This window comes from Cannabis sativa, chromosome 9 (genome assembly GCF_029168945.1).
Source record: "Cannabis sativa cultivar Pink pepper isolate KNU-18-1 chromosome 9, ASM2916894v1, whole genome shotgun sequence".
Taxonomy (NCBI): Eukaryota; Viridiplantae; Streptophyta; class Magnoliopsida; order Rosales; family Cannabaceae; genus Cannabis; species Cannabis sativa.
In genome coordinates, this window is record NC_083609.1 from 16,982,972 (window position 1) to 17,055,060 (window position 72,089).

A 72,089-nucleotide genomic window follows, 5' to 3' on the forward strand; every position below is an offset into this window, starting at 1 on the left:
TGGTTGGTCCACGTATATTGGGCAAAATCAGGGGCAACAAATTCTTATAAATATCTTTAAGGTAATTTATAAATTCTTATAAATGTATTATTTTCAATATTTATTTTGAGCTTTGACATAATTTTTGGTGTCTAATTAATTTTCATATAAAAGTTGGATTATTATCTAATTTTTTGTTAGTTATTATTTAGTTGTTCAACAAGAAAAAAATATGTAAGCTTTATTTTTCAGGGTACATATATACTTTTAAGTTAGTATATAAGTATTTTGTAGTTGTTTTAAAGTATTTTTTTTTTTTTATTATTATTATTATTATTATTATTATTATTATTATTATTATTATTATTATTATTATTATTATTATTATTATTATTATTATTATTATTGTTATTATATTTGTGAGATATTAGTGTGTTGTATTACAATTTTTTTTTTTGTTACAACATGGTCATGTATTTTAAGTTGGATCGTTATACAGTTATTTGTGTGTTGTTATTAGTTGTGCAAACAGTAGAAAATTTGAAGTGTTTAGTTTTTTTCATGAGTACATGTATTATGATTGTTTTTGTGTTGTGTTTATATATTTTCTAAGGTTGTCACCAATATATTTTGATGTCTAAATAATTTACATATTTAATTAGTGTTGTTTTCTAGTTGTATTTTTACTGTATATTTAATTAACTTTTCTCGCAAAATTGTAGTACACCAACAAAATAACTACATAATTCAAACGACAGATACAACTACGTTATATTAATATGCAACAACACACATACAACTACATTATGAAGTTAAAAAGCTCTACTCACTATTAAAAATCCAGTATGACAGAAGCCTCATGCTTTACATGCAATCGAAAACTAATGTTTTGTAGTAACATTGTTTGTTGCTTTATAGTTGTTGTAAAGCTGTAATCACGTTGTTTGATTTCATTACTTTTTTAAATACGTTATTTTCATGCTGTTTATATGTTGAACTTCAGTAGTTAAACTTTGTAGAATCTATAAATTTTATATACTCTTGTTTTCATGTTTTTATATAGATGTTATCAATTATAACAAAGAATTACTAAAGTTTATGTATCAAGTATTAGTTTAATTGTAATAGTTAATGTTTGTTTGTATATATACTTATATATATATATTTTGAAAAAAATACAATAGTTATGTAATAGTTAAAATTTAAGAAATTTTAGAATTTTAACAACTAAAATTCAACATAAAAACAACACGAAATCAAAATGTTTTTAAAATAAATAAAAGCATACAATGTGTTTACAACTCTACAACAACTACTAAACAACTTTTTTTATTAGATACTAATTTTCAACTGCCTGTAAAATATGAGGGTTATGACATCCTCGATTTTCAATGGTGGTTAATGTTTTTTTTCATTATAATTTAAATTAAGATTTTTATAAAAAAAATTATTATCTAATTTTGTTAATAATTTAAATAATTATTTAAGTTATATTTAATAAATAAATTAAATTTAGATATTTAAAACTGTTTTATTTTTTAAAAAAATTAATAATTAATTGATTGATTTAACGGTGTTAATTTTAACCGTTAACTTTAATGGAAAAATAAAAATAAACCGTTAAACCAACAATTTTCATGATATAGCCACATTTAATATAAAAGAGATATGTTTGTGATTGTTGTCTACTTGAGTGCATTTTTTTTTATTAATCAATTTAAGTTTTCTTAAAATATTATTTTTGGTGTAATTTGTATACTTTTTTTTAGTTTATGTGTTTCATAATTTCTTATATTTATTGCAAAGAATTTCTAATTTTTTTTATATGTTCATTTAGTTGCTTTTTTAACGGTGTTGTTGTGTTATTTATAAATTTTAATTGTGTTAAAACAATATGTTAATGTTTAATAATTTATTTTTTGAAGTTTGGTTGTTGTCAAGTCATTTTTGTGTTGCTATTTAGTTGTTTTTGCATAACTATTGTATTGAGAAAAAGCAATCCAGCACGCTCAAGCTCACTTCGTCAAAACTGCCACGTGGCAGCGACAGAGTCACTGTCGCATTTCTGACGCTACAGTTATGCATGCGTCAGCCAATGACTTTGCCCCCCACTTGCGTGTGAGTCTCTCTCGCCTATATTGTCCATATGTGTATCTCACTCTCTCCTTTTGCACATTGGATCCACATCTCTATAGTAGTTTTGTAATAAAAAAAATTTATAAATAGTATTTTTAAAATTTGTAGAAAGTATAAATGTTTATTTTTGATTGGAATAGTATAAATGTTTATTTTAGGTTATTTTAGCCTAAAATAGAAAAAATTCCTTTAATTTATTTCCCCATAGTATGAGGACAAAACCATAGGTCCTACCCTAAGTTTTCCCTGTAAATATATATTAGAGATTATGAATATAGATTAGAGAGAGTTGAGAGGAGAGAGAAGAGAAGAAAAAGGAGAAAAAAACTGATCTTTGGAGAGGTTTGGTCGTGCAGAGAGGAGAAAAGGTAGGGGAAGAAAAAAGGTTGGCTTTTTATTTTATTTCGGTCAGCCTTTGCCGCCGCGTTACATGTTACATGGCCCCAGAAAAACCATACAACATAGGGATGGCAATTATACCCGCGGGTACCCGCCCCATTAGTTGACTTTCGGGGGCAGGGTGGGTATGAGTTTAAAGATTCATACCCGAGTCGGAAAAGGGATGGGGGCAGGGGAATATATACCCGCCCCGATATGATATATGTATATATTTAAGTTTTAAAATCATAACTACTACAATTAAAATAACTTCATGATTTTGGCTTTTTATTGATTATACTCTTTTTTTACTGTACACACTGGTCCACTTAAGTTTATTGTTTTATTAAGTTTTTATGATTATTTATTTTTTAATTTTCTTTTGAACATCATTTTTTTTTCAAAAATATATATGTAATGGGTACCGGATGGGAATCCTTCCCCCGTCGGGTAATCCTCACCCCGCCCCCACTTAATTTAAACGGGTATTGGAGCGGGTATGGGGTGAATTTAAAAAGCGGGTGCGAGGGTGGGGGAGCAATCCCCGCCCCATTTACATCCCTAATACAACATGCTAGCAAAAATAATACAATGTCGTTTCAATAAAACTTAAAAATTAATTTATCAACCTTTACCTGAGAAAAATAACTTCAACAAAAGTTTTCCCGCCTTTTTTTCCCATTATTTCAAACCGCAGGAGGTTTTACAGAGAGTTTTCCCGCAAAAAGTTTTTTTCGCCACAATGGAGATTTTACAGACGCAAGTGACGCTAACAAAACGTAAATTTTCATGCCAAAAATTCACGCGGGATCAATTAGATTTCCCAATAAGCTTTATTGGCGTGTTCTGTATAATGCGCCAGTATAACCACTTTCTTCTGTGCAAAATACATAAATCGTCGATAAAAAGTAAGTTTTTTTGGCGTCGTTCCACACCGGCAAAACCTTCGAGGGGACTAATTTTTCAACAAGGTACTTTTGCTTGCGCTTTTCAATATAACACGTCGATAAAACCTACTTTTGTCGGTGCATTTTCTTAACTACAAAAATGTCATTTCTTGTAGTGATACATACACATTCCTAAAGAAAAATTTGATATTGCACCCCAAAAATCATTGTTGACTCTTTGACAAGTTTTGATATGTAAATTGTTATAAGTCTCACTACTACAAAATGGGTTTTTAGCTTCCCTTTTTTCAACCCATTTTATAAAAAGGGAAGCTAAAGGGTGTAAAAATTCCCGGTTATTGAAAATTTACCTTTAGAGGCAGTTTTTTTATAAAAACCGTAAGTATAGAATTGCATTATACCATTTAGAGTCGGTTGGGAGTTGAACGACTTTGGGTTATATGGAATTAACCTATGGCGTCAGTTCCTATATAAGAACCGACGGCATAGGGTACAAGTGTCAAATAAACGTGTACCCTATGACGTCGGTTCTTATATAGGAACCGACACCATAGGGTCGTCCAGACTATATACCTTCGTCTACTTCCTCACAATCCCAACTTAACCCAGCAAACCCAAACCAGAGAGAAAAGAGAACCCAAAACCCTCGCCGCAACCACCTCCGCCCCACCCTTTCTCCCCCATTTCTCAACCATTTGACCCCATTTTTTTTTAAATCTTCCATTTTCGATACTTAATCACATACACCTAAATTTTTTTTATTTTTTACCCTCTTTGAGTGTCATCTGAACCCAAATAGAAAATTTTGGGTTTAAAATTCGGCCACCATTTTTTGTTGAAAAAATATTGAATCTCAACCTCCTTTAAGGTATAAATATAGTTTCTATTCATTTTTATAATGTACATTGTTTTATTTTTGGTTTTTGTAAATTAGTTTTTGGGTTTTTTCATTTTATTACTAATATTGTTGTGTTGTATGTGTATAGTTCCCGGATTTTTTACAAAATTGCTCGTCAGATTGCAGTTATTAGGTAATTATTTAAACCTCAATACATAGTATATATATGTATTTGTATATTTTATTGAATATGTGTGTATATAATATGTGTATATAGTGTGTGTGTGTGTATATTTTTTATGGAAATACATTTTGTAATTATATTGTATATATTCTTTGTAATATATATATATATTGTGAATGAGAATAATATTGGAGGGATTTAATTAGTTTAGAAATAAAAATTTTAAAATTGAATTAGTGTGGGATATAATTTTTTTTTTTGAGATAATAGTGTGAGATATAATTGATTATATATATGTATGTATAATTTAGTAACTAAGTAACTTGTTACTATTTTTTATAACTAGTTATAAGTAATGAAATAATTAATTTTGCAATTTCGTTGTATTTCTTTATATTGTAGGTTCGGCATAATTTTGTGTGTAGCGTATTTGAGCTTGCATTTATAGGTATATACTTTAACTAACTTTTTCTTATTATATAATTAATTATCAATGCATGTTAGTTGAGTTTGAATATCTTAAATATTCATCCGTAGTGAAGTAGGTTCTGCGAATACATGTACTGCGGTCGGATGGGTGGATAAATTTTGTATTGTTTATGTTAATTTGTTTGTTCTGTATTGTTATATCTGTTTGTTTATTATTTTAGGAACTTTTAAAAATTTTAGGAACGTCCAATTACAGCCGTTATGCTGCCGAAATTTTGGTAGAATTAGGATAAATCTTACTAAAAAAATATTAATATTTACATAACACAAATATCTAGTTAATTATAATATAGTAATAAGAAGTTAGGTGACATAAAAATAATTATATACACATTTATATAAACTTTTCAATTTTACCATCATTCTAATAAACTAAACAACCTAATAACATGAACTAAACTAAAACAAGAATTTAAGTAATTTATAAATTAATATGAATGAATTGTGAGAAACCTAGTTAGTTACATTGTGTAATTAGTAACTAGCTATAATTAGTTACTAAATACTTATTTTTTTTGGATAGAATTTTTGTTATGGATAAATCATGGATGCGTGAGGAGAGAGACACACCGCGATTTCAAGTAGGGTTCGATGCATTTTTAGAGTTTGCCTTAAAAGAATTCTAAAGATCACGATCGTATTCATCGTCCGTGTGTAGATTGTTGTAATGTATCTAAAGGGAATATTACAATGATTAAGGACCATGTGTATTTACGAGGTTTCAATAGAAGTTATACTACTTGATATTGGCATGGCGAACGTTGACCTGATGATCCATATCCATTAGGAAAGCAGGGGGTAGATGATATCGAGGGTAATGATTTCGATGATCATCCACTGGACTTGCTTAACGAAGCACAGGAGGAATTTCTTAATGATCTTGAGAAATTTGATAATTTTCTAAGTGATGCTGATAAACCCCTGTTCGATGGTTGTAAAAAACTAAGATTACCAACAATGGTAAAGTTTTACAACATAAAAGCAGAAAATGGAGTGAGCGTTAAATGTTTTACTCAATTTTTAGCTGCTTTTAAAGATATCTTACCATTTGACAACTGCTTCCCGAAATCTACTTATGAAGTGAAAAAAACGTTAAATTCCATAGGATTGAAGTATGAAAAAATTCATGCATGTCCGAACGATTACATTTTATATCGTAAGGAATATGCAGACATGAATTATTGCCCGACTTGCGGTTTATCCCGCCATAAAATAAACAAGAGTAAGGAGAATAGGAAACTTATCCCCCAAAAAGTGATGTTGTACATGCCTTTGATTCCGCGACTGAAACGATTATATCGTAGTGCAGAACATTCTGAAAATTTGATTTGGCATGAGACCAAGAGAATGAAAGATGGAAAACTCAGACATCCTGCACATTCCCAAGCTTGGAAAAAAGTAAACTACATAAATCCTGAATTCAAATCTAAACCAAGACACATTCGTCTCGGTCTGTCTGCGGATGGAGTAAATCCACATAGATCTCTAAGTAGTCGTCATAGTTCATGGCCTGTCTTCCTAGTTATGTACAATCTTCCTCCCTGGTTAGTGATGAAGAGGAAATTTAACATGCTTTCTTTAATGATATCACGCCCGCAACAACCTGGACATAATATCGATGTGTATTTGGAACTATTGATTGATGATTTAATAGAATTTTATGAGAATGGTGTTCAGGCCTATGATGGTTTTAAAAAAGAATTCTTTAATCTGAAAGCTGTGTTATTGTGGACTGTCAGTGATTTCCCTGCTTATAGTAATTTATTAGGCTTAAGCACAAAAGGTTACGAAAGTTGTCCGATTTGTTGCACTAACACATTGGCTCGTCGCTTGGCAAATGGACACAAGATGTGTTATATGGGTCACAGACGGTACTTGCCTGCAAATCAACCTGATAGACGGAAGAAGAAAGCATTCGATGCAACTGAAGAGGGAGATATGGCTCCTTTGCCACTGTCTGGGGAACAAATTCTCCAACAAGTTGAACTTGTAGATTTTAAGTATGGAAAGATGCAGAAAAATAAAAAAAAATAAATGGTTGTTTTCAAAGAAAGTCAATCTTCTTTCATCTTCTATATTGGAAAAGTTTACTTGTTCGACATTGTTTGGATGTCATGCATATTAAAAAAATGTGTGTGAGAGTATTATTGGTACCTTACTTGATATTCCCGACAAAACTAAGGACGATCTAAATAGTCGTTTAAATCTCGTTGAAATGGGTATATGACAATCTCTAGCACCTGAGAAGAAAGATGAACGATTATATTTTCCTCCTGCTAGTTTCACTTTGTCCAAAAAAGAAAAACAAACAGTTTGCAAATCACTTGCAAATATGAAAGTACCTAATTGTTACTCGTCTAACATCAAAAACTTGGTAAATGAGACTGAATTGAAACTAATGGGTCTGAAATCACATGATTGTCATGTGTTAATGCAACATCTGCTTCCAATTGCCATTACATTAGTCTTGCCAAAAAATTTTCGAGAGTGTTTGACACATGTTTGCATTTTCTTTAATAAGGTTTGCGGGAAGGAATTAGAATTGGATAAGTTAGATGCATTACATGAACATGTAGTCAAAATATTGTGCAACCTAGAAAAGTTTTTTCCGCCATCTTTTTCGACATCATGATCCATTTCATGGTTCATCTAGTGAGAGAAGTAAGGTTGTGTGGGCCGGTATGGGCGAGATGGATGTATCCATTTGAAAGAAATATGAAGGTACTTAAAAGTTATGTGCGTAACCACTATCGGCCAGAAGCATGTATGGTTGAGTGCTACATATCTGAAGAGCCTGTAGAATTTTATTCAGAGTACATGGCTGGAGTTGAGGCAATAGGAATTAGCAAACCAAGAACTGACCCAGATGAGGTTGATAGAGGATTAAGGGGGAAAGGGACAATGGTGACAGTGTCCAAGCTTGAACTAGATCAAGCTCAATTAGTCGTGATGAATAATAATGCAGAGGTTCAACCATATATAACGTAAGTAGCTTTTCTTTGATTAACATTACTTAAGTCACGATGAACAATAACTTGATTTACCTTACTTATTTTACAATGACCATATGGAGCTGTTACAATCAATGGTTTCAAGAAATCATAAAAATAAACAAAAATGGGTTGCAGACCAACATCGTCAAACTTTCATTGGGTGGTTAAGGAATACCATTATAGCAAAGTTGAACGAACCGAATCATGGAGTATCTGATGTGTTGAGTCGTATTGCCCTTGGACCAACTTTTGCAGTAGCAAAGCATGAAGCGTACATTGTAAGGGGTAAACTTTTTCATACAAAGTCAAGAGATGATGCTCAAGATGTTCAAAATAGTGGCATACATATCGTCGCAGAAACTATGCACTTTGCAAGTGCAAAAGATAAAAACCCTGTTTTAGGTACTATGACGTATTATGGGGTCATTGAAGAAATATGGCTGCTCAATTATTTTGCGTTCCGAATTCCACTTTTTAAATGTTCTTGGGTTGACAACAATGTTAGAGTAAAAACTGACGAGCTTTGTTTTACTTTGGTTGATTTAAGTAAGAGAGAAAGCAAGAATGATCCATTCATCATGGCTAGCCAAGCAGTTCAACTTTTTTACATTTCTGATCCGGCTAATGATAAATGGTCTATTGTTTTATCGACACCAGAGAGGAGGTTCTTAGAGACTGAAGAGGATGAGGAGAATGCTGACTTATGTTATGATGACTTCATTGTTGGACAACCAATTCATGAGCAAGTTATGGGAATTGATCGTAACCTTGAGGAAGACGACGCTGAATACATTAGAAACGATATCAATGAGGGAATATGGGTCAATTGTGATTCAGGCAAACATAAACAAAACAAAGAAAAGAAAACGTGTCTAATTGGTAACTTGATATATATTTTACTTTATATTGTGTTTGTTTATGCTGAATACTTAACAATTTGTTTATGCTTTTAATGTTTCGTATACATTACTTGTTATATATATAGCTAACTTTAAATTTTTGTTGTTAATGGTGTAGATATGGCCAACTCGGGTTCAGGATCTGATTCAGACCCAGAGGCAGAGTGTCCAACAGTAATACCTACACGAGAGCCTACGCAAACGAATGAAATATCCAAACTAATGGATCAAGGCAAAGGATTGGCCCTCGAGGTTAACGATAAAGGAAAATACTGCGGCAAAAACTATGCCAAGCTCGTATCAACTTTAGGAGTCAGATGTCGGCAGACGATAGGGTTGTCCTACAAAAATTGGAAAGAAGTCAACCCGACTCTGAAAAATAAAGTTTGGAAAGATATACAAGTAAGCAGTTATTTGTTAGAATTTTGATTTGTTTTTTTTATATTAATTCAAATGTTCATCTAACTGTGTTTGTTTTCCTTCAAACTAGACAGGTTTCATTGTGCCGGACTCCTTCAAACATGATTGTCTCATCCTAGCTGGGAAGTTAATGAAAGACTTCAAGAATAGGATGACAAAAGACATCATAATGCCCGCTGGGGAAGAGAAGGATCTGGGACGACTAACACAAGTCCCTGAAAAGCATCCTGAAATCGACCATGCTGATTGGTGCACTTTTGTTGAAAGTCGACTAACTCCTGAATTTCAGGTATGCTAATTATATTTGTACTAAGATAAACTTTTAAATACAAGTACATGTATCTAATGTATTTTTTTGGCATTGTAGGAATTGAGTAAGGTGCAACATGAACGTTCCTCGAAAATCCAATCCAGACATTGAAGTGGTCGGAGTGGAATGGTGAACGTACGGGAAGCTGTGGTAAGTAATGATTAAATTCTAATAATGTGCTATAAAAGTTAATTGGTACTCATTTAATTGTTATAAAATAATTTAGAAAAAGGATCTCGACGTTCCAGATCCCCCCCGCCACCGTGTTTGGATCAAATCTCGCACCAAGAGTCGAAAACTTGTCACTGATTATGATAAGGAAATTGCAGAGAAGATAGTAAGTATATATTAATCCTTAATTGAGTTCTACTAATGAGTTAGTATATATAATTCACATGCTAATTGCTTGAATATATGCGTGCATTAGGATCAATTAGAGGAGAAGCTTAGTCAGGGACAAATTCAGGTCTAGGGCCAAAACGAAATCCTGATGCAAGCGCTCGGGATACCAGAGCATCCTGGACGTGTCAGAGCTGCTGGATATGCTATTACTTGAAATGTTATTTATTTAGCTACACAAATAAAATCGTAGCTAATTTGCATTTTATGATTTACAGGTTCCTGACCAGGGCATCTAAACTGTACGGCACGAAGAAAAGGGAAGTGTCTGATGTTGTGGCTCAGCAAGCGAAGGAGATTGAAAAATTAAAAGCCGAAGTCCAATCCCTTAAGCAGAAGAGAAACACTGCCAAACAAGAGGAAGAAAGAGAGGTGGCTGGTGAGGCGTATGTTCCACATGTTGGAAGTTATTTTACCAGGAACTTAGATCTACTCACAAGTATGTTGATTTAACAACCTAAATATGAACTTCTAAAACGATGGAAAATTAAACACATAAGAGTATCAGAAATCTTACATTGGGTGCAGCGGAATATATGTCTCCTCCCACTCAGATCTCTAACCCTTGATTCCTTTCTGTAGCAGAGTATAATCAAGATCTGAGCCCGATAGTCGTTCTTTGTTATTTCTGAATTCTACACAGCCTTCCTCACTATGATTGAGGTATTACTTGATGTGTGTGGGCACTACTCTAGCACTTATAGATTTCGAAACAGTGAAGGAATAGAGAGAGAGAGGGTGGCGGCTCTGGAGAATTTTCAGAGAGAAAATTCTGTCAGAATAATGTTGTGTATCAGATGTATAGTTATGTTCAACTCTGAAGCCTTTGCCTTCTATTTATAGAAGACCACCCAGGGCTATGATTGACATTTAAAATTGAAAAAATCAAAGAGAAAAGGAAGCTTAAGTGGTCGGCCTAGGCATTGTGGAAACAAGGCTTGCCACTTTTCCAACTTTCCTTTTTCCTACACTCATAGTTTCCTGTTTTGTCAAAAACTGTCAATTCCTTTGTTCCACCACATACATGTCAAATCTAATTATTTAATAATTAAAATTAATTATCAAATAATATATTGTCATTTATTTTATTAATAATAAAACTAATTAAAGTTTCCTAATTAATAAATATGCCCTTCAAAATCTCTATTTACTGTTTTGCCCTTAATAAGTGATAAATTCTCAAATAGACAAGTCTATCTTGAGAATTTTAAATTGATTAATTAAAATCAATTAAATGAGTCTTACAAGTAATATTATCTCAACTAGTGAGGGGACCATGGGTCTATATATCCGAGCTTCCAATAAGCAGATCTAGAATTTACCACTTAAATTCACTGACTTATTAATTCTTCGTTGAATCCACACATAGAACTCAGAATTGCACTCTCAGTATATAGAATGCTCTATATGTTCCACCATATAGACACATCATTAGTTATCCATTGTTATAATCCTAATGTGATCAATGATCCTCTATATGGATGATTTACACTGTAAAGGGACTAAATTACCGTAACACCCTACAATGTATTTTATCCTTAAAACACTTAACCCTGTATAAATGATATTTCAACTAAGTGAAATGAGTACTCAATCATTTATCTCGTTTGGTTAAGCTCGAAGGAAATCACCCTTTGCTTACTATTCGCCAGATAGAAGCTATAGATTCCATATTTATGTTAGCGCTCCCACTCAATCGCACTACCGTGTTCCCAAAATGTATGTATTGCCCTGACTAAAGATTAGGCTTAACTAACAAATCAAAGAACACGAATAATACTCTTGAAATTGAGCCTAACCATATCAGGATTTCGATCATGTGATCTCGGATCAACTTATGATATTGAATTGAATAGATATTTACGGTAAGTTTCAAAAATCTAATTCAAAGTTCAATATTTGTCCATTCCAATGCATACTCCATGCATCCAACCTGAGCTTTACTTTAACCTATGTTCTGGAAAGAAAATAACATTTCTCCAAATGCAAGTAAACTCTCTTGTAGATTGTCATATCAGTAAAACCCAGTGTTCTGATAAATCTAGGAATACTTTATTCACATAGTCATGTTTACTTTCCACTGTGTTGACAACACAATAAACATGATCAAGTATGTGAAAAGGGGTTTGGATGAATTTATAAATCAAATAGACAAACAATTGATTAAGTGAACCAAAACATACACAAATGAATGAAAAAATACTTCTGTTACTTTATTGATATTGAATAATCTGGACTACATTGAAATAGAGTTTTATTTAGGGCATAAAACCCAACAAACTCCCACTTGCACTAATATAAAACAAATCAGTACATTTCAATTAATCCTAAATTCTGACGGTGCTTTTCGAATGAAGTTACTGCCAAGACTTTGGTGAATGGATCAGCTAAGTTATCCTGCGTATCCACTTTTTCCACCAGTACATCCCCTCTTGCCACAGATTCTCTGATAATATGATACTTTCTTTCTATATGCTTACTTCTCTTGTGGCTCCGAGGTTCCTTACTATTGGCTATAGCTCCATTGTTATCACAAAGAAGGACTAGAGGCCTTTCCATTCCAAGAACTACACCGAGACTGGTGAAGAACTTCCTCAGCCAGACAACCTCCTTAGCTGCTTCAGCCGCAGCTATGTATTCTGCCTCCATGGTAGAATCCGAAATCGCAGTTTGTTTAGCACTTCTCCAAACCACTGCTCCACCCCCAAGAGTTAACACCATCCCAGATGTAGATTTCCTGTCTTCAAGACATCCCTGGAAATCTGAGTCTGTATAGCCTAAGGGATTTAAAGCACCACCCTTGTAGACTAATACATAATCTCTTGTACTCTTTAAGTATTTCAAAATATACTTAACATCATTCCAATGTACCCGTCCTGGATTTGACTGATACCTGCTCACGATTCCAACTGCATAGCAGATGTCAGGTCTAGTGCATAGCATAGCATACATTAGACTTCCAACTACAGAAGCATAAGGAATTTTTGCCATGTCTTCTATCTCTTGAGGATCAGTAAAACACTGTTCCTTAGATAGACGGATACTATGTCTAGAGGGCATGTTTGCCCCATTGGTATTGGTCATGGAAAATCTCTCTAGAACTTTGTCAATGTAAGCTGTTTGAGAGAGAGCAAGTGATCTATTCTTCCAGTTTCTGACAATCTGAATACCGAGAACATAGGCTGCCTCACCCAAGTCTTTCATGTCGAATTGAGTGTCAAGCCATTCCTTGATGTGAGTCATTTTCTTCACATTGTTGCCAATGATCAAAATGTCATCAACATAAAGGACCAGGAATACTACTACTTGGTTTTCCTTGAGTTGGTAAACACAAGGTTCATCTTCATTCTGATGAAAGCCGTAGGTTTTGATGATCTCATCAAACCTTTTATTCCATGAGCGAGAAGCTTGCTTAAGTCCATATATGGACCTATTTAATTTGCAAACTTTATTCTCCTGCCCAGGAAGAACATAACCTTCTGGTTGCTCCATATAGATGGTTTCTTCAAGAAGCCCATTAAGAAAGGCTGTCTTGACATCCATTTGCCAAATTTCATAATCTAAAGCGGCAGCTATGGAGAGAAGAATTCAGATGGATTTGAGCATGGCAACCGGACTAAAAGTTTCCTCATAGTCCACACCTTCTCTTTGGGTATAACCCTTGGCGACCAGTCTAGCTTTGAAAGTTTCGACTTCGCCTCCAGCACCTCTTTTCTTCTTGTAGACCCATTTACATCCAATTGGACAAAAATCATCAGGTGGTTCTACATATTCCCAGACTTTGTTCTTTTTCATGGAATCCATTTCTGAATCCATACCGGCTGACCATCGCTTCCGTTGCGGACTTGCCATTGCCTGTTTATAGGTTAATGGGTCGTCATCAATACCGTCACCAATGACCATATTGATTTCACCATCCAAGCCATAACGAGATGGTTTTGTAGAAACCCTCCCACTACGACGAGGAGCGGTGACCTTCTGAACATGAGCTTTGGTAGTAGTTTTCTCAGTTGCTACAACTGAGGGAGTGGGATGTTCCTCTTCTTGAGTAGAAGAGGATGGTACATTAGAAGGAACAGTATCTGTGAGCATTTCCTCTAATACAATTTCACTTTTCGGTTTGTTGTCTTTCATATAGTTATCTTCAAGGAAAGTAGCATTTGTAGAAACAAACACTTTGTTATCCTTGTGACTATAGAATAGTCCACCCCTAGTCTCTTTAGAATTTCCGACAAACATGCAAACTTCAGTTCGCGATTCCAGTTTGCCTTCTTTCTTTCTTAAGACGTGAGCAGGGCACCCCCAAATCCTATAATGGCGTAAACTAGGTGTACGACCATTCCATAGTTCGACGGGTGTCTTAGGGACTACTTTAGATGGTACAACATTTAAAATGTCGTTTGCCATTTGAATAGCATATCCCCAGAAGGACGTAGACAGAGTTGAATAACTCAGCATAGACCTAACCATTTCTAAGAGAGTGCGATTTCTTCTTTCTGCAACTCCATTCGCGTGGAGTGCTTGGGGCGATATATTGGGATTCAATTCCAAGTTCAGTTAAATGATCTTTGAACTGCATATCCATATATTCTCCACCCCTATCAGTTCGCAAGATCTTTAATGTTTTACCTAATTGGTTTTGAGCCAAAGCATGAAATTCCTGAAACTTTTCAAACGTTTCAGATTTTTTTTGTATTAGGTAAAGAAAACTATATCTAGAGAAATCGTCAATGAAAGTGACGAAATACTCATAACCTCCTCTGGCTTTTACATTCAGCGGTCCGCAAACATCTGAATGTACTAACCCTAGGGGTTCTTTGGCACGCTCTCCCTTCGCAGAGAAAGAACGTTTGGTCATTTTTCCTTCTAGGCAAGACTCGCAGACTGGCAGTTCTCCTAAGACGACATTTTTCAATGGACCGTCTTTGGTTAGCCTATTGAGTCTATCAAAACCTATATGACCTAAACGTAAATGCCATAGATAAGTTTGATCATCATTATCAATCTCTTTTCTCTTAAGGCTTCTAGGTTTAGCTACATTGAAAAGTTCAGTATTTAGTGAGATTTGAGTATCAGGTCTTAAAACATAAAGCCCTTGTTCCATGTTTGCAACACATATATGAAATCCATTACGAGAAATTGAACAATTTGAACTCGAAAAATTCAATATATAAAATTGTGTCTGTAAACATGAAACACTAATCAATTTTCTACTAAAATTGGGAATATATAAAACATTCTCTAAAAGTAAAAACTTCTTAGAATTAAACTTGATTCGGGTTGTTCCTCTTGCTTTAACTGATACCAACTCGCCATTTCCAACTTTAAGCTTTAACTCATCTGGGTGAAGATTCTCCCAAGTTTCAAGCAGCTTCGTTTGAATTGTCTAGAAGCCTGGGACATTGTTCTTCTTTATGTTCCTTTCCATTACAATTCGCACATAGAACATGATGTCTGATAATTGTACTTGAAGAAGCAGCTTTGTTAGAGCCCTCATGCTTAATCTTCTTCCTCTGATTAAAGTTTGCAATACCAGGAGGTCCCATTGCAATCAGATTCCGCTCATGGGCCCTCAACTCAGTCTCGAGTTTGTCCATGTTGGAGGAGTGAGGATTGTTCAATAAGTAATATAGAACAAAACTGTCATACTCCTGAGGAAGACTATAAAGTATGAGTCTTACCCATTGTTCCTTTGATAAATCAATTCCTAGTAGATTTGCCTTTTGGAATTTCAAATTCATCAACAATAGGTGCGAGTTAATGCAACTACCAGGATGCATTTTCACACTATTGAGTTCTTTTGCAAAGATACTAACTAGGAGTGGATCGGGATGAGGGTTATTCATATTGGCACTACAGCATATCAATAAACAGAAGTAAGGTTTTGGTTCTATAAATTCATACACGGAGTTCGTAAAACAAATAATCACATATGTTATAAAAATACTAAATCTAACATAGTTTATTTTCCAAGGTTTCCAACGAACTGATACAGTGTCCCGTTTAGGCGAGAGTCAAAGCATCATCCATTGAATAGAGTTGTCAATTCATCTAAAATGTCAAACATTCTAGCAACCTTTTATTCGATCAAGATTGGAATTCAGCGTTGTCCCGTTTAGGCGAGAGTCAAGGCAATTCTATCTTATGAGCTTCTACCATTGTTTCACACTCTTGTAAGTCTTATACAGTCGCCACCATTAGGGTGGTCATAAACCATATAAAAAACTTATAAGAATACTTATCTTTCGAGATTAAACGGCGCTAACTTGCTAATGAACGTTCCTCCATTAGGGAGGATTACTCACTAAAACAATAGCTATGTAAAACCAACAATGGAGATCGAATTTCTCTTGATTAAAGCTCATTATTTAAAAAAAAAATGTATTTTGTTTAATCATTTATATTCCATATCTCAATAATGAAATATTACAAATTAAAGTAAAAACTTTAATTAAATTTCAAAAATGGAATAATTTTGAAAAATATCTTATTTAAGTTGTTTAGAAAAAATCTAAATACCCAACTTAAAATATTCTTCAATCAATGACTTAATTAAATATTACTAATTAAATAGTAACCACTTAATTTAGAAGATATTCCATTTTAAGTTCCCATATTTATAAAATATCAACTTAAAAAAAAATATCCAAAGAATCTTAATAACCAATTCCTAAAATTCCTCAACTTAATTTATAATAGGAAATTCAAAAATATTCAAATCTAAGTTGATTTGATAGATTTAACTAAATCTCAACTTAAATAGGAATATTTAATGAAATTATAAAATTAAGATTCAGAAAGAATTTATATAGTTATAATTCCATATTTAATTAAACACAAGAAAAATACATATAGTTTTCCAGAATATAACTATTCAAACTATGTTTTTCTTAAATTAATTTCAAGGAAGAATGAAATTAATTATGTTGCTAATCAATTTTTTATTAGGTCAAACTAATATAATTAACCTAGCACAGTTATCCAAATCAGGCAAATGGGCCTTCACAATTAGGGTTGTTCATGTGAGGGGGTCCAGTATGTCGTACCCACTTCTAAGGCTCCCAACTCTCACACAAGGCCCAAAAGAGAGGAATTTAACCTTAAAATGAACAACTGTTATTAATTGAATAGGCTCACTACTAAATGAGCCTAAATAAAATCTATCAGTTATGATATTTTATTTAGCAACAACAACCTATATGTATCTATAACAGAAATTAAACATATAGGCTCATACAGGCATACACACTTGGATGGATCCTATCATGTTGCTAGGTCATACACAGATGAAAGAAGTTTGTAAAAATTACCTGTTACAAATTATTTACTTGATCTATCATCAATTGAACCTTTGGTTAAAATTAGATCATAGGATCTATCATCAAGTTAACCAAGGCAATTTAGATCAAGCAATAATAGGTTTTAGAAAACTTACAAACAATCTAAAACACATACTCCTGCAACAAGGTTAGATTTGGATAGTTGGATGTAGGATTTATTTAATTTTAAACATGTATTTCGAAAAATAAAATTAAAATTAAACCTACCATTTTGAAAAATTAGGTTTTGGGTAACCTAAATGTCATTTCCAAATTAAATTGCTAACTTTCCTTTTAAATTTCATGTTATTTAATAAATCAAATAATAAAATAAAAAATGGTAAATACATACCCTTTTCTTGTTTTACAATTTAATTTAATTAAAAAATAACAAAATTTAAAAATTAACAAAAATACCTTATTTCCTCTTTTAAAATTACCATGATTATTTTGATCTTATTTTAATTAAGGTCAAGTTACCAAAAAAAATTAATATCTGACCTTAAAAAAAATAAAATAATCAAATTTTAAAGGAAATAAGAAAAGAGGTAAGCAAAACTTGATTTTTCCTATTTTCAAAATCAAATTACACTAATATCTAAAATTAATTTTAAAAATTAAAATTAATTTATTTCTGATAATTAGATTTGAAATTTGAAAAACAAAAATCAACATACAAAACTACACAAAAAATCGGAATTTAATTCTATGAAATAGCATGAAAAATCAAAAAAATTGAAAAATTGGATGAACTGTACGGATGGCATGCCCTGCATGCAGCCATTCCGCGCGCGTGTGATGAGGTTCATCATCCCGATTTTTCCAATTTTCAAAAATTCATAACTAATTCAAATTAAATCGAAATCGAGTTCTGTAAAAAAGTAAATTGCTTAGAATTTTCCAAACTATCCAACAAAAATAATTACAGAGACAGAAAAGTAACTGTTTTTCCCAGAATTCACAAAAAACAATCAAACATCAATATGACACTCAAAGCAACATTATACCATCCAAAAAACAAGCAAATCATTTTAAGTCCAAATTTCTTACAAGCAAATCAATTACCATGGCTTTGGTGCCAGTTGTTGGAAGTTATTTTACCAGGAACTTAGATCTACTCACAAGTATGTTGATTTAACAACCTAAATATGAACTTCTAAAACGATAGAAAATTAAACACATAAGAGTATCAGAAATCTTACATTGGGTGCAGCGGAATATATGTCTCCTCCCACTCAGATCTCTAACCCTTGATTCCTTTCTGTAGCAGAGTATAATCAAGATCTGAGCCCGATAGTCCTTCTTTGTTGTTTCTGAATTCTACACAGCCTTCCTCACTATGATTGAGGTATTACTTGATGTGTGTGGGCACTACTCTAGCACTTATAGATTTCGAAACAGTGAAGGAATAGAGAGAGAGAGGGTGGCGGCTCAGAGAGAATTTTCAGAGAGAAAATTCTGTCAGAATAATGTTGTGTATCAGATGTATAGTTATGTTCAACTCTGAAGCCTTTACTTTCTATTTATAGAAGACCACCCAGGGCTATGATTGAAATTTAAAATTGAAAAAATCAAAGAGAAAAGGAAGCTTAAGTGGCCGGCCTAGGCATTGTGGAATCAAGGCTTGCCACTTTTCCAACTTTCCTTTTTCCTACACTGATAGTTTCCTGTTTTGTCAAAAACTGCCAATTCCATTGTTCAACCACATAAATGTCAAATCTAATTATTTAATAATTAAAATTAATTATCAAATAATATATTGTCATTTATTTTATTAATAATGAAACTAATTAAAGTTTCCTAATTAATAAATATGCCCTTCAAAATCTCTATTTACTGTTTTGCCCTTAATAAGTGATAAATTCTCAAATAGACAAGTCTATCTTGAGAATTTTTAATTGATTAATTAAAATCAATTAAATGAGTCTTACAAGTAATATTATCTCAACTAGTGAGGGGACCATGGGTCTATATATCCGAGCTTCCAATAAGCAGATCTAGAATTTACTACTTAAATTCACTGACTTATTAATTCTTCGTTGAATCCACACATAGAACTCAGAATTGCACTCTCAGTATATAGAATGCTCTATATGTTCCACCATATAGACACATCATTAGTTATCCATTGTTATAACCCTAATGTGATTAATGATCCTCTATATGGATGATTTACACTGTAAAGGGACTAAATTACCGTAACACCCTACAATGTATTTTATCCTTAAAACACTTAACCTTGTATAAATGATATTTCAACTAAGTGAAATGAGTACTCAATCATTTATCTCGTTTGGTTAAGCTCGAAGGAAATCACCCTTTGCTTACTATTCGCCATATAGAAGCTATAGATTCCATATTTATGTTAGCGCTCCCACTCAATCGCACTACCGTGTTCCCAAAATGTATGTATTGCCCTGACTAAAGATTAGGCTTAACTAACAAATCAAAGAACACGAATAATACTCTTGAAATTGAGACTAACCATATCAAGATTTCGATCATGTGATCTAGGATCAACTTATGATATTGAATTGAATAGATATTTACGGTAAGTTTCAAAAATCTAATTCAAAGTTCAATATCGGTCCATTCCAATGCATACTCCATGCATCCAACCTATGCTTTACTTTAACCTATGTTCTGGAAAGAACATAACATTTCTCCAAATGCAAGTAAACTCTCTTGTAGATTGTCATATCAGTAAAACCCATTGTTCTGATAAATCTAGGAATACTTTATTCACATAGTCATGTTTACTTTCCACTGTGTTGACAACACAATAAACATGATCAAGTATGTGAAAAGGGGTTTGGATGAATTTATAAATCAAATAGACAAACAATTGATTAAGTGAACCAAAACATACACAAATGAATGAAAAAATACTTCTGTTACTTTATTGATATTGAATAATTTGGATTACATTGAAACAGAGTTTTATTTAGGGCATAAAACCCAACACCACAACCAAACGCTTGTGAGGATGAGGGTCAACCACAAACTTATGCTGAGGAGTTTAATTCCCTCAACGACCCAGCTCTCCTGTACAATTTTGATGACCATGCGACCCTTAATCAGCAAGTATATCTCTGCTCTAACAACATCGACAATATTGTGGCCCGAGCGTATTTGTACGTGTTGGGATTTATGCCCTAAATAAAACTCATTTCAATATAATCAGATTTACTAATTAATAAATATCAGAAACAACATTTTATGTTGCATGGTTCACATGATTTATTTCATGATTATTGTTTAATATATAAGTTCTATTAAGTCCAGAACATATTTATTTGTTAATGATTATAGTGTTGTCAGCACAATGGAATATAATCATGTTTATATGTTTGAAAGTTTTAATTCCCTGATTTGTCAATTCACTAGATTTACACTGACATGACAATTAGCGATAGGTATTCTTACACCTTGGATAAGTGTTATGTCCTTTCCAGGGCATTGACAAAGTTTACCAGTATCGGATGTATGGAGTATACATCGGAAGAGACCGATATTGAACTTTGATTAGATATGTTAAAATTTACCGTATTTTCTATTCAATTTAATATCACCTAGTTGATCCTAGATCAAATGATCTTAATCCTGATATGATTAGGTTCGATCTCAAGAGTATTTTACATGTTCTTTGATTTGTTAGTTAAGCCTATTTTTGGGTCAGGGTGATACGTACATTTTGGGAACATGATAGTATAATTGAGTGGGAGCGCTAAACATAGATAAGGAATCTATAACTTCTATAGGTATTTAGAAGTGAAACGATGATCTCCTTCGAGCTTGGCTAAACAGAGATAAATAATTGAGTACTCATTTCACTTCGCTGAAATATCATTTATACGGAGTTAAGTGTTTTAAGGATAAAATACATTGAAGGGTGTAACGGTAATTTAATCCCTATATTATGTAGATCATCTATTAGAGGATCATTGATCAAATTAGGATTATAACAATGGATAATTTATAGCGTATCTATATCGTGGAACATATAGAGTGCTCTATATGACTGAGAGTGCAATTCCAAGTTCTAAGAGTGGATTCAACTAGGAATTAATAGGTTAGGGAATTTACTTGGTAAATTCGGTTTGGCTTATTGGAAGCTCGGTTATATAGGTCCATGGTCCCCATACTAGTTGAGACCATACTGCTTGTAAGACTCAGTTAATTTATTTTAATTAATCAATTATAATTCTAAAATTAGACTATGTATATTTTATGAATTTTCACTATGTTATGGCTTGATTGTGAAGAAATAGTGTTTTGGGGTTTGTTTGTTAATTAAGAGACTCTTTAAAGTCTAATTAATAAATATCATAAATGACAATTTTATTTGATAATTATTTTAATTATTAAATAAATAGTTTTGACATTTATAGGTTTGAATTTAAAAATATGGTATGATTGAAAAGAAGAACAAGTGGTTGAAATAAAGTGGCAACATTGTAACTAGAGATTGGTCCATTTATTGTGTACGACCAAGAGGTATTTTTGCCTAATATTTAATTCTTTTTTAATCCATATAATTCAACCCTAACCCTATTGAAGAATAGTGTAAAAGGAAGGCTATGGTCTCTTCATCCAACTAATGCCTCCAAAGCTAATAACCTAAGTTTTAATGAGACCTCTTCCTTTTTCTTTCTTCTTCAATTTCGAAAACACTATAGCCTATCTTCACAAATATTTTTCAGCCATTAGTGAATGAGTGAGTGCCCACACATATCAAGTGGTATCTCAATCATAGTGTGAAAGATTGTGAAGAATCCAATCAACAAGAAGGAGAATCAGCATCAAGGAAGGAGAGAAAGAGATCCAGGTTCAGATCTTGGTGATGCTCTGCTACAGAAAGGAATCAAGGGCTAGAGATCTGAACGGAAGGAGTCATCATATTCCACTGCACCTAATGTAAGGTTTCCTAAACTTTATATGTGTTCATTTTATTGTTTTAGAATTCATATTAGGATGTTAATGAAACATACTTGTTAGTAAATCTAGATCCTGGTAAAATATTTCCAACAACTGGCCTCAGAGCCATGGTTATGATTTACTTTCATGAAATATGAATTAAAACGATGATTTGTGTTGATTTGGATGGTTTCATGTTGGTTTATGTGCTTATGTGATGAATGTATGTGTTGTACGAAATTTTTTCATGAAAAATATTTTTTCTGTTTCTGAAAATATTTTATTTGGATTCCTTGTGAAAAATTAAGCAATATTTTTTACGGAACTCGATTCCGATAAAAATTGAGAAAGTTATTAAGGTTTGAAAATCGGGGTCCATTAGGTGTCGAGAGTGATGCTCATGCGCACCAGACCCTCGGACAAGACGTGTTTTTGCGCGCGTCCAGGGGACAAAAATCCCTGTCTGAAGCTCGCACGCCCCCCTCGTTCGGACAACACCTTGCGCGCCCATCACCCTGCAACTGACCGAGAAACCTCGGTCAGGGAGGCTGCAGGTCCTTTTTCCGCGTGCGTGTGAGGTATTTTGCAGCCTGTCTGGGCTGCTCGTGCAGCCTCCTGGGCAGCCACCTCACCAAATCCGATTTTCATGGGATTTTTTCCCAAATTCCAATTTTTCCAATTTTCAAACCCTAAATTTAAAAATAAAATATTATTTTTAAATATATTTGAACTTAAATATCATATTTTAAATTAATAATTTTTATTTTTCAATAAATTATTATTAATTTTGATATTTTGAGGTTTAAATTTAAAAATTGATTATTTTAATTTTTTAAATTATGCTCAGATTTTAAAATTTGTTAATTTCTTTAATATTTATATATTATTTAATTATAAGATTATATATTTTGATATTTAACATATTTTAAATTAAAAGATAACTTTATCTTTTTTATTTGAAATATTATAATAAAATTATCTTATATGCAAATTAAATAATTAATAAATTTGAAATTAACCTAGATTTTTTTATAGATATTTTAACCATAATATTTTCAAATTTAAAAGTTTGTTATTTTGTTAAATATTTAATTAATTATAAATTATAAGTTTAAAAATAATATTGTACTATTTTATATCATTTTACTTATTAGATATTTATAAATTATATTTTAAATATTTAAATAACTTAGATATTTTTGTAAAAATTTGAATATCGCTTAATTTGAGATATTTTGACATATAATTAGGATAATTATTATTTATTTATTATTTTATTCTTAAAATAATAATTATTTAACCACATCTATTTTAAAATTGATTTATTTTATTATTTTAATTTTATTAAATTATAAGATTAGAAGATGATATTGAAGATATTTTTTTTTTTCAAATCATTTATGTTATTTGATATTTAATTTAATTTGATAAAAATAATTCAAATAAACCTAGATATTTTAAAATTAGTTTTCATTTTTGAATTTAAATTTTGAGAGTTTTAAGGGTTGATTTTTAACAACCCTAAATTTTCAAAATTTAGTTGGTTAGTTTAAGAATAATAATTTAATTATATTAATATCTTATTTCACATCTGTTACATGAATAATGTTTGTTCATTCAATTTTTTTTTAACAAACCTATTATTTATTTGATCTAAATTGCTATGATTAACTTGTTGACAGATCCAATGATCTGATTTTAATCATAGTCCAATTGTCAATAGATCCTATAAATAATTTGTAACAGGTAAATTTTGTACTTCTTTCATCTGTGTAAACCTAGTAACATGATAGGGCCCATCCAAATCATTTGACCTGTGTGAGCCTATATGTTTGCTATTGGGCTTAGATGCATATAGAAAGACCATTTAAGTTTTACTAAGTAAATGGACTAGGTTGCTAAAATAAATTGACATAAGTAAATTTATTTAGGCCCAATTAGATTTGGGCTTATTCAATGAATAACAATTGTTAATTTAAAGGTTAAATTCCTCTCATTTGGGCTTGTGTGAGAGTTAGGGGGCCAATAGCAGTGGGTACGACATACTGAACCCAGCTCTCCCTCACATGAACTACCCTAATTGTGAAGACTCATTTGCCTTATTTAAATAATTGTATTAGGTTAATTATATTAGTCTAACCTAATTAAAATTGAATTAACAACATAATTAACTTTTAAAATATATGATTTTTTTTTTCATTTTAATATTTTAAAGTTAATTTTAGAAAAACACTAAGTTAATGATATATATTCTAGATAGTTATCTCTAGCGCTAATTATATTTTCTAATATTTAATTAAGAAAATATTTAAGTTGTAAAATAATTATTTATTTTAATTAATTTTGGAACAACTTAATTATATTTTTCCTAGTATTAAATTAGAATTAATAATTAAGTTTCTTTTATACTTGATTAATTAATTCTTGTATTTAATACATTTAATTAAATTGAAAATTAAATATTTAAGTTGATTTTCATCATGATACTTAAATATTATTATTTTCATGATATTTAATTAAATAGAAAGTTATTTTAAGTTGGAAATTTTAATTTCAAGCAGCTTAAATTTGAATAATTTTCAAATTATATTTTATTTTATTTTATTAATCATTTTTTTTTAGATATTTCGAAATTGCATTTCTTAAATGCAGAAAAATTTCGAATTTTATTTGAAAAATAGATTAAAGTTGAAAATTATTTATTTTAATTTTGGACCAACTTAAATCAATGATTTTTTTCATTTAATGATTAATTAAAATATATTATTATTAGAAAATGAATTAATTAGTCAATGAAAGTCTAGATAGATATTATCTGTTTTGCTTGAAGTATTTTTCTAGTGTATTTAATGAAATAGAAAATTAATATTTAAGTTAATTTTCATCATGATACTTAAATATTTGAAATTTTTCTTAATAATAGGAAAATTATATTTTTGTTGAAAATTAATTTTTATTAATTAATTTTGGGCCAAGATAATATTAGGATAATTTTTCCAAGATTTATTTTATTTTATTTTAAAGCATTTTTTTTTCAAAAATTGTATTCTTATATACTTTAATTTTTCGAAATGCAATATATATTTATAGAAAATTAAATTTGAGTTGTAAATTAATTTAAATTAATTTTGAAACAACTTAAATTGAATTGTTTTTTAAAGAAATTATTACTAAGATGGAAAATAATTCATTTTATTTTTCATATCCATCTAAGTATAATTTTATAAATATTAAATTAAAATTTATATTCAGAATTCTATTCTAAATTGGTAATTTTAATTAAATAAATATATATATTAAAATAAATAGATTAAAATAAGTATAAAAAAATAGAACTCTCTAAAATAATGAGCTTTTAGTTATAAGGATATTCGATCTCCATTGTTGGTCTTACAATAGTTAAATGTTTTCAATATAACCTCGAGACGCTAGACTTCGTCCCCCTTATGGATGGTTATTCGTTGAACGCATTTAATACCGTAAGATCTCATTTGATAAGTTTTTTGTAAGTTTTCGTCTCTATTAGACTCTCCCCTACGGTGACTACTTAGAGATAAACTTATAAAACATGAAACAATGGTGGAAGCTCATAAAATGAGAATAACCTTGACTCTCGCGTACCGGGACAACGTTGGATTCTTATTTTGATCGAATTAAACGTTGCTAGAATTGTTTTCATTTTAGATGAGCTGACAACTCTATTCAATGAATGATACCTTGACTCTCGCCTACCGGGACACTGTATGAGTTTGTTGGAAACCTTAGAAATTATTTAAGATATGCTTGTTTTGTATTTTCACATGTCTTTGTTATTTGCTAAATGCTTGATAATTTCTGAATTGTGTGAATTTATATTGAACCATGTTATTTTCTGTTATTAAGTTGTAGTTTAATTTTGAATCTTCATGTTGGTCTAACTTGGCTTGTTGTTTTAATGGGACAAATCCCTAATGGATTGTCATCCATTAAACAAACATAATAGTGTTAGATCTCAATAGATAAATATTGTAAATGCAACATCTAGCTGTTCATCAATTGATGACACCTTATACTAGTATTTACAATATGAAACAAGAAGATTGTATAAATTAGAATAACTTTGACTCTAGCTAATCGGAGCATCGTTGGATTCTTATTTTAATACGAAATTATCCTAATTCCGCTTACCTTATTCGTTTCGAATTAGCTCAATAATATATCATTGGATGAATGGTTTATAAATCACATATATGTCATTCTATATTTTCTCTTAAGAAATTGAATGACCAATATGATTGTATTCCTGATATTCTATCCCGCAATGATATAAATCCTCAATCTTAGAAATCTCCTACTTGTATATATCGATATATATGCTTACTTTAGGCAAATCAGACTTAAAGTTAGATTAGTAGTGGTGGTGCAAGAAAGAAGAATTACTCATGTATATTTGGTATAAATTTAAGACCTTAACTTTAAATTTCAGATTCCAAATAGAAATATCTTATATTTCAATTTCCAGAATACAATACAGTTACATTTTCACAAGTGTTTAATATTCACTTTCTATCAATGGATTCAAACTGTATGTTAAAGTATGGATATGAGTTTAGTATTCTGTGACCAGGATCCACTTGGACTATTCTAAGAACTCTAATGTAACTAAACCTAAGTCATCAAAAGACACAACCACATATTTTATAAATCTATGGCATTTGTATCTTGTTCATAGTGGTTTTGACAAGATCATTCTCTGCAAAGAGTCATATGCCTATATCCACTGAAAGTATAATCATCTCATTCGCAGATGGATGTACATTCAGGGGTGGATATGAGTTTTCGTTATGTTCTTAAACGATCACTCTAGATTTTTACCTTAGGCAAAGGAATTTGAAATGTCTGATAAATTTCAAGAATTTCTAGCAATGGTGAAAACCATTAAGGTAAGTGGTTAAGGATCTTGCGAACTGATAGGTGTTACGAAAATTATGGTTACTACGCAAGTATATGCAATCAAGTAGTAGCTCACACAAGTGAGGTCGAACCACAAGGAATTGGACTAAGTACTACTAAATTATACTTATGATTCTATCTGGTAAAACAATATTTTTTTGTGAATAAAATAAAACAATTCAGAAAACTAAAAGAATAAATGAAGATTAATCAAGATGAGAGATTAGGGAGGTGAATCCTGTTGTTAAGTTACCAATGTTAATACCTAATTGCTATCCTTTTCTCAATGTGAATGACAGATTATGAATTAACCTAACTCTTTTCAGATCTTTTAGGTTCTAAATCTCATGTTCTCTAATTAATTTCTTAATTAAATCAACATGAAATCAGCATTAAGCAATAATCTTTTTATCACTAAGGCTATGTAAATACTTTCGTTTCACATCAAAACCTAGACTATCCAATTTTTAGCATTCTCAATTCTCACTTTTCAGATTTCGAATTGAGATCATTAAACATGTAAAAGGTGATCAATCTTGCACATGGAATTAAACACAAATATAGATAGTATTCACAATCAAGATGGAGGAATGGCAATTATTTATTAACTAGGCATAAACTTAAACAACATTCATCATCCTCCCTTAATGGGAAATTTAGCTCATAAAAACAATAATAACATCCATGATTAAATCTGAAACAAAACTAAACATCAAAGAAAGAATAAGGGTAAAAGAAAGAAACTAGAAGGTGATATCGCTCCGGGTCTTCAAGATAGCTTCCTCTCCACTTTCATCCACTTTTCAGGTCTATTTTCGCTTGGTTTGACCTTCTGAATCGTGTTCCTTATATAGGAATGAAAGGTGTGCCTCCAATTGGGAAAAAATTTGAATTAGGTGAAAAACTGCATTTTCCGTACCTGGTCGTGACCAACTTAAAGGCTGGTCGCGACTACAGGCAAATCTCGAAAAACATAGATTCTGCCAAATCTCCAAGTCGCGACCGTGGTCGCGACCATAAAAAAGGGTCGCGACTAGCACGATCCATGGTCGCGACTACTGACACCCAAAGAGCAGATTTTTCCGTTTTTTTGCCAGTTTATCCCGTCTTTTCACCAATTGACTGAATTTGAACTTTAACACCCCGGGAACTTGAAACAATGAAAATCAAGCGTAAAACCGCTCCAAAAGACACCAATAGACGAGAAAATGCTTACTTTTCAAACCCGAAACATAGGCTAAATATAACCTAACAATAGAGGTGGAGAAATATTTGGTAGATGTGCAGTTCTAAGATCATTAAGTTGATTTTTGAATTATATCCAAACTTACCTCCCTAGAAATTCGATTTGCATATTGATGATTAGTTACTAGTTATTGCCTAAGTGCTTCTAGGGATATACCCTAGTGATAGGAAAATTTCAGAATGATGAAATAGTTGGGTACTTAGTGTAAACCATTACTAGATTCATGGATGACCTAATCGTAATCTTAAGAAAAGCTAGAACTGTAAACCAAGGTTTGCATGTTTGTTAGCTATTCCAAGTGATTAGGGGTGGACCATCTCATAGTCATTAGATAAGAAAGTGTTTGTTTAAACAAATACTACTTTTCTAAGAAAATGACTAAGTCTGAAAACAAAGTAGCAAAGTAAAGGAGATAATTTTCTTGATTCCATAAGTGTTCTATCATCTTATTCTTATAAGATGGTCCCACTGCCTCTGTTGTCTTGACACAACCGAAGAGGTCAATACCATTTAGTTTTCTTAGACATAATTCACGGTACCTTGTCGTAGTGGGAGAGTTTCAAGGAACTCACCCTATTATGACTTGGAAGACACTAGTGATTAAAATCCATTGTGAGTTTAAACAAGTAATGGATTGTCAAGATAAGAAACTAAGAAGCAAAGCCAAGAGAACTATGGTTAAAACCATTCATATGGAACAACCTAAAGTTTTCTATTAGAAGAACATGAAAGGAAATTTTCGTTAATAAGTCTATTCAATGGACTTAACAAAACTTCCTGTTCCTAATATTATAGGTTTAAGTTTATCTAAACCTATGGCTTGTGGTATACCTGGTAATTACTTACTCTAATGCAAGCAACTTACTTTAGTAAGATGCTGAAGCATTTTCTTTTCTAATGGCAATCTATAGAAGCTTCTCGACTTCTAGACATAGATTTTATTTATCTAAGGAAAAGTCTCAACTATTCCAGAAAAGATAAAGCCATGAAAGAATTCCTTCAATCAACAGTGAGATGTCTCAGATATGCTTTAGTATGCCTTAGACCAGACACCTGCTGTTGAGTGGGAGTAATGAGTAGATATCAGATTAATTCAGGAAAGGAACATTGGAAGACAATCAAGTAAATCTTAAGATCAAGAAGAGGAACTGTATGTTAGTCGATAAGGGTGTATTTAATACTCTTAGACTACACCAAATCAGATTTCTAGACTTGCCTTAGTGCTAGAAAGTCTGCTGATGAGATGGTGATTACTCTGGGGGTGGAGTAGTGATTTTGGAGAAGTGTAAAAACCTATCTGAAGTCTCTAAGTCTGCCAGAGAGAGATTGAATGTTAAAGTTGCAGGAAAGGTACTTATTCAGTCTAAGGAAAGTTCTATACATTTTTGGCACTGTTCCAACATTTCTTAACTACTAGTGTTACTTCCTGATTAACCAAAAAGTAGTTGCCAAAAGTATAGAATCCAGTATCCCAAGAGAGTAGACATATAGAGAGGAATTTCACAATATCAAGGATTTTGTGATTAAGGAAATGTAATGGTGGAGTAAAGGTTGTGTTTAATTCAATCTGTCAGATCCTATTACGAAGAGTATACTGCACACTACACTTGATTTGTATATCAAGGTGTTGAGATTATTTGAAATGCACTTTTTGTTTTATATTAGTGCAAGTGGGAGTTTGTTGGGATTTATGCCCCAAATAAAACCCATTTCAATATATTCTGATTTACTAATTTATAAAGATCAGAAACAACATTTTATGTTGCATGGTTCACATGATTTATTTCATGATTATTGTTTAATGTATAAATTCTATTAAGTCCAGAACATATTTATTTGTTAATGATTATAGTGTTGTCAGCACAGTGGAATATAATCATGTTTATATGTTCGAAAGTTTTAATTCCCTGATTTGTCAGTTCACTGGATTTAGACTGACATGACAATCAGCGATAGGTATTCTTACACCTTGGATAAGTGTTATGTCCTTTCCAGGGCATTTGTAAAGTTTACCAGTATCGGATGTATGGAGTATACATCGGAAGGGACCGATATTGAACTTTGATTAGATATGTTAAAATTTATCGTAATATCTATTCAATTCAATATCACCTAGTTGATCCTAGATCAAATGATCTTAATCCTGATATGATTAGGTTCGATCTCAAGAGTATCATACATGTTCTTTGATTTGTTAGTTAAGCCTACTTTTGAGTCAGGGTGATACGTACATTTTGGGAACATGATAGTATAATTGAGTGGGAGCGCTAAACATAGATAAGGAATCTATAACTTCTATAGGTATTTAGAAGTGAAACGATGATCTCCTTCGAGCTTGGCTAAACAGAGATAAATGGTTGAGTACTCATTTCACTTCGCTGAAATATCATTTATACGGAGCTAAGTGTTTTAAGGATAAAATACATTGAAGGGTGTAACGGTAATTTAATCCCTATATTATGTAGATCATGTATTAGAGGATCATTGATCAAATTAGCATTATAACAATGGATAATTTATAGCGTATCTATATCGTGGAACATATAGAGCGTTCTATATGACTGAGAGTGCAATTCCAAGTTCTAAGAGTGGATTCAACAAGGAATTAATAAGTTAGGGAATTTACTTGGTAAATTCGGTTCGGCTTATTGGAAGCTCGGTTATATAGGCCCATGGTCCCCATACTAGTTGAGACCATACTGCTTGTAAGACTCAGTTAATTGATTTTAATTAATCAATTATAATTCTAAAATTAGACTATGTCTAGTTTATGAATTTTCACTATGTTATGGCTTGATTGTGAAGAAATAGTGTTTTGGGGTTTGTTTGTTAATTAAGAGACTCTATGGAGTCTAATTAATAAATATCATAAATGACAATTTTATTTGATAATTATTTTAATTATTAAATAAATAGTTTTGGCATTTATAGGTTTGAATTGAAAAATATGGTATTATTGAAAAGAAGAATAAGTGGTTGAAATAAAGTGGTAAAATTGTAACTAGAAATTGGTCCACTTATTGTGTACGGCCAAGATGTATTTTTGCCTAATATTTTATTCTTTTTTAATCCATATAATTCAACCCTAACCCTATTGAAGAATAGTATAAAAGGAAGGCTATGGTCTCTTCATCCAACTAATGCCTCCAAAGCTAATAACCTAGCTTTTGATAAGACCTCTTCCTTCTTCTTTCTCTTCAATTTCGAAAACACTATAGCCTATCTTCATAAATATTTTTCAGCCATTAGTGAATGAGTGAGTGCCCACACACATCAAGTGGTATCTCAATCATAGTGTGGAAGATTGTGAAGAATCCAATCAACAAGAAGGAGAATCAGCATCAAGGAAGGAGAGAAAGAGATCCAGGTTCAGATCTTGGTGATGCTCTGCTACAGAAAGGTATCAAGGGCTAGAGATCTGAATAGAAGGAGTCATTATATTCCGCTGCACCCAATGTAAGGTTTCCTAAACTTTATATGTGTTTATTTCATTGTTTTAGAATTCATATTAGGATGTTAATGAAACATACTTGTTAGTAAATTTAGATCCTGGTAAAATATTTCCAACAGTACGAGCATGTTGGTAAAATCCCTGTTCACTGCAAGGACTACGATGATTCACATGCCCGGATTCTGGTTTCGAAAATGCTGCAAGAGGACGCTGAAATCTCAATCCCAATTGAAGGGTGCAGATATGTTAGGGACGTACCACTGATGTTCCTTCCTTGGCCTAAACACTTAATTCTAACATCTGAGGTAACTTCTCTTATAAATTAATTATTAATGATTAGTGGAGTTTGAATATCTTCAACATTCAACCATAGTGAAGTAGGTTCTGCGAATATATGTGCTGTCATGGGATGGATGAACAAACTACTGTTATATCTGTGTTATTTGTCGTTATACAAGCATGTTTAAAAATTTTGGAGGCATTCAATTACAGCCGTTATGCTGCCGAAATTTCGGTAGAATTTGGATAAAATTTGATATATTATGTTCTATTTTGTTTAGGGTCCACTCGCTCAACCGCCTTCAAGACGTGATCCGTCGAAGGGAAAACCTCTGATGCTTTCTCCACAAGGCGGTGGTGCACGGGAAGATGAATTGTTCTCGAAAAAAAAGATGGACTTGATCCCTACATCGCTAAAATAGATGGTTCTTGAATTCCTGAACCTCAAAGATAAATGTGATATAATCACAATTCCTGTACCCCGAGGATTCATAGCACTGCGTACCCAGATCACGTTATCTGGAGAGGATTTGCAGCAGGTTTCTACGTGTGACTTCATCGGCAACCAGGGAATGCTATTTGGAATGATGTATACTCTTCTTTAATCTAATTAACCTTATATATCAAATTCTAGTCAAATTATTATAAGACACTAATACTTAACAATTTTTTTGCCAGGCACATCTGAGAGAGCATCAACGGTATGAGAATTTTTTTCAAGTTTTACGACCCAGAGCTTCTCGTAGTGAATGGGAAAACCGATGAAGAGAAGAGTCAGTCTTTTGACAATGCGGCAAGACGATTGGCTGATTGGTTATCACTGATGAATAACAATCACCAAATGTTCTTTATTCCTTGGAATATCGGGTAAACTCTATTTAATTCTTTAGTACTAATTGTTCATTTCTATATTATGACTTCAAATTATTTTTATACTATCTTACTTATATTCCAAAATAATTTTCTAGTGCACAGTGGACGCTAGAGGTGGTTACGCCAAAGAAAATTATCCATTTAGACCCTGTACGTGGCTGCCCAATTCCCGAAGAAACTACTCAAATGATTGGAAGGTAATAATTTAATGACTTCTTATGTAACAAATTTAAATTAACTAATGAATTGAAATGCTAATATAATTTTTCAAAACAGTGCATTCAGATATATAGGGGATGTACATGAGTATCTTGGCCTGTGGCAAGGAATTTTACTAGCAAATTCTCCAAGACAACCTAAAAGCCAAGAATGTGGTTTTTATGTTTTGAAATACATGACTAACATCGTCGCACGTGCAAACCCCAACCGTTACATACAAGATCAAAAAGCTGTAAGTTTTAATTATTGATTATAGTTTTTATTATAATAACAAATATATAATATACATATATATATACATCAACTAATATAAATTTTTAATTTTTTTAACAGTTTGGGGTATGGGGCAATACGATCCAAAAACTGAATTGTTACCATTACAGCGACAGTGGATAGAACGATTGATGGCGGTGATTCACGATGACAATTGAGGTTGAAAGGCCCAAGAATTTTTCTTCCTTATGTAATTTTTTTAGATTGACTTGTAGTTAGATTTATTAACTTATTAATATTTTGGACTAATTTTACATTAATATTTATGTAATATTTAATTACTTTTATAAGATAAAATTATGTATTTTAGCCAATTTTAAAATTAATTTAAATAATATTTAATTTACCTTTTAAAAAATAAATAGGTAATTTAAATTAAATAAAATAACATATAAATTAATAAATATATAATTAAAATAAATTATATAAAATTAAAAAAACTGAAAACTGTTCATGTTTTGCGTCAGTTCCTACGCTATTTATGGCGTCGGTTATTAGATAGGAACCGACACCATAGGGGTATATATGGCGTCAGTTTTTAAAAATCCTTTATCGTCGCCCTGATCAGCGTCAGTAGAGAATTTCGCCAGAACCGCCGCTGAAAGAGCTTAAAAACCGCCTCTAAAGGAGGTTTTTGTAGTAGTGTCTATTTTTTTATTAAAATTTATATTATAATAAACTCTTCCATATTTCTAAATGATTGATTATGTTGAAAATAATATTGATACAAACAGTTTGGTGAACGATGTTTGTTTCATTTTAGACATGTGTAAAACAACTTATTTAAATCTTATTTTGATGACAGTAAATTATCTAATTTTAGAGGATTATATATAAATAATTACAATACTATATCATGCGCATATTATGCACTTAGAATTAATAACAAAGAGTGAGCATGGAAAATAATATTACTCATGAATTCATGATGTATAAAATTGGTATAAGTATCTCATGTTATAACGAATCGTACCATCAACCATGTTAGGTGTTGTACCTACACATAGATACAAGTAATATGTCCCGACCGCCTTAACTAGCTAGGCCAGGCATATATACTGCTCATGTTTTCAGTACTAATAAAAAGACTGCTCTCCACTCTCTTCTCTTCATATCTTACCAAATTTCCAACAAAAGGTTTCTACCATTACTAAATTATACACACACAACTCATGAATGCATATTAGTAAATATTAATCAAAGATATCTGAAATCCCAAAATCTGTGAACTGTTTGTTATAACCATGTAATGAGAACCCATTTACCATCGAACACCAGCATGCTCAGATGTGCATGTACGTACATGAACGGTTTCTTTCTTTACAAACCAAGTTAGAATGGAAGAATTTTAAAAATAAAATATATATATATATATATATATACATATTATTAATTACAGAGACAAGGTAAATTCTCCATGTATAAGGTTATAAAACAAAATGTACGTATAACTTGAAATAATTGCTATAGGTTAACTTAAAATGAAATCAACCGCTTAATACAAAGATTGATCAGCGCAGTTAAGGTTTTGAAATTAATTATACCAGTTTATTTGAAAAATGTACAATATTTTGGTCTGATATAGAATCATTTATCTATCTCTCTATTAGTTTATATGATACATATTCTTTAATTTACCGGAAAAATTAACATATATATAAACCTATATTTATAGAGTTCGCGATCTGTAAGTTACCCAAAACGAAAATTAAATAATAAACACATGTATATAGTATAGGAAAATTCTACCATGCATCCCCTTAAAATGTATATATTGATGCACCCTCATCTGTTTTAACACTCGAAATAATTTTTTAGTCAAATGTTTTCTCATGGTCATGTACGTTTTAGTTATTTAAGATATCTTGCAAAATTTTAAGAAATTAATTTGGAAAAATTTAACACGCCGAAAATTACGTTCAAACAGTGTATTGCACGCGTGACTATTTTATTTTATACGGGTGTAAAATAGACTGTTTGAACATTGTTTTCTATATTATAAATTATTCGGAATTTCTCAAAATTTAGTAGGTTATCTTAAATAGCTATAACGCATGAATATGAAAAAAAATTAGACTAATTTTTTTTTTCTAGATGCTGAAGTAAGTCAAGGTTGTATCAGTACATCTATTTTTAGGGTGTATATTGTAGAATCACCCTATGGTATATAAGAATTGGTCATTTGGTATATATGCTAATTAACTTAAAATAATACTAGCATGACTTGTTAGAAATATATGAGACATTAAAATATGATGAACAAAAGACAAAAATAATTACAACTCCAAACCAAACATTATAAGAATTAAATTAAATAAAGAGTTACAATCCTAAAGTATAAAATACAAATAATAAAAAAAAATTATAACTCAAAATTCAAAAATACAAATAAATATAAAATAATATAAAAGTTTATATATAATAATAACTAGTCTGTATATATATATAATATGAAATATATATTATATAAATGATATATAATAGAAATTGTTGGAATTTTTGTGAAATTATTTAAAAATTAAAAAGTGAAGTGTGTGAATGATTGGAGTCCCACATGGGATAGGAACACTTCATTAGAAGTGTATAAATAGTGCATGTTTGAGAATTGGGTATGGGCCTCAATGGGTACCCAGTTTTGCGCGCATGAGTGAGGACTCACACACGCGCTGCCGCCATTCGTCGGGCCGGTGAGGTGTCACTTAATTTTTTAAAGAAAAACTATTTAATTAAATAAAGATTTATTTTTTACTTATTTATTAATTAATTTTAATGTTATAGTAAAATGCAATCAGTCAATAATCCACTTTTTACTGCCACGATCCAACTCCTCCTCCACGATAATATTATTATTTTCTTACCATTTATTCTTGGATCGAGTTCCCTATATATAAAACAACGAAAGACCACATCCTTTTCAACATCAAACCCTACGATTTTTCTTAAAGCAAAATTTAGGGTGTAATAGAGCGATATAGTTCGGTGCAGAACATATCGTACGTATGTAGAGACTGTTTTATCCTGGAGACGCCGTGATTGCTAGACTGTCGTACACACTTCGAACAGAGCCGCGAAACGTCTTAAAGAAAGCGACATTGTCTGCGACTCAGCCAGAATTTTCTATAGGTAATTCATTTCAGTTTTATTATTTTTAATTTTAGTTTAACAAAAATGTATAGTATATGTAAAAAGTGCATATAGTATATATATAATTTTATATAGTAGAGATATAATATAAATATATGTGTCTAGAGGAGAAGAAGAGAATAAAACTAGAGAATAGAACAAAATAAAAAGAGATAGAAGAACAAACACTTGAATTGGAGATGGAGATCAATAAAAGCTTGAACAAGGTTTTTACCTCTTTGTCTAAGAAAATTATTTCCCTCTCTATAAAACACTTAAGACTTTGTAGAAATACTTTTGAGAATTAACGCCTTACAACTCTCTAGTTTTGTGTTTGAAAGATAGAAGAGAAGAGTATTTTTCAAAGGATGAACCAAGATCTCTATTTATAGTATTTAAGATCTCACACTTTGAAATTCAACACCCTACAGTACCCCATGACTATTACCATCTCTTAATTAGATGTAAATGAGATTAAGTGAGTGATTTGGAAGTTATGGGATGTAAAGACCGCTTAGCTTAAATTTGGAAATTAGCAGATAATTAGGGTTTAATTATGAAAATTAGTTATTAATTCTAAATTAATAATTTATGATGATTTATTTGAATTCAGAATGCATATTATATGTCATATAGAGAAATTTTATAATTTTGCATGTTTAGTGCCCGACAACATTGGAACGCGGTGTATGGCTTAGTAGAATCACATCTTAGTATTTTAGTTTAGCAGGGCGATGTATTTAGACATTGTGAATGTCGAGATTAGTCGGGAATTTAGAATTTCCCAAAATACTCTTAGTGCCTTTTAAGTGGTTTTGGTAGGGGAAGGGCAAAATAGTCTTTTTGCCATTAGTAGTTTGTCTTTTTAGTGGACTTAGTTTTATTAATTAATTGGTTTTCTTTTATGAGTTATAAGCTGATATTAGTATGATAATAAAGATTAATTTATTCATCTTATAAGAAAATAAGAAATTTCTAAAAGATTACATTTCACTCTCAAGTTCTCTCTCTCTTTCGAAACCCTCAAAACCAGCTGGCGTTGCTGTGTGTTTCTCCATTTTCTTATTGGTTCCAGCAGATTTTAAGGGATCTTGAACTCTAGGTATGCCTCTTGTAGTTCCCTCTTTAGTTTCTTATTTTTGAAGAAAAAGATTAATGCATGTTTTTGGGTTTTTGGTTACTGTTCTTGTTGCTGGAGTTTAATTATGTTTTCAGTAGTTAAAGTATGTTTATTTAAGGTGATTTGAGTAGGTTTTGATAGCTAGTTAGTAGGATGAGCAAGCTTTGAGTTTTTGAACTCAAGCTTGGCTCATCAATGGTGGTTTTTGTATTTGTACATGAAGTTGTGTTTTGTTACTTTGAAATTTATCTTTAGGATGCTTAGAACAGGTGTGGAAGGTTTCATGTGGATTGGGGTTGTTTTGGTTGAGTTATAGAATTTTCGGTCATTCCTGCACTGAACTGGAATTCCGGTTGGCTCCTAGGAATTTTTCCAGAACCGGAATTCCGGTTGGGGGCAATTTTGGGAACCCTAGTTTTTCCCATTGTGTTTATTTAGGGTATTGCCATGTTATTCATCGATAGGGAAACTTTTAGTTTCAAGTTTAAGTCCCCGAAAAGTGATTTAGCGTGTCGCTTACCTATGTTACGATTGATGTAATTTAGGAGCCTGTAATTCACCGAGCAGCTGTTCCACTCAGGTTGACCGGCACACCTGAATTCAGAATCGAGGTAAGATTAGTATAATGTCATGCATATACTTATGCATGTTTAGCGTACATGTTAGTTTCCATCAGAATAACATATTAGATATATGTTAGGAAAATTTTATATAGCCATCAGATTAGCATATCAGGGCAACAGTGAGGTGTACATAGAGTTGCACCGAGATGCCATCAGATATATGCTAGGTTATCAGATAGTATGGATTAACTGCTACCACATCAGTGTGATTAGAGTACTGAGTATAGGCTTGATTCGCGGTTAATCATACTTTGTCAAGATCGATCCTGATTCAGTTAGGGTTATGGTTAGGTGTATGGGCGCCTAATTATAACCCGGGATAGTAGTATGTTTATTATGTTATGCTTTTCTTACTGAGTCTGTCGACTCACAGTGCTATTGCTATGTGTAGGTAAGGGCAAAGCTAAAGTTGAGGAGCCATGAGAGCGAGCAGGTGAAGATCGTACATGTAAGGGCGGTTAGGCCTGGAGCGTACGATCCTCGGGACATCAGGGCTTTTGTTGTTTAGTCGCTGGGCGACAAATCTTTTGCAAATGAATAGCAAACTTTTGTAATTGTATTTTGTAAACGGATCCCGAAATTTTTATAAGTATAATATGTTATGTTTTAATTAAAAAGCAAAATTTTAATTATTCACGTTTTTCCAATAACCTCGTTGATTAGCAACGAGCTGCACAGTACGTTGAAAATCACGTTAACACGCCTATGAATTACATGGGAGCTGTTAGAAAATATCCCTATTATAAATAACGTTCCAATAACAAAGCTAAAAAAAACCAATAACTAGTTACTAGTTATCAAAATTTCCAACTTTTCTAAATAACATTCCAAAGCATTCTCAAATCATTCCTTCTTTATTTTACATAATTTATATACATTGTAAATGTTAAAATTAAATTCTCGGAAGCTATATTTGTATTATAACTTTTAATTTTAAAAGATTAAGTTGTGTAACTACTTTTTATAGACTTAAATAAATAATATGAAAATTAAAAAATGAAAATAACTCTACCTCTCTTATATTACATTTTATATAAATATTAACTCACAATCATATTATATAGTAATTATTACATAAAACTCTTAATAATATTATATATTCTACTCATAATAATATATATAATATATCATAATTTTAATCTTAAATATTATATTATTTAATTAATAATATAACATGAAGATCTATGTATAGATAAATTGATGAACACAAAAAATACAAACAAAAATACAGATCCGTGTAGTGCACTTACGAATTGAAGATTCTAATAATGGGATGAGAGAGATCTTGCAGATGTACATGTTCATCAAAGATAAGAAGGAGAAGAGAGAGGGTACAGCTTAATCAAATGCGTCAAGGGAAACTGAAGTTATTTATATAATATATATGTATGTATATGTTTATGCAGATCAGCCCTTGATTTTGATGTGTATATATGATCGAAGCTGTACTCTCTCTCTTCTCCCGTTAGTCTTGATGATTATAAAACAAAATCAAGAACTGCAAGTTAGCACGATCTATTAATGTATATATATGGACTATATGTATATATATATATAATGTATAGATTGATATATAATAAGCTTGTTATATATAGAGATAAGGGGAACGACTTTCTGATAGTATAGTGATCAATAATAGTTCATGTACTGATCATGTTAAGCACACTTGGGCCATATGGCTGTTCTAATACGACATATAAAGGTCAATAATTCAAGCACACAAGATGGACTGGTATGCAACTTGAACCTTCTCAAGGGTCCCCCTCCCTAGCCTTTCATACATGCATTTCCATTTTATCAGCTTCACTATCAAAATATATATTTATACATATTCAATTAATGTGTTATTCACTATATATCTAGACACAAAATAAAAGTACTATAACAAATACCAAGAAACTGTTATATATAGTGAAACAATATGGATCAACTATACGGGTGTAATTTTTGTCCCTATCCGTTGGAGCATCTATGTTCTTCGATCATATAAAAAATCACAACCCAAATTATATTTTGAGTAATTTATATTTTGAATATATTATGAGAATTTAATCATCTTTGTTTAATATAAGTCGCACTTGTTAAAAATGATTTGTCACATAATTTATGTGTCAAGTTTTTATGTGATTTATGTGTGCACATCTCATTACTATATATTTAATGGAAAATGTTTCAATGGTTATATCAAATTTGCAACCATCATGATTATATTTATTTTTAGTTATTGGATCACTATTGAATTGTTGTGACTAATTTAGAAATTAAAATAAATAAATAAATTGTAACCTGATAATAAGTTGAAAATTTATTTTCTTATAAAATGTTAATTAAAATTAATTATATTTAAAATTAAATTACTAATAATTATTAATTAATTTTTTACAATATATTACTTAAGAATAATCTTTTAGAAATTAACTTTTTGGACTTAAATTATTAAAATATTTATAATAAAATTCCTTATAATTTAAAATTATTACACTCATAACCTTAATTAATAAAAAATAGTAAAAAATAACCTCTAATTAAATATAATTCTACAGTAAATCTTATTATCAATACTTTAAGTGTCAAATAAGTGTGTCAGTCCAAGATTGGTTCAAGTGATTTAATTTTTTTTTTATAGCGATTATAAAGTTAAAGATAACTTTTTTGCCGCACTTGACACATCTGTACTTCATTCTACCATCTGTCATGTAATTCTTCTCTCTCAGAGATCAAGTCACTTTATCCTTCATTCTTTAAGTTCTAAATTAATATCTATGTATCAATTAATCAGAGTGGAATTATAAAAAAAAAATTACAAAAGTTTAAAATTATTGATTATTATTAGTTATTGATCTTGAATATATATTATTGAAATGTTTGAAAGTTGCTAACTATTATCGGTTATTGATCTTGAATAAGTGTAATTGAAAAAGTTTGAAAGTTAATAATTGTTATTAGTTATTGACTTTGATATGTATTATTTAAGGTTTAAATGTTATTAATTGTTATTGGTTATGAATCTTGAACATGTATTCTTGATAAACTTAGCAACTAATGTTATTAATTATTAATTTTGACTATGTATCGTCAATAAAGTTAGTACATCATTTACTGGTTATTGATCTCGAATATGTGTTACTGATAAAAATATGCATATATGAAGTTGGTTGTTTTCAAGTTGTGTTTAAAACATATAACTTGAAGATATACAGATGAAATTAAAGTTTAGATATGATGTATAAATCATGAATACTCGTATTCTAGTATTTCGCATTATTCTCAAACTTATTGATTAATTATTCAAAAATATATTTTAGAAGAGGTAAAAGTTTAATTTTTATAAAATAATAGAGTTTTATTGTAAATATTATAATTAAATGACTTAACTGTTAAAAAATTATAATAGAGACTTATTATATAAAAATAAAATTATTAATATTAATTGCTAAAAAGGCTCTAATTAAATATTCAAATTCAAAATTAATTATTTTAAGAAATATTTAATTATAGTTAATTTAATTCTAAAAAGGAATTTTTTACATGTTGGTAACCTACAATTACAGGTCAACAAAAATGTAACTATCATGGTTACAATAAAATGTAACCATTAAGTAGTCACCCATATTTTATATGATAATATATATACATCACAATAATAGTAGACATTCCACCCATTTTTAAAAATTTATGCATAATTTACGATATAGTAGTGTGACTATGAAAATAGCCAACTCAGAAATAAATGTAAAGAGTACATAAATAAAAATAATTATCACCATATTTTATAGTGGTTCACCCTCTTTCAACGCTAATAGATGTGAACCCCAAAAATTCACCGAGTATATTTTCTAAAGAGGCCACATAATTTGAGAAAGAAAAAGATTCCAAAGCCCACCGAAAAAGTTCAAAAGGGTAAATAGGCGGGCCACCCTTGTCTCCCCTCTCCCTGCTCCCCCCTCTGTTCTCTCCTTGCTCTCCCCACTCCCCTCTCCCCGCCCTTCCCTCTCCCTGCTCCCTGCTCCCCGCTCTCCTCTCTCCCCACTCCCTGCTCCCTCCTCTCTCCTTTCCCCACTCTCCCTTCTTTCCTTCTCCTAAGATACTCTCTCAAATACTTAGAAGACCATCCCATCATGTACATAGTCTCTAAATGTGAGAACCAACATCAAGTGGAACACTTAGTTCAAATTTATTGTATGTCTTCATAATACCTTGAACATGGGAGAATAAGGAGGGACGGACAAAAATGATGGATAACCAAGGATGAGACCGTTGGAGTAGGCATGCCTCTATGAGGTAGTGATCATACTACAAATACGAATAGTGGAGACAAAGCTTATCTCACTCGAAGTACAAATAGTGGAGACAAAGCTTGCCTCATTAGAGGTACAAGCTGACATCCGACTACCATTTCACCACTATCCACCTGATCTTCATGGTACTAAAGGAATTTTGTACCCCTCCATTAACTTGGGGGGAACATGTAATTCAAAGCCTCAGTAGCTCTAGTATAAATAGACCATTTGAATAGATGTAAAGGGGAGGGAAAATTCTGGTAGAAAGAACTTTGAATATCATTGGAACCCTGAGTTTCTTACCATTTCTTGAAGGGTTTGAGAAACTTTCTTAGTTATCTTCTATTTCAAGTTCTTAACGTTAGATTTTCCTTAATTAGTTAGTTGACGAGTTCTTACTATCAATAATTTGGCGTTGTCTGTGGGAATGATAGGCTAAGGCTAAGTTGATTCCTTACATACCATCATAAAAAATGTCAAGATGTTCTTGTCGTGTCCAAGAAGTGGAGGTTTTCCTTGATGACACTCAACTATTTATTTGAAGGCAAGATAAAGCACCACCCATCATTGGAGGAGAAGGTACAAATGGCCAGAGGCCTGAAGCCAGAGAAGGAGGCACAAACAGTCACAGGCCTCCAGTAAGAGAAGAGGAAAACCACCACGAGGAGAACCCAATGAACATGCAACGAGATGGGGTGACTGCCTCCATCACGTCTGATGGTGGAAATGGATCACAAAGGAAAAAAGTTCAGTCACTGATAAGGAAACCTCAACCGCCGATACCAAGGGATCCTAGAATCTCACACCACTGACAAGGGAAGGAGAAGCTGGCTTACTCAGTGAGTTTAAGCTCTCGATCTCATATTCACAACAAGGAGAAGAATGAGTTAAGGACAAGCAACATGCGGCTAGAAAAAAACCATCACAAACATGCAGAGAGAACTTGAAGAACTCCTAAAAGGTCACTCTGAGGCACCTTTAGTTGGGCAAAGGGAACCAGAAGAAAGAAAGAAAGGCGTAAGTGAGATAAGAGAAGAAGGAATGTCCAAGTATTCCATGAGTGGCACCCCAGAATCTTCACCACGAAGAGGATTATCTCGCAAAGATTTGGAACCCTATTTGCAACCTAAAAACACCGAGTCCAAGGAAATCCAAGGTCACCTAAGAGAAAAGCTTCGTCAAAAAATTGCGGTCGAGAAACGAGCACCCTCAGTAGATTCTCTTGGGACAAGAGAAGAACAAGGCCTACACCACTAGACCTCTGAGAGAAGCTAACTAAGAGGAGAAAAGAACTAAACAAGGAAATGGAGGATATTCAACGGAGAATAGCGTCGGCCGCTTTGGAAGAATGTAATTGGAGGAGGATGATTTTGATGAGGAATCCCCATTCTAAATTGAAATTCAGGTCGAACCATTGCCTACGAATTTCAAAGAACCAAACATGTTACCTTAGGAAGGGATAACAGACCCAAAGTACCACCTAGATGCCTTTAACAAAATAATTACTTCTTGGAGGCAACGCTTACAGGCACAACATTCAAGTGGTTCAAACGGCTAACACCCAAATCTATTACTTCTTGGAAACAATTCACTGACAAATTCTTGGCTCAACACCATGCCTCTCGGGACTACTCTACCCTAGGAGAAGCCTAGCAAACATTAAGTAGGGAGAAACTGAAAAAGCTACATCCAATGTTTCAATGTTGAAGCGGCCAAAGTTGGGAGGTTAACCAAGGATGAGCACAAGATGGTCATAGCCGCATGAGTCCATCCAAAAAGTAAGTTGTGGAATAACATGCTGAAGAGAGAGTTAGAGGACTTGGAAGAATTTTACGAAAGAGCCAAGAAATACATTTGAGTTGAGGGCGGACATGAGAATTTAACAGAAGGAAAAAGTGGCTAAGACAGATTAACGAACTTCCACTTATATGATGAGCCTTAAAAGAAAAGAGAATTTGATGGTGGAAGGAATGATCGAAATACGAGGGTTAGAAGGGAAGAAGATCTGTGGCCTAGAGAATTCAATTACTACATTAGACTTACATGTTCAAGGGAGCACATCTTCTTGACAAATGAGCATCGAGGGCCTTTCAAAAAGCTAACTCCTATGAGAAAGGATAGATCGAAGAGGGATCCAAATAAGTTTTGTAAGTTCCATAGAGATATTGGTCACACAACCGAAGAATGTTCTCATCTTAAAATGGAAATCGAGAACCTGATGCAAAGTGGATTTCAAAGAAGATACTGCCAAGAGGATTGACGTCTCGAAGAATGGAGAGAGGAGGATAAGAGGAAAAAAACTCCAAACAGAGCTCCAAGGGTAATAAGAGGCATAAGGACAATTTTTAGGGGACCAAAAGTGGGAGTTGATACCCATAATGGAAGGGATAGGTATGCTTGGGAGGCAAGACAACCCCCAATGGTCTTGAGCTTGGAGCGAAGGCCACCAAAGAACTTCAAAGGGTAAAATGACTCCATAACATTCATTGAGGAAGATGCCCAAGGATTTGTTGGAATTATTTTACCAGGATCTTAGATCTAATCACAAGTATGTTGATTTAACAACCTAAATATGAACTTCTAAAACGATAGAAAATTAAACACATAAAAGTATGAGAAATCTTACATTGAGTGCAGCGGAATATATGTCTCCTCCCACTCAGATCTCTAACCCTTGATTCCTTTCTGTCGCAGAGTATAATCAAGATCTGAGCCCGAATGTCCTTCTTTGTTGATTCTGAATTCTACACAGCCTTCCTCACTATGATTGAGGTATTACTTGATGTGTGTGGGCACTACTCTATCACTTAGAGGATTTCAAAAAACAGAGAAGGTAGAGAGAGAGAGAGTGGCGGCTTCAAAATGGTTTTTGAGTGAAAGAAAATAATGTCAAAGTGTGTGTAAAACCTGAAGCCTTTACCTCTATTTATAGAAGACCACATAGGGTTATGGTTGAATTACTTGGCATTAAAAAATGAAAAATAAATTGGAAAAAGGAAGCAAAGGTGGCCGGCCTAGCAATTGTGGAAACAAGCCTTCCACTTTTCCAACTATCCTTTTCCATCATTCCTAGTTTCCCATTTTGTCAAAAACTTCCAATTCCCTTATTCAACCACATAAATGTCAAATCTAATTATTTAATAATTATAATTAATTATCAAATAATATATTGTCATTTATTTATTAATAATAAAACTAATCAAAGTTTCCCAATTAATAAATATACACTACAAATTCTTTATTTACTGTTTTGCCCTTAGTAAGTGATAAATTCTCAAATAGACATAGTCTAACTTGAGAATTATAATTGATTAATTAAAATCAATTAAATGAGTCTTACAAGCAATATTGTCTCAACTAGTGAGGGGACCATGGGTCTATATATCTGAGCTTCCAATAAGCAGATCAAGAATTTACAACTTAAATATACTGACTTATTAATTGTTCGTTGAATCCACGCATAGAACTTAGAATTGCACTCTCAGTTATATAGAACGCTCTATATGTTCCACCATATAGACACGTCATTAGTTATCCATTGTTATAATCCTAAGTTGATCAATGATCCTCTAGATGATTTACACTGCAAAGGGATTTAATTACCGTAACACCCTACAATGTATTTTATCCTTAAAACACTTAACCCTGTATAAATGATATTTCAGCTAAGTGAAATGAGTACTCCACCATTTATTTTCGTTTGGTTAAGATCGAAGGAAATCATCCTTTGCTTTCTATTCCCCAGATAGAAGCTATAGATTCCATATTTATGTTAGCGCTCCCACTCAATTGCACTACCGTGTTCCCAAAATGTACGTATCCCCCTGACCCAAAAGTAGGCTTAACTAACAAATCAAAGAACACGAATAATACTCTTGAGATTGAACCTAATGATATCAGGATTTAGATCATTTGATCTAGGATCAACTAAGTGATATTGAATTGAATAGATGTTACGGTAAGTTTAATAAATCTATTTCAAAGTTCAATATCGGTCCATTCCAATGCATACTCCATGCATCCAACCCAAGCTTTACTTTAACCAATGTTCTGGAAAGAACATAGCATTTCCCCAAATGCAAGTAAACTCTGTTGTAGATTGTCATATCAGTAAAACCCAGTGTTCTGATAAATCTAGGAATCTTTATTCACATAGTCATGTTTACTTTCCACTGTGTTGACAACACAATAAACATGATCAAGTATGTGAAAAGGGTTTGAATGAATTTATAAATCAAATAGACAAGCAATTGATAAGGTGAACCAACACATACACAAATGAATGAAAAATACTTCTGTTACTTTATTGATATTGAATAATCTGGATTACATTGAAATAGAGTTTTATTTAGGGCATAAAACCCAACAAACTCCCACTTGCACTAATATCAAACTAATCAGTACATTTCAATTAACCCTAAATTCTGACGGTGCTTTTGAAATGCAGTCACTGCCAGGACTTTGGTGAATGGATCAGCTAAGTTGTCCTGTGTGTCCACTTTCTCCACCAGTACATCCCCTCTTGCCACATATTCTCTGATAATATGATATTTTCTTTCTATATGTTTGCTTCTCTTGTGGCTCCGAGGTTCCTTACTGTTGGCTATTGCTCCATTGTTATCACAAAGCAGGACTAGAGGCTTTTGTTGGATTTTATGCCCTAAATAAAACTCATTTCATATAATCAGATTTACTTATTAATAAAAATTAGAAATAACATTTTATGTTGCATGGTTCACATGATTTATTTCATGATTATATGTATATAATGTATGAATTCTTTTTAAGTCCAGAACATATGAGTTGGTTAAAGATTATAGTGTTGTCAGCACAGTTGTAACACCCTAACTAACATAGGCGTATTACGTGATTTTTAAACATGTTGTGCAGCTCGTTGCTAATCAACGAGGTTATGGAAAACGTGATTAATTAAAATTTTTTGCTTTTTTATTTAAACTTACAAAATATTTATACAAAAGACTCGGGATCCCGATTACAAAATCATTTACAAAAGTTTACTGTCTATATAAAATACTTGTCGCCTAGCGACTAATTACAAAAATAGCCTTGCTGTCCCGAGGATCGTACGCTCCAGGCCTAACCGCCCCGACATGTACAATCTTCATAGGCTCGTTCACGGTCCATCAGCTCTAGCCTTGCCTTTACCTACACATAAACATACCACTGTGAGTCGACAGACTCAGTAAGAAAAGCATAATAATACTCATACATAAATCCCGGTCATGATCAGACGCCCATACCCCTGACCATAACCCTAACTGCAATGTCCAATACGATACTGAGTCCCTCTAACTGCCGTGTCCAACACGGTACTGAGTTCTGAACGTTCATAGGGACGGTACTATTGACAAGTAATAGCCTGATCGGTCGAACCGGTCATACTCCGGCTGCTGGTCATACTCCAGCCTGTACCGACGTGTTACAGTATCAGCCTGATCGGTCGAACCGGTCATACTCCAGCTGCTGGTCATACTCCAGCCTGTACCAACGTGATACGTCAAATAGTACAGAACCACCAACCTAAGTATCAACCTAATTGGTCGAACCGGTCATACTCCGGCTGCTGGTCATACTCCAGCCTGTACCGACGTGATACAGTGTCAGCCTTATCGGTCGAACCGGTCATACTCCGGCTGCTGGTCATACTCCAGCCTGTTCCGACATGACACAGTTGGATGGTTTGAAGCCAACATACATATCTAATGTAATCTAACAGGCTTCCTACATGCACGCTAAACATGTAATCTACATATGCATACTATTATACTAATCTTACATGGATTTCGAATTCAGGTGTGCCGGTCAACCTGACTGGAACTATCTGCGCGGCGGATCACAGGCTCCTAAACCATAAAAATCACAACACTATAAGTGATACGCTAAATCACTTCCCGGGGACTTAAACTAGGAACTAAAAGTTTCCCTATCGATAAAAAGCATGGCAATACCCCAATTAACATAAAATCGAGGAAAACTAGGGTTTCTGAAATTTCCCCAACCGGTAGACCGGTTGCCCAACCGGAATTCCGGTTCTGGGAATTTTCGAAACCCATCCGGAATTTCGGATGCACAACCGGAATTCCGGTTCCTCGCAGGCAGAACTTCAAAAATTCATATTTCAACCAAATCAACTCCAAACAACCTCAAACCTTCCAGACCTGTTCTAAATATCCCCTTTCTAAAGCATCAAATCCACCTAGAATGTACAGAAATGAAAATCACCATTAAAGCCCAAGATTTGAGTTCCAAACTCAAACTTGGTTAATATCAACTAACATGCATTAAACCTTGATCAAAATCACATATTCAAGCATTTAACAACTGTAGAAATCAAACCCTAGCTCATGCAACAACTACAGCCACTAAAATTCCAATTTCTCTTTGAAAACCTTAAACTTTTACACTAAAAACTCCACAACTCTAACAACCTAACCATCAAGCATTACAAGCAGCTTAATAACATCAATTAATCAAGCTTAAACCTCTGCACATAACTATAAAATCACAGCAACAATAACAACTTAAACTATGCATGCAAACATCATCATTTCATCAAAATTCTTCAAGAAACTAAAAGGGAGAGCTACAAGAATCTTACCAACAACTTGAGGTCCAAATCTATGCTAAAATCATCTTGAAATCCAAGAGAAATCCCCCCCAAACACAGCTGCTCAAAACCGAAGAGGAGAGAAAGAAAGAGAGCCTTTGAATACCAATTTTCTAACTTTGAAATTTTTGACTAAATGAAATAAATGCCACTTAACTTATTTACTTCAGCCAAAATATACTCTAATAAACCACATGATTCCACCAATTAAAATCCACTAAAATACAAACTAACAATGGGGCAAAATGACCATTTTGCCCCTCCACACTAAACTAACATAAATAACACTAAAGGGGTAATTTTGGGAAATTCTAAATTCTCGGCCATTCCCGACATTCCCAATGTCTAATAAACTGTCCCAAACTACTAACATTCTAAGTTGTGATTTTACTGAGCCAAACACCGAGTTCCATGTTACCGGGCACCGGAAATGCAAAATTATGAAAACTACTGAATGACATAGAAATGCATCTCTGAATTCAATAATAACAGTATAATAATTATTTAAATAGCTATAAATAATTTTCATAATTAAACGTGATTAACTGCTAATTTCCTAATTAAACTAAGCGGTCTTTACAACTATTCCCCCCTTAAAAGGATTTCGTCCCCGAAATCTAACCTGAATAACTCTGGATATTGAGCTCTCATATCTGACTCTAGCTCCCAGGTGGCTTCCTCCACCTTGCTGTTTCTCCAGAGAACTTTGACCAATGCTATGGTCTTATTCCGAAGGACTTTATCCATTCTATCCAGGATCTGCACTGGCTGATCTTCATAAGTCATATCTGGCTGCAGTTCTAGGCTCTCATAACTGAGTATATGAGAGGGATCAGAAACGTATTTTCTCAACATCGAGATATGGAATACGTTGTAAACTGCTGATAAAGCTGGAGGCAATGTTAACCGGTATGCCACTTGACCAATCTTCTCGAGAATCTCGAAAGGTCCTGTAAATCTAGGGCATAACTTGCCTCTTTTCCCGAAACGTTTGATCCCCTTCATCGGAGATACTCGTTAAAACACATGGTCCCCTACTTGGAACTCAACATCTCTGCGTTTCGGATCTGCGTAACTCTTCTGTCTACTCTGTGAGGCAAGCATTCTAGCTTTTATCTTCTCTATTGCCTCATTGGTCCGCTGCACTGACTCTGGACCTAGGTATTTCCTCTCCCCTGTCTCATCCCAATGGATGGGAGACCTACACTTCCTACCGTATAACAGTTCATAGGGAGCCATCCCTATCGTACTCTGATAACTGTTGTTGTAAGAAAATTCTATCAATGGTAGATATTTATTCCATGAGCCTTCAAAATCCATAACACAGGCTCGCAACATGTCGTCCAATATCTGAATTGTCCTTTCAGACTAACCATCTGTCTGAGGATGGAATGTTGTACTAAATTTTAGCTTTGTACCCATTGCTCATTGCAAACTTTGCCAAAATTTTGAGGTGAACTTCGGATCCCTATCCGAAACTATAGACTTCGGTACCCCGTGAAGTCTTACTATCTCTCTGACATACAATTCTGCCAACTGATCCACTGTAAATGTCGTTCTAACAGGCATAAAATGAGCAGATTTCGTAAATCGATCCGCCACTACCCAGATGGAATCAAACAAACCCGTGGTCCTAGGTAACCCGACCACAAAATCCATCGTGATATCTTCCCACTTCCATTCTGGTAGGGTTAGAGGCTACAACAACCCTGCTGGTTTCTGATGTTCAGCCTTAATCTGCTGATAAGTGAGGCATCTCGATACGAATTCTATCAAATTCTTCTTCATACCGCTCCACCAAAAGTACGGTTTAAGATCTTGGTACATCTTAGTGGTGCCGGGATGCAGAGAATACGGGGTAGAATGAGCCTCCTCAAAGATCTCATTCCTGAGTTCCACACCATTCGGAACACAAACCCTAGCCTTATACAGAAGCATCCCGTTGTCTGACACTGAAAAGTCCTTGGCTTGACCAGCCAAAACCTCATCTCTGATCTTTATTAACTCTGGATCCGTCATCTGAGCGGCTTTAATTCTTTTCAACAGATCAGATTGCAGCGTTAAGTTGTGAAGCTGACCTACCACAAACTCAATGCTGGATCTAACCATATCCTCTGCTAGCTGAGGCGAGATCTGAACCATACTAGCTACTTGCCTGGGACCTTTCTGCTCAGGGCATCGGCCACTACATTGGTCTTCCCAGGGTGATAGAGAATCTCACAGTCGTAATCTTTCACTAATTCCAACCAATGTTTCTGTCTCATGTTCAAATCTTTCTGAGTAAAGAAATACTTGAGACTTTTATGGTCGGTATAGATTTCACACCTTTCTCCGTAAAGGTAATGCCGCCAAATCTTCAAAGCAAAACTACCGCGGCCAATTCTAGATCATGAGTCGGGTATCGCTGTTCGTAATCCTTTAACTGACGGGAGGCATAAGCGATGACCCGATCGGCTTGCATCAACACACACCCCAGACCCTGTGTGGATGCATCACAATAAACTACAAACTTCTCATTGTCTGAAGGCAAAGCTAGCACTGGAGCGGTAATCAACCTCTGTTTCAGCTCCTGAAAAAACTAGCTTCGCACTTGTCCAACCAAACAAATCGTTGATTCTTCTTTGTAAGTTCGGTTAAGGGCATTGAAATTTTTGAGAACCCTTCCACGAACCTACGGTAGTACCCCGCTAAACCCACGAAGCTTCTAATCTCTGTCACTGTCTTCGGTCTCAGCCAATCCCTGACAGATTCTATCTTCTCGGGATCCACCTTGATCCCATCTTTACTCACAATGTGCCCTAAGAAGGACACCTGGGATAGCCAGAATTCACATTTCTTGAACTTGGCATAAAGCTTGAGTTCCCGAAGCCGTTGCAGTACCATCTGAAGATGTAACTCATGCTCCTCTTCTGACTGAGAGTACACGAGGATGTCGTCGATAAACACAATCACACAGATATCGAGGAAATCCTTGAATACTCTATTCATCAAATCCGTGAATGCTGCAGGAGCATTGGTTAGTCCAAATGACATAACCAGGAATTCATAATGTCCATACCTAGTGCGGAAAGCCGTCTTCGGAATGTCGTCCTCTCGGATTCTCAACTGATGATAACCCAAATGGAGATCAATCTTAGAAAAGACCGTCTTCCCCTGAAGCTGATCGAACAAATCATCGATCCTAGGTAACAGATATTTATTCTTCACTGTTAGCTTGTTCAATTCTCTGTAATCGATGCACATCCTCATAGTTCCATCTTTCTTCTTGACGAATAAAACCGGGGCTCCCCAGGGTGAGACACTAAGCCGAATAAACCCTATGTCAAGCAACCCTTGAAGCTGAATCTTTAACTCCTTAAGTTTAGCTGGAGCCATTCTATATGGGGCTTTGGAAACCGGTTCCACCCCTGGTGCCAAATCTATCACGAAGTCAATCTCCCGGTGAGCTGGTAACCCTGGAAGTTCTTCGGAAAAAAACATCTAAAAAATTCCCAAACCACCTTGATGTCCTCTGGCCGAACGGTATCTGGCCGAGTGGTGTCCACCACCACAGCCAGAAACCCTAAGCAACCACCATGCAATAATTCTCTAGCTGACATGGACGAAATCACTGGGATCCGAGATCTCCGAATGGAACCAACAAACACGAATGGTTCTTCGCTTTCCGGTTGGAAGATCACCATCTTCCTGTTGCAATCCATACTCGCCGAATATTTAGATAGGAAATCCATTCCTAAAATAATATCGAACTCTACTAAGCTCATCTCTATCAAGTCAGCACTTAACTCTCTACCATCTATCCTGATCGGCATAGACCTAATCCACCTGTTGGAGATAACCAACTCTCCGCCAGGTAATAGGGTTCCAAACCCTGATTCATATCTATCATACGGTCTATCCAATTTACCAAAGATTCTCGCAGCCACACAAAAACATCCTTGACCTAAGCACTCGCCCGGAGGATGCTTCTTACTAAAGAGACACTCCGGTAGGAATAACGGGTCTCAACACTACCCTGACGACTGCCTTGATTCTGGTTCCCTCGGAACCTCTTGTTCTGCCCCGAGCCACCGGATGCAGTGGATGATTTCCTCCTCTAGTCCATGGCCGAACCACTACCTCCTCTGCTGAAACCTGACGCAGGAGGGGTAGGAGCCCCACCACATACTGGAGTCCTACTTGATTCCAACATACATCTAACTGCGCCCTCAGCTCACAATGCTTTCTCCACCATCTCAGCATAGGTGATCTTATCGTCGGTAGTGATCATCAAGTCATGCTTAATCTTCGCATTTATCCCGTTCAGGTACTTCTCTTTCTTGCTGAAATCGGTTGGCACTATCCCCGAGGCTAACCTCGCCAAGCGGTCGAACTGAGTAGTATACTCGGTCACGCTCATATTCTCTCGCTGGGTCAGGTGAGCGAACTCTTTCCTCTTGGCGCTTCTGACCGCCTCGTTATAATACTTGGCGTTGAAGAGTTCTTGGAACCTTTCCCAGGTCATGGTGGTGACGTCGTGAATCTGAGACACGATGTCCCACCAGACGAGAGCATCTTCTTGAAACTGGAAAGTGGCACACACCACTCTGTCGTTCCCGGTGACACCCATAAAGTTTAGGATTTTGGTGATCACCATTAGCCACTGCTCGGCCTTCACGACATCTAGACCTCCCAGAAAATCCGAAGGTGCTTGCTTCCGGAACCTTTCATACAAGGGTTCCATTCAGTTTGCCGCTACCACTATCTCAGCCTGAGCAGCAGGGGCGGGTGCCACTGGAACTTCTGGCACCGGCACTGCAGGGGCACCCTGCTGCCTGAATCTCTGAATCTCATTATCTTGCTCCTCTATTCTGGCTTGCATTTCAGCAACCTAACTTCCCAATTCTGGGCTTCCTGATTGACTTGGGCAGCCTGTGGCGAGTTGACATCACCCCAACCACGAGCCCTGCCCCTGGGACCTCTACCTCGGCCCATAACACTTGGGGGAAAGACTGAGCTCTTTGACCTTGATCTGACCCGACTGAGATGCCCTGACTCTTAATATTTCGTCTGGCGTCCATCTAGTCTGAACCGCCTCGAAATCCCAAGTTGGCACTTCAGGTCACGATCATCGAGAGCTTACTAATGCCGCTTAATTTGGAAATTAAAACGAAACATGCGCCTATTCTACTATCAGGCTACTAACATGCTTCCTATCAGGCTTTTCTTATTCATAAAATAAATAAATAAACTACTAAAGCAATAAAAGCTTACTGAACCGTGGAACGAGCTAACTGCTGATGATGATTGTACATGTCGTGACGATCTTCGGAAGACAACCTGGCGGCTCTGATACCAAATTGTAACACCCTAACTAACATAGGCGTATTACGTGATTTTTAAACATGCTGTGCAGCTCGTTGCTAATCAACGAGGTTATGGAAAACGTGATTAATTAAATTTTTTTGCTTTTTTATTTAAACTTACAAAATATTTATACAAAAGACTCGGGATCCCGATTACAAAATCATTACAAAAGTTTACTGTCTATATAAAATACTTATCGCCTAGCGACTAATTACAAAAATAGCCTTGCTGTCCCGAGGATCGTACGCTCCAGGCCTAACCGCCCCGACATGTACAATCTCCATAGGCTCGTTCACGGTCCATCAGCTCTAGCCTTGCCTTTACCTACACATAAACATAGCACTAAAAGTCGACAGACTCAGTAAGAAAAGCATAATAATACTCATACATAAATCCCGGTCATGATCAGACGCCCATACCCCTGACCATAACCCTAACTGCCGTGTCCAACACGATACTGAGTCCCCCTAACTGCCATGTCCAACACGCATCGAGTTACGAACGTTCATAGGGACGGTACTATTGACAAGTAACAGCCTGATCGGTCCAACCGGTCATACTCCGGCTGCTGGTCATACTCCAGCCTGTACCGACGTGTTACAGTATCAGCTTGATCGGTCGAACCGGTCATACTCCGGCTGCTGGTCATACTCCAGCCTGTACCGACGTGATACGTCAAATAGTACGGAACCACCAACCTAAGTATCAGCCTAATCGGTCGAACCGGTCATACTCCGGCTGCTGGTCATACTCCAGCCTGAACCGACGTGATACAGTGTCAGCCTAATCGGTCGAACCGGTCATACTCCGGCTGCTGGTCATACTCCAGCCTGTAGCGACGTGACACAGTTGGATGGTTTGAAGCCAACATACATATCTAATGTAATCTAACAGGCTTCCTACATGCACGCTAAACATGTACTCTACATATGCATACTGTTATACTAATCTTACCTGGATTACGAATTCAGGTGTGCCGGTCAACCTGACTGGAACTATCTGCGCGGCAGATTATAGGCTCCTAAACCATAAAAATCACAACAATATAAGTGATACGCTAAATCACTTCCCGGGGACTTAAACTAGGAACTAAAAGTTTCCCTATCGATAAAAAGCATGGCAATACCCCAATTAACATAAAATCGAGGAAAACTACGGTTTCTGAAATTTCCCCAACCGGTAGACCGGTTGCCCAACCGGAATTCCGGTTCTGGGAATTTTTGAAACCCATCCGGAATTCCGGATGCACAACCGGAATTCCGGTTCCTCGCCGGCAGAAATTCAAAAATTCATATTTCAACCAAATCAACTCCAAACAACCTCAAACCTTTTAGACCTGTTCTAAATATCCCCTAGAACATTTCTAAAGCATCAAATCCACCCAGAATGTACAGAAATGAAAATCACCATTAAAGCCCAAGCTTTGAGTTCAAAACTCAAACTTGGTTAATATCAACTAACATGCATTAAACCTTGATCAAAATCACATATTCAAGCATTTAACAACTGCAGAAATCAAACCCTAGCTCATGCAACAACTACAGCCACTAAAATTCCAATTTCTCTTTGAAAACCTTAAACTTTTACACTAAAAACTCCACAACTCTAACAACCTAACCATCAAGCATTACAAGCAACTTAATAACATCAATTAATCAAGCTTAAACCTCTGCACATAACTATAAAATCACAGCAACAATAACAACTTAAACTATGCATGCAAACATCATCATTTCATCAAAATTCTTCAAGAAACTAAAAGGGAGAGCTACAAGAATCTTACCAAAAACTTGAGGTCCAAATCTATGCTAAAATCAGCTTGAAATCCAAGAGAAATCCCCCCCAAACCCAGCTGCTCAAAACCGAAGAGGAGAGAAAGAAAGAGAGCCTTTGAATACCAATTTTCTAACTTTGAAATTTTTGACTAAATGAAATAAATGCCACTTAACTTATTTACTTCAACCAACATATACTCTAATAAACCACATGATTCCACCAATTAAAATCCACTAAAAGACAAACTAACAATGGGGCAAAATGACCATTTTGCCCCTCCACACTAAACTAACATAAATAACACTAAAGGGGTAATTTTGGAAAATTCTAAATTCCCAGCCATTCCCGACATTCCTAATGTCTAATAAACCATCCCAAACTACTAACATACTAAGTTGTGATTTTACTGAGCCAAACACCGAGTTCCATGTTACCGGGCACCGGAAATGCAAAATTATGAAAACTACTGAATGACATAGAAATGCATCTCTGAATTCAATAATAACAGTATAATAATTATTTAAATAGCTATAAATAATTTTCATAATTAAACGTGATTAACTGCTAATTTCCAAATTAAACTAAGTGGTCTTTACAACAGTGGAATATAATCTTAATCATATGTTGAAAAGTTTATTCCCTGATTTGTCAGAACATTGGATTTAGACTGTCATGGTATAATCAGCGATAGGTATTCTTACACCTTGGAAAAGTGTTATGTCCTTTCCAGGACATTGGCAAAGTTTACCAGTATCGGATGTATGGAGTATACATCGGAAGGGACCGATATTGAACTTTGATTAAATATATTAAAATTTACCGTAATATCTATTCAATTCAATATCACATGTTGATCCTAGATCAAATGATCTCAATCCTGATATGGTTAGGCTCAATCTCAAGAGTGTTATTCGTGTTCTTTTATTTGTTAAGTTAAGCCTACTTTTGGGTCAGGGTGATACTTACATTTTTGGAACACGGTAGTGCAATTGAGTGGGAGCGCTAACATAAATATGGAATCTATAGCTTCTATTTGGCAAATAGAAGTAAAGGATGATTTCCTTCGAGCTTAACCAAACGAAGATAAATGGTGGAGATCTCATTTCACTTAGGTGAAATATCATTTATACAGGGTTAAGTGTTTTAAGGATAAAATACATTGAAGGTGTAGCGGTAACAGTAGTGCCATTTCAATGTAGATCATCTATATAGAGGATCATTGATCACATTAGGGTTATAACAATGTATAACTAATGACGTGTCTATATCATGGAACATATAGAGTGTTCTATATGACTGAGAGTGCAATTCCAAGTTCTAAGTGTGGATTCAATGAGGAATTAATAAGTTAGGGAATTTACTTGGTAAATTCGGTTCGACTTATTGGAAGCTCAGTTATATAGACCCATGGTCCCGATACTAGTTGAGACCATACTGCTTGTAAGACTCAGTTAATTGATTTTAATTAATCAATTATAATTCTAAAAGTTAGACTATGTCTACTTTATGAATTCTCACAGTTTAAGGATGAAATTGTAAAGAAAAGGGTTTTTAGGTTTAATTATTAATTAAGAGACTTTGTATGTCTAATTAATAAGTATTTGAAATGATAATATTATTTAATAATCTATTTTAGTTATTAAATAATTAGTTTTGGCATTTAAATGATTAGAATTGGAAATATGGCATTTTTGGAGAAATAGAAATAAAATTGAGGAAACTACAAAATCCAAGTGAGGCCCATGAAACCCTATGGCCGGCCACCTCTTTGTGATTTTCCCAATTATTATTTTCATTTTTAATTGCCATGTAAATGCTAATCAAAGCCTAGCAACAATAGGAAAGTGGTGGATCACACTAAATAAGGCAGTTAATCAATTACACAGTAAAAGAGGAAACTGTTTATTTGGAAAGTTGTGCTCTCCCTTTTCCCTATATAAAGCAACTTTTGTTCTCTTCTCTTGCATGTCTTTGAATGCTTCATAAGCCACAAAATTAAGAGAGAAAAAGAGAGAAAATTTTTGAAATCCTTGTGAGATGAGTAGTGCCCACACACATCAAGTGGTATCTCAATCATAGTATGTAAGACTATGGAATTTCTGCATCAAAAAGGGAGAAAAGAAGATCCAGGTTCAGATCTTGGTGATGCTCTGCTACAGAAAGGAATCAAGGGCTAGAGATCTGAATGGAAGGAGTCATATTATTCCGCTGCAGCCACTGTAAGGTTTTCTTAACTTTATATGTGTTTATTTTCATTGTTTTAGAATTCATATTAGGTTGTTAATCCAACATACTTGTTAGTAAATCTAGATCCTGGTAAAATATTTCCAACAACTGGCACCAGAGCCATGGTAATGATTTACTTTCATGTAATATGAATTGAAACGATGATTGATATGTTTTTGTGTTGATTGGGATGGTTTCATGTTGGTTTATGTGCTTATGTGATGAATGTTAATGTTGTACAGTTTCGTTTTCCATGAAAAATATTTTTTCAATTTTTGAAAATATTTTATTTGGATTCCTTGTGAAAAATTAAGCATTTTTGTTTTTTACGGAACTCGATTCCGATAAAAATTGAAAAAGTTATAAATTTTGGAAAATCGGGATACAAGGCTGTTGAGGGTGGTGCTCATGCGCACCAGACCCTCGGATCAGTCCTCCTTGCGCGCGCGTATGAGAAGCAGCACGCCCGTGCGTCCGCCCATGAAGATCCTGCAAGCGCCGAGTTTTCTCGGCGCCCCTCCCTCGTCCGCGCGCGTAGACAGGCTGCTGGCAGCCTCCTGGGCTGCTGCATGCAGCCACTTTCCCAAAATTGCGATTTTTGGGATTTGTTTTCCCAAAAATCCAATTTTTTCATGGATTATTTCCCAAAAATTCATTTTTCTATTTTTAAATATTTCTAAATTGAATTGTTTCCAATTTTAAATATTTTCAATTTGTAATTTTTTCAATTTTAAATATTTCTATTTTGGAATGTTTCTAATTTTAAATATTTTCTATTATGGTCAGCTTTAAAATTTTGTTAACTTCTTTAATATTTATTTATTATTTAATTATAAGATTAGATATTTTGATATTTAAGATAGTTTAAATTAAAAGATAACTTTGTCTTTTTATTTAAAATATTATATTAAAATTATCTTATATGACAAATTAAATAATTAATAAATTTGAAATTAACATAGATATTTTTATAGATATACTTACCATAATGTTTTTCGAATTCAAAAATTTGTTATTTTGTTAAATATTTAATTATTTATAAATTATAAGTTTAAAAATGATATTTTTTTCTATATATATATATCATTTTTTTCCTTATTAGAAATTTATAAATCATATCTTAAATATTTAAATAACATAGATATTTTTGTAGAGATTTGAATATTGCTTAATTTGAGATATTTTGACATATAATTATGGTAATTATTATTTATTTATGATTTTATTCTTAAAATAATAATTATCTAACCAAATCTATTTTAAAATTGGTTTATTTTATTAAATTATAAGATCTGAAAATGATATTAAAGATTCTTTCCTTTCAAATCATTGATCTTATTAGATATTTAATTTAATTTGATTCAAATAAACTTAGATATTTTAAAATTAGTTTCCTCTATTTGGTTAGTTTAAGAATAATAATTTAATTATATTAATATCTTAATTCACATCTGTTACATGGACAATGTTTGTTTATTTATATTGTTTATTCAAAACTTTTTTACAAACCTATTATTTATCTGATCTAAATTGCTATGATTAACTTGTTGACAGATCATGATCCAATGATCTGATTTTAATCATAGTCCAATTGACGATAGATCTTATAAATAATTTGTAACAGGTAAATTTTGTACTTCTTTCATCTGTGTAAACCTAATAACATGATAGGGCCCATCCAAATCATTTGACCTGTGTGAGCCTATATGTTTGCTTTTGGGCTTAGATGCATATAGGAAGCCCATTTAAGTTTTTACTAAGTAAATGGACTAGGTTGCTAAAATAAATTTTGACATAAGGAAATTTATTTAGGTCCAATTAGATTTGGGCTTATTCAATGAATAACAATTATTTATTTAAAGGTTAAATTCCTCTCTTTTGGGCCTTGTGTGAGAGTTGGGGGCCATAGAAGTGGGTACGACATACTGAACCCAGCTCTCCCTCACATGAACTACCCCAATTGTGAAGGCCCATTTGCCTTATTTAAATAATTGTATTAGGTTAATTATAGGGAAATTTACACAGTTTACTGTGTTTTCCCATTTTCTTTCTTTTATACTGTTACACTCCAAAAATAACTTTTGTACTGTTTGTTTTTTTTTTTTCTTTTTCGGCTGCCAACAATTTTCAATTTTATGTTATTGTTTTGTTTTTTTTAGATTGATTGGGACATAGGCTCAATTATTTATTTAATTTTTTATTTTAATGGATATAAAAGTTATTATTTATTATTTTTAATATTTAATAATTATTATTTTTTGAGATAATTTAATAATTATTATTTTGATGAAAAGGTTGATGGGATGTGTCATAAAAGTGACATGTTTTACTTTTTCTTTTATTTAAATAAATTTAAAAATCACACCCCATGTCTCATTCTTTTTTTTTATTTAAATAGATTTAAAAATCCCACTCCCATTTCTCACTATTCATCTTCTTCATCATCTTTATCTTCTAGCTTTTCAAATAAATCTCACCCCCATGTTCTAATATTCATCTTTTTCTTCAAGTTTTTTTTTCTTCATCTTTACCGTTGTTTTAGTATTGTTCTACTGTTGTTTTTCATGATTTTTATTTTTTTTTTCATGTTTAGTTCTTCTTCTTCTTCTTCATCTTCTTTTCTTTTCTTCTTTTTTTTTTTTTTTTTTTTTTTAATTTTTTGAAGTTCTTAGTTATGTTTTTTTTTGAAAATATAAGAGTTAGTGTGGTTTTTTTTTTGTTCTAATTTTCTAGAACTTTTCTTGCAAATATAGTGCATTTAGTATTGAGGATGTGCACAACATAGTTAATTTTTGATCATTTTTTTCTTTTATTGTTTTTTTTGTTTTACTATTGTTTTAGTATTGTTTTACTGTTGTTTTTCATGATTTATTTATTTGATGCCGATTTCACTGCCCTTGCTCCATCTCGCTGGAATTAATAGGTATTTTCTGGGTGTTCTCGTGTTGTTGTGATGGTTATGTCTGTGAGTGTGGAAGATGGAGGCTATAAATACATTTCTTCTTCGTTCTCTTTGGCTATTTTTGTGGTTTTTTTCTTTTGGTTCTCCTATAAATATATTTGACGAGCTCACTCACAAGAGAGTTTTGAGGTGTGTGTTTCTTTTATATTTTTCTAAGTAGTTATATTTGCTTCATTTGTTTTTGTGTTGTTTCAGTGTTGTTTTAGTAGTTTTTTTTTTTTTTTATAATTTTCTAGGAATAGACTTGCAAATATAGTTGATTTTGCATCTGGTGTTGAGGTTGTGCAGCAGATTGTTTGTTTTTTTTAATCATTTTTTTCTTTTGTTTTGTTTGATTGTTTTAGTGTTGTTTTACCGTTGTTTTGCCATGATTATTTATTGACGTCGATTTTACTGCTTTTGTTTATTCTTGTCGGAATTAATGGTTATTTTCCGGTGTCCTGGTGTTGTTGTGGTGGTTATGTCTGTGATTGTCAAAGATGGAGGCCTCATACTTTTGTTTTGTTGTTGACAGTATAAAAGAAAAAAAAAAGGGAGGACAGTATAAATGTTAATTCTGGCGTGTGGCAGTAAAATTGAAAACAATTACCCCAAATGCAGTATTTTTGTAAAATACCCTAATTATATTAGTCTAACCTAATTAAAATTGAATTAGCAACATAATTAACTTTTAAAAATATAAAATTTATTTTTCATGTAATATTTTAAAGTTAATTTTAGAAAAACACTTAGTCAATGATATATTCTAGATAGTTATTTCTAGTACTAGTTATTATTTCTAATATTAAATAGGAAAATATCATTGATTGTGAAATTAATTGTCTCATAATTAATTTTGCTACAATCTAATTTTAGAATATTTTCCTAGTATTAAACTAGATTTAATAATTAAGTTTCCTCTTTACTTAATTATTTGTTTCTTGAATTTAATACATTTAATTAAATTGAAAATTTCAATATCTAAGTTGATTTTCATCATGATACTTTAATATTGTTATTTTCATGTTATTTAATTAAAGTTAAAAATTATTTTAAGTATGGAATCTTATTTCAGAATAACTTAAGTTTGAATAATTTTCAAAATATATTTTATTTTATTTTATTAATCATTTCCCAAAATTTCGAAATTGCATTTCTTTAATGCAGAAATTTCGAATTTTATTTGAAAAATAGATTAAAGTTGAAAATTATTTATTTAATATTGGACCAACTTAAATCAATGATCTTTTCATTTAATGGTTAATTAAAATAAATGAACTAAAATATATTATAATTAGAAATTGGATTAATTAGTCTATGAAAGTCTAGATAGATATTATCTGTTTTGCTTGAAGTATTTTTCTAGTGTATTTAATTAAATAGAAAATTAATATTTAAGTTGATTTTTTAATCACGATACTTAAATATTTGAAATTTTTCTTAGATATTTAATTAAATAGGAAAATTTTATTTTTTGTTGAAAATTAATTTTTTAATTAATTTTTGGACAACATAAAATTAGAGTAATTTTCCAGGATTTATTTTATTTTGTTTTAAAGCATTTTCGAAATGCAATATATATTTATAGAAAATTAAATTTGAGTTGTAAATTAATTTAAATTAATTTTAAAACAACTTAAATTGAATAATTTTCTAAATATTTATGGAAATTATTACTAAGATGGAAATAATTCACGTTATTTTCATATCCATCTAAGTATAATTTATAAATATTAAATTAAAATTTATATTTAAAATTTTTTATTCTAAATTGGAAATTTTAATTGAATAAATATATATTTAAAGTAAATTGATTAAAATAAATATTAGAAGAAAATACAACCTTCATTAAATAATGAGCTTTATTATTATAAGGATATTCGATCTCCATTGTTGGTTTTACATAGCTATTGCTTTAGTGAGTAATCCTCCCTAATGGAGGAACGTGTTGGGTTTTATGCCCTAAATAAAACTCATTTCAATATAATCAGATTTACTTATTAATATAGATCAGAAATAACATTTAATGTTGCATGGTTCACATGATTTATTTCATGATTATATGTACATAATGTATAGATTCATCTGAAACCCTTTTCACATACTTGATCCTGTTTATTGTGCCGTCAACACATTGGAAAGTAAACATGACTATGTGAATAAAGTTTCCTAGATTTATCAGACACAAGGTTTTACTGATATGATAATCTACAACAAGAGTTTACTTGTATTTGGAGAAATACTATGTTCTTTCCAGAACATTGGTTAAAGTAAAGCTCAGGTTGGATGCATGGAGTATGCATCGGAAGGGACCGATATTGAACTTTGACTTAGATTTATTAAACTTACCGTAAAATCTATTCAAGTCAATATCGCCAAGTGGATCCTAGATCAAATGATCTTAATCCTGTTATGATTAGGCTCAATCTTGAAAGGCTATTCGTGTTCCTTGAATTGTTAGTTAAGCCTGTTGGAAATTATTTTACCAGGATCTTAGATCTACTCATAAGTATGTTTATTAACATCCTAAATATGAACTTTCTAAAACGATGAAATAAACACATATAAAGTTAAAGAAACCTTACATTGGGTGCAGCGGAATAATATGACTCCTTCCGTTCAGATATCTAGCCCTTGATTCCTTTCTGTAGCAGAGCATTATCAATATCTGAACCTGGATCTCTTTCTCTGAATCCTTGATGCTGAATCTCCTTTGCTGAATGATCTTTCTTCACGATCTTCCTCACTATGATTGAGGTATTGCTTGATGTGTGTGGGCACTACTCTAATCACTAAGGATTTCGAAATTCAAAGGAAGAAGAGAGAGAGTGGTCAGCTAAAGATAGGGAGAGAGAAGGCTCAGTTTTTTTTGATTCAGAAAGTCTGAGGAAAAGTCTTATTTTTTCTGAAGCCTTCACTATCTATTTATAGCATTCCACTAGGGTTAGATTTGAATTATATGGCTTTAAAATAATGAAAAATCAACTTAAAAACCTACAATAGGTGGCCGGCCATAGCTTTAATGGATTGGGCCTTGGGCTTTGCAATTTTGCAATTTTAACACCTTTTGTATCTGATTTTCTCAAAAATGCCAATTTCCTAATTCAATCATTTAAATGCCAATTCTAACTATTTAATAACTATAAATAATTATTAAATAATATTGTCATTTATCATATTTATTAATTGAACCATACAAAGTATCATAATTAACAAATATGCCCCTATAAACTCTTTCTCTACAATTTCGCCCTTACTTAGTGAAAAATTCACAAATAGACATAGTCTAATTTGAGAATTATAATTGATTAATCAAAACCAATTACATGAGTCTTACAAGCAATATTATCTCAACTAGTGGGGGGACCATGGGTCTATATAACCGAGCTTCCAATAAGTAGATCAAGAATTTAGCACTAAAATTCACTAACTTATTAATTCTTCGTTGAATCCACGCATAGAACTTAGAATTGCACTCTCAGTATATAGAATGCTCTATATGTTCCACCATATAGACACATCATTAGTTATCCATTGTTATAATCCTAATGTGATCAATGATCCTCTATATGAATGATCTACACTGTAAAGGGATTAAATTACCGTTACACCCTACAATGTATTTATTCCTTAAAACACTTGACCCCATATAAATGATATTTCAGCTTATGTGAAATGAGTACTCCACCATTTATGTTCGTTTGGTCAAGCTCAAAGGAGATCATCCTTTGCTTACTATTCGCCAGATAGAAGCTATAGATTCCATGTTTATGCTAGCGCTCCCACTCAATTGCACTACCGTGTTCCCAAAATGTACGTATCACCCTGACCTAAAAGTAGGCTTAACTAACAAATCAAAGAACACGAATAGCCTCTCGAGATTGAGCCTAATCATATCAGGATTAAGATCATTTGATCTAGGATCAACTAGGCGATATTGACTTGAATAGATTTTACGGTAAGTTTAATTAAATCTAAGTCAAAGTTCAATATCGGTCCCTTCCGATGCATACTCCATGCATCCAACCTGAGCTTTACTTTAACCAATGTTCTGGAAAGAACATAGTATTTCTCCAAATACAAGTAAACTCTTGTTGTAGATTATCATATCAGTAAAACCCTGTGTCTGATAAATCTAGGAAACTTTATTCACATAGTCATGTTTACTTTCCAATGTGTTGACGGCACAATAAACAGGATCAAGTATGTGAAAAGGGTTTCAGATGAATTTATACATTATGTACATATAATCATGAAATAAATCATGTGAACTATGCAACATTAAATGTTATTTCTGATCTATATTAATAAGTAAATCTGATTATATTGAAATGAGTTTTATTTAGGGCATAAAACCCAACAAACTCCCACTTGCACTAATATAAAACAAAAAGTGCGTTTCAAATAATCTCAACACCTTGATATACAAATCAAGTGTAGTAGTAGTAAACTCCTCGTAATAGGATCTGAAAGGTTGAATTAATCACAACCTTTTCTCCACCATTACTCTTCCTTAATCACAAAATCATTGATAATGTGAAATTCCTCTCTATACGTCTACTCTCTTGGGATACTGGATTCTATACCTTTGGCAACTACTTTTGGTTAATCAGGAAATTAACACTAGTAGTTTAGGGCAATTTGGAATGGTGCCAAAGATGTATAGAACTTTCCTTAGACTGAATAAGTACCTTTCCTGCAGCTTTCACATTCAGTCTCTCTCTGGTAGACCTAGAGACTTCAGATAGGTTTTTACACTTCTCCAAAATCACTATTCCACCCCCAGAGTAACCACCATCTTACCAGAAATATTTACTAGCACATAGGCAAATTTCGAAATCTGATATGGTGTAGTCTAAGAGTTTTAAACACACCCTTATAGACTAACATATAGTTCCTCTTCTTAATCTTAGGATTTACTTGATTGTCTTCCAATGTTCTTCTCCTGGATTAATCTGATACCTACTCATTACTCCCACTCAACAGCAGGTGTCTGGTCTAAGGCATACAAAAGCATATCTAAGACCTCTCACTGTTGATATAAGAAATTCTTTCATGGCTTTATCTTTTCTGGAATAGTTGAGACTTTTCCTTAGATAAATAACATCTATACCTAAGAAGTTGTGAAGCTTCTATAGATTGCCATTAGAAAGAAAGTGCTTCAACATCTTACTAAAGTAAGTTGCTTGCATTAGAGTAAGTAATTACCAGGTATACCACAAGCCATAGGTTTAGATAAACTCAAACCTATAATACTAGGAACAGGAAGTTTGTTAAGTCCATTGAATAGACTTATAAACGAAAATTTCCTTTTATGTCCTTGTAGTAGAAAACTTTAGGTTATTCCACGCGAATGGATTAAACCATAGTTCTTTTGGCTTTCTTCTTAGTTTCTTATCTTGACAATCCATTACTTGTTTAAACTCACAATGGATTTTAATCACTAGTGTCTCCCAAGTCATAAGAAGGTGAGTTCCTAGAAACTCTCCCACTACGACAAGGCACCGTGAATTATGTCTAAGAAAACTAAATGGTATTGATCTCTTCGGTTGTGACAAGACAACAGAGGCAGTGGGATCATCATATGTTATATAAGATGATAGAACACTTTTGGAATCAAGAAAAATATCTCCTTTATTTGCTACTTGTTTTCAGACTTAGTCATTATCTTAGAAAAGTAGTATTTGTTTGAACAAACACTTTCTTATCTATTGACAATGGGATGGTCCACTCCTAATCACTTAGAATAGCTAACAAACCATGGTTAACAGTTCTAGCTTTAAGATTTTGATTAGGTCATTCTGAAATTGTCTTACCATAGAAGGAATTAGGCAACGACTAGTAACTAATCATCAACATGCAACTCGAAATTTCTGGGGAGGTAAGTTTGGATATAATTCAAAAATCAATTTAATGATCTTTGAACTGCATATCTACTAACTATTTCTCCACCCCTATCAGTTCGCAAGATCTTTAACCACTTACCTTAATGGTTTTAACCATTGCTAGAAATTAAAGAAATTTTTTAAACATTTCAAATTTCTTTGCTAAAAGGTATAATCTAGAGTTATCGTTTTAAGAATACAACGAAAAACTCATATCCACCCCTGAATGTACATCCATCTGCGAATGAGATGAACTACTTTCAGTGGATATAGGCATATTAACTCTTTGCAGAGATTGATCTTTTCAAATCCACTATGAACAAGATACAAATGCCATAGATTAAAAAAATGGTAGTGTCTTTTGATGACATAGGTTTATAAAAGAATTCTTAGAATAGTGCAAGTGGATCCTGGTCACAGAATACCTAACTCATTTTCCATACAGTTTGAATCCATTAATAAAAGATGGATATTAAACACTTGAGAAAGTGTAACTGTATTGTATCTGGAATTAGAAATATAAGAAAATTTCTGTTTGGATTCTAAAATTAAAGTCAAAGACTTAAATTCAACCAAAAATAATGAGTAATTCTTTCTTGGACCACCACTACTAATACAAACTCTAAGTCAGATTTGCCCATACAAGTAGGAGATTTTTAAGATTGAGGTTTTTATATCAATTGGGAATAGAATTTCGGGATTATAATCATATGCGTCATTTAATTTCTTAAGAGAAAATATAGAATGACATGAAATGATTTATAGACCATTCATCCAATGATATGCTATTAAGCTAATTCGAAATGAATAAGCTAAGAGGAATTAGGATAATTTCGTTTAAAATAAGAATCCAACGATGCTTCGATTAGCGAAAGTCAAAGTAATCTTATTTATACAATCTTCTTGTTTCATATCATAAAAATACTAGTCTAAGGTGTCATCAATTGATGAACAGCTAGATGTCGCATATACAATATTTATCTTTCGAGATCTAACACTATTATGAATGTCTAATGGTGAAAATCCACTAGGGATTTATCTCATTAGATAAACAAGCATGTTAGACCAACAATGAAGATTCGAAATTAAACTACAACTTAATAACAGAAAATAACATGGTTCAATATAAATTCATACACAATTCAGAAATTATAAGCATATAGCAAGTAGGAATGACTAGTGAAAATACTAAAACATACAATCCTAAATAATTTCTAAGGTTTTCAACAAACTGATACAGTGTCCCGGTAGGCGAGAGTCAAAGCATCATTTATTGAATAGAGTTGTCAGCTCATCTAAAATTGAAACCATTCTAGCAACCTTTTATTCGATCAAAATAAGAATCCAACGTTGTCCCGGTAGGCGAGAGTCAAGGTTATTCTCATTTCACGAGCCTCTACCATTGTTTCATGTTTCATAAGTTTATCTCTAAGTAGTCACCGTAGGGGAGAGCCTAATAGAGACGAAAACTTACAAAACACTTATCAAATGAAATCTTACGGTGTTAAATGCGTTCAACGAATAACCATCCATAGGGGGACGAAGTCTAGCGTCTCGAGGTTATATTGAAAACATTTAACTTTTGTAAGACCAACAATGGAGATCGAATATCTTAATAATAATCAAGCTCATTATTTAAAGGGAGTTGTATTTTCTTTGATTCTCTTTATTTAATTTATTTATTTTAAATATATATTTATTTAAAATTTCCAATTTAGAATGAAAAATTCTAAATATAAATTTTAATTTAATATTTATAAATTTTACTTAGATGGATATGAAATAATATGAATTATTTCCATCTTAGTAATAATTTCCAACAAATATTTAGAAAAATATTCAATTTAAGTTGTTACAAAATTAATATAAATTAATTTACAACTCAAATTTAATTTTCTATAAATATATATTGCATTTCGAAAAATTAAAGTATTTAAGAATACAATTTTCGAAAAAATGCATATTAAAATAAAAAATAAATCCTGGAAAAATTATTCTAATTTAATGTTGGCCCAAAATTAATTAATAAAATTAATTTACAACAAAAAATATAATTTTCCTATTTAATTAAATATATAAGAAAAATTTCAAATATTTAAGTATGATGATGAAAATCAACTTAAATATTAATTTTCTATTTAATTAAATACACTAGAAAAAAAAACTTCAAGCAAAAATATCATCTATCTAGATTTTCCTTTGACTAATTAATTCAATTTCTAATAATATACTTTAATTCAATTTATTTTAAATTAATCAATAAATGAAAAAATCATTGATTTAAGTTGATCCAAGAATTAATTAAAATATATAATTAATTTACAACTTAATCTATTTTTCAAGATAAAATTTGAAATTCTAGCATTTAAGAAATGCAATTTCGAAAATTGATTAATAAAATAAAAAAAATATATTTTGAAAATTATTTAAATTTAGTTGAAAAAATAAATTTCAACTAAAAATAATTTTCTATTTAATTAAATGTCATGAAAAAGAAATATTTAAGTATGATGATAAAAATCAACTTAGATATTTAATTTTCAAATTAATTAAATGTATTAAATTCAAGAAATAAATAATTAAGTGTAGAGAAGGCTTAATTATTAATTTCTAGTTTAATACTAGGAAAAATATACTTAAAATAAATTGTACCAAAATTAATTAAATAATTAATTTCACAATTTATAATATTTTCCTATTTAATATTAGAAATAATAAGTAGTCTAGAAATAACTATCTAGAAAATATCTTATTTGACTAAGTATCTTTTCCACAAAATTTGAAAAAAATATTTAATTTAAGTTGTATTAGAAAAAATCTAGAACTTAAATATTTTTCAAATTTAAATTTAATTAAATATCAAAAATTAAGTTGTAACCACTTAATTTGAAAAATATTCCATTTTAAGTTAATATTTGAAAAGATATTAACTTAAAAAATATCTAAAGAATCTTAATAACCAATGCCTAAAATTCCTCAACTTAATTTTGAAATTTGAAATTCAAAAGATATTCAGATTTAAGTTGGTTAGTTGTAGATAACTAAATATCAACTTAAATAAGAATATTTAATGAAAAATTTAAATTAAGTTCCAGAAAGAATCTAGATGGTTATAATTCTATATTTAATTAAATACAAGAAAATACATATAGTTTAGCTTAGAATAAAAAATTCTTAAACTATAATTTTCTTAAATTAATTTCAAAATAAATGAAATTAATTATGTTGCTAATCAATTTTATTAGGTTAAACTAGTGTAATTAACCTAGTACAGTCATTCAAATCAGGCAAATGGGCCTTCATAATTGGGGTGGTTTGTGTGAGGGGGTGCTGGGTTCAGTATGTCGTACCCACTTCTATGGCTCCCAACTCTCACACAAGGCCCAAAAGAGAGGAATTTAACCTTAATAAGAACAACTGTTATTAATTGAATAGGCCCAAAAACTAAATGGGCCTAAATAAATTCTATCAATAACTATGATAATTTATTTTAGCAACATTAACCTATATGCATCTATAATAAAATTAAACACATAGGCTCACATAGGCACACTTTGGATGGGTCCTCTCATGTTGCTAGGTCATACACAGATGAAAAAAGATTGTAAATATACCTGTTACAAATTATTATCTTGACCAAGGGAGCCATCAGATCATTAGATCTGGCAAAAAGTAACCATGGCTATTTGCAATCAAGTAATAATAGGTTTTGAAAACTTACAAACAAGCTAAAACACATACTCCTGCAACAGGGTTAGCTGGATGTAGGATTTATTTAATTTTAAATTAAATAATTAATTTCGAAATATTATTAAAAAAAAGATTTTCGAAAAAAAAAATTTTAAAAAATTTCGAAAATTAATTAAATATTTAAATTTAAAATTAAACCTACAATTTTGAAAAATTAGGTTTGAACCAACCTAAATATCATTTCAAAATTTGCTAACTACTTTTAAATTTTAAATGTTATTTTATAAATAAAAATTAAATAAAAAATTAGAAAAGATAAATAAAATATCTTTTTCAGATTTTAAATTTAATTTAAACAAATAAAATAACAAAATTTAAAAGTTAGCAAAATATCTTATATCTATTTAAAATTACATGATTATAAATATCTTATTTTAAATTTAAATAAGGTCAAAATATCTAAAAAGATTTAAAAAAAAAATCTTAAAAGATAAAATATAATTAAAAATATCTTAAAAGATAAGATATCTTAAAAATATCTTAAAAGATTTTATAAATATCTTATAAAATCTGACCTTAAATTTAAAAAAATAAGATATAATCAAATTTAAAAATAAGATAGATTTTTAAGCAAGAAGATAGATACTAATTTTATTCAAATTCAAATTACACTAATATTTTGAATTAAATTTAAAAAATATTAAAGTAATTCAAAATGATAATTAGAATTGAATTAGGAATAGTAATAGTATAAATACAAAACTATACAAAAAATTGGAAGTTAATTCCATGAAAAAGCATGAAAAATCGAAGAAAAACAAAAAAATTCGAAACTGTACGGACAGAATTGCGATCGTAGGAAAATATCAGCACAGCCCCGATTTTTTCAAATCTTCAAAAAATCATAACTAATTCAAATAAAATCCAAATTAAGTTCTGTAAAAGGCTAACTTGCTTAATTTTTTCCATACTATCCAATAAAAATAATTCCAGAGATAAAATCGCAATT

At 32.4% G+C, this 72,089-nt stretch overlaps 1 long non-coding RNA gene across 1 annotated transcript; it reads right to left on the reverse strand.

The window, feature by feature from the left end:
- Positions 1-27,684: 27,684 nt before the first annotated feature.
- Positions 27,685-40,121, reverse strand: LOC133030776 (uncharacterized). The gene is made up of 2 exons (XR_009684327.1): positions 39,559-40,121; positions 27,685-38,279 (listed from the first exon to the last, which is right to left on the reverse strand). It is a non-coding gene; the product is annotated as an uncharacterized LOC133030776 (long non-coding RNA).
- Positions 40,122-72,089: the final 31,968 nt, after the last annotated feature.